The following is a 72089-nucleotide window of genomic DNA, read 5'->3' as shown; positions in this document are numbered from 1 at the left end:
ACATTAACAAATATTCGACATCCAATAGCCGATGCCTAATATATCAATGTGCTCTAGCGGTGCATGAAGCATTGATCATTTTAATAGACTCAACAAACTCTAATATTTTTGAAACGGACACGAATGTAATAGTCTATTTCTTACATATTCTAAAAAAAAAACCCAGATTTTAAGCAAATGTGAAGATCTTTTTCAACTAAAAGTGATTTACAGCACTTGCGCTTGTAACTAACTTACGCGTCACAAATTTCAATCGTGCTGTTTTTTCATTGAATGTACAGCATTGGTTCCCTGGTCATCACCTAAGAGCAGGCAATCGAATGTCTTGAAATTGTTAACAAACATACATGTGTTAGTAAGTATGTGTTATCTAAAATAACGAATGATGTTCTCGCCAACGGGTGTGTAAGAAATTATGGCGAATGTTGTAGTCATTTTTATAATACTGTAGTACTGCTAAACAGTTCCAGAAGCATCCTGCTTAAACCGATTACTGCATAACTTCACTGATGTGTATTAATGATAACACTGCAGTACTACTAAACCGTTCCAGAAGCATCCTGCTTAAACCGATTACTGGATAACTTCACTGATCTGTATTAATGATAACACTGCAGTACTACTAAACAGTCCCAGAAGCATCCCGCTTAAACCGATTACTGCATAACTTGACTGATCTGTATTAAAGGGACATTCCTGAGTTTGCTGCAATTTTTAAGATGTTATCGACTAACAGAGACTGTTTAACGAATGTAATTACATACCAAATATATTTTTCGGCATAACATATTAGTGGCTGTATATTAAACGTGTTTCTGATCGGTGTTTTTTTCGTACGTACGAAATTATTTGAAGATAAAATCTGTTTTGGGCTTCTTACAAATATTAAAACGACCAGAAACACGTGGAATATACAGAGACTGATATTCTAAACAAGAAAATATAGTTAAAGGCATATTGTCACAGACCACTGACCTATTTAAAGGGACATTCCTGAGTTTGCTGCATTGTAAGATGTTTTCGACTAATAAAATAGTTCTACGATTAAACTTACATATTAAATATATTTTCTTGTTTAGAATATCAGTGTCTGTACATTCAGTGTGTATCTGGTCGTCTTAATATTTGTAAGGAGTCCAAACTGGATTATATTTTTAGGAAATAAAATAAAATTTAACCTAGTAAAAATATTAAAACGATCAGAAATACGTTTAATATACAGCCACTAATATTTTATGCATAAAAATATATTTGATATGTAATTACAATCGTTAAAAAGGCTATGTTAGTCGATAACACCTTAAAAGTGGCAGAAAACTCAGAAATGTCCCTTTAATGGTCTAACAAAGTATTACCTGAACAAATATAATTTGATTTGTCCCTAAATGTACCTTATTTAACCATCTTCATAACCACCATACACCATTTATTAATGACATTTTGTAAAAAAATAAATGAATTATGGCAATGGTCCATAATTCAAAAACTAAAATTGCCAAGAGGGATGACATGGAATTCACTCCATTATGGTTCAGTTAAGGTGATGCGATAGCTAGATTTGGTTTCCAACAATTAATGTAATTTTTATTTATTATCCAATTTTTAGAGAAATAAGGTCCTTAAATCTGTGACAGTATGCCTTTAATATGTAAGTGTAATCGTAGAAATATTTTATTAGTCGGAAACATCTTACAATGCAGCAAACTCAGCAATGTCCCTTTAATGATAGCAGATAACCGAAATCGGTGAAATCCGCTTCACAGGAAGAAAGTGAAAACTGGAAGCTTAGATATTAAAATAAAGTGTGTTTTGTTTACCGACAGCACTAGAGCACGTTGATTAAATTAAATCATCGGCTATTGGATGTCAAACATTTGGTAATTATGACTCGTAGTCATCACAGTAAACCCGCTAAATTGTTTCTAATGCAGCAAGGGATCTTTTATTTACACCATCCCACATACAAGACAGCACATACCACGGCCTTTAATATACCAGTCGTGGCGCTTAGATATTAAACAAGTTTTGTAGATTGCAGCTGTAAGGGTTTTTATACTTGTTTTATTTCAGCTCGTTGTCATGGCAGTTATGATAGTGGTATGTAAAGGAAATGGAAAAGATAATGGTAAGTTTATTTTATTCCATTCAAGCATTAAAGTTAAAGATTGTTTTGTTTAACGATACCACTAAAGCACATTGATTTATTGATCAGCTCCTATAATTGCATGTCAAACATTTGGTAATTTTGACATAGTTTTAGAGAGGAAACCAGCTACATTTCTGCATTAGTAGCAAGGGATCTTTTATATGCATCACCCCACACACAGAACAATACATACCACGACCTTTGATGTACCAATAGTGGTGCCCTGGCTTGAACGAGAAATAGCCCAGTGGGCTATGTTCCGCCCTGGACAGGGCAGCTAAATGGCTAAGACATCACACACAATTTCAAGGACAATTTTATTTTAGAAATTAAATTAGCGACGGTTGAACCGATTAGCCCTGGAACCGATTACAGCTATTGTAATTTAACATTTTAGAATTGTGTAACGAACTCTGAAAACTTGCGCATGTTCCTCGAATCTACTCTTATTTTATAATTTACCTAACCTTTAATTTGTCCAGATATCGGTGAGATGGTGTTTGATATATTGTTACCTACAGGACAGCAACAACATCAGATATAATTCACCTCTTTTTTAATTCTTTCTTTTACAGGTAAATGTGTCGGAGAGTGTGGCGTCGACACCGACTGCGACGATCGTGACGAATGCTACGACGACGACGATTGTGACGATGGGGATGACGGGGACGACGTCTGTGAAAGTATGTGTCCTCGCGTCTGCGTCAAGAAGGATCGATAGACTGCTGCTACAAGGTCGTCCAGTCGAATGATTCAGCTTTAAAGATTAAATAAAAATTGTTGTGGGAATCCCTTGTGTTTTTGTTATTCTTTTGATGTCCTAAAAGAAGGATTACGTTTGAGGAATGAGGGAATGAGGGAGGGAGGGAGGGAGGAAGAAGGGAGGGGAGAGAGAGGAGTGAGCGATACCGGCGGACATAGGGAGACAGAGATATATATATACAGCGAGAGAGAGAGAGAGAGAGAGAGAGAGAGAGAGAGAGAGAGAGAGAGAGAGAGAGAGAGAGAGAGAGAGAGCTATCGACACACGCACACACACACAACGAAAGATTGAGACAGAGAGAAAATGAAGATACAGAGTAACAGAGACAGAGTGGGACAAAGAAACAGCGATGAAGAGTCAGAGCGAGAAACACAGGAAGAGAACACAGAGAGATAGCGTGACAAACAGAACGACAGAGAGGGCAGGTACAGACGGAGAGAGAGATAGAGAGGAAGAGAGATTCATCAACAGAAATGGAGAGATAGACAGATTGTGGCAGATAAACATCAAGATTAGGGGCCGAATTTACGAAGCCTGTTTGTTTTACAATACTTGAACACCTGAGTGTAGAGGGAGGGATGGACGGAGGGAGGTAGTGGAGAGGAAGGGAGGGAGGTAGTGGAGAGGGAGGGAGGAATGAGACGGGATAAATGGCGAAGACACATAGAGACAGACAGACATTGAAAATAATATTTAATCACACGTCGGCGCAATTTAAGACATACCCCGGTAAATGTTTTATATCTAACATTGTTATTTCGACATTTGTTCGATATAGAGAAAGATAGGAAATCCGCACCCACCATACCCATTAGCTCTACCAATAAAACAGCAAGGGAACCTTGTTTTAGATACTTTCTCATTACATAGGATAATACATACTACAACCATACAGAAAGACTTAGCCAGAGTTGAGTCTCGTTATGCTAGGATGAGACTATCAACTGTCAGCAGAACATTTGGCCAACTTTCTGCTATTACGACTGTCCAGTTGCTAGTGATATAACATACAACTACATACCGTGATATAGGCAATGCATACAAGTTTTTTGGTTTGTTTAACGACACCACTAAAGAACATTGATTCATGAATTATCGGCTATTGGATGTCAAACATTTGGTAATTATGACTCGTAGTCATCACAGTAAACCCGCTAAATTGTTTCTAATGCAGCAAGGGATCTTTTATTTACACCATCCCACATACAAGACAGCACATACCACGGCCTTTAATATACCAGTCGTGGCGCTTAGATATTAAACAAGTTTTGTAGATTGCAGCTGTAAGGGTTTTTATACTTGTTTTATTTCAGCTCGTTGTCATGGCAATTATGATAGTGGTATGTAAAGGAAATGGAAAAGATAATGGTAAGTTTATTTTATTCCATTCAAGCATTAAAGTTAAAGATTGTTTTGTTTAACGATACCACTAATGCACATTGATTTATTGGTCAGCTCCTATAATTGCATGTCAAACATTTGGTAATTTTGACATAGTTTTAGAGAGGAAACCAGCTACATTTCTGCATTAGTAGCAAGGGATCTTTTATATGCATCACCCCACACACAGAACAATACATACCACGACCTTTGATGTACCAATAGTGGTGCACTGGCATGAACGAGAAATAGCCCAGTTGGCTACGTTCCGCCCTGGACAGGTCAGCTAAATGGCTAAGACATCACACACAATTTCAAGAACAATTTTATTTTAGAAATTTAATTAGCGACGGTTGAACCGATTAGCCCTGGAACCGATTACAGCTATTGTAATTTAACATTTTAGAATTGTGTAACGAACTCTGAAAACTTGCGCATGTTCCTCGAATCTACTCTTATTTTATAATTTACCTAACCTTTAATTTGTCCAGGTATCGGTGAGATGCTGTTTGATATATTTTTACCTACAGGACAGCAACACCATCAGATATAATTCACCTCTTTTTTAATTCTTTCTTTTACAGGTAAATGTGTCGGAGAGTGTGGCGTCGACACCGACTGCGACGATCGTGATGAATGCTACGACGATGACGATTGCGACGATGGGGACGATGACGTGTGTGAAAGTCTGTGTCCTCGCGTCTGCGTCAAGAAGGATCGATAGACTGCTGCTACAAGGCCGTCCAGTCGAATGATTCAGCTTTAAAGATTAAATAAAAATTGTTGTGGGAATCCCTTGTGTTTTTGTTATTCTTTTGATGTCCTAAAAGAAGGATTACGTTTGAGGAATGAGGGAATGAGGGAGGGAGGAAGAAGGGAGGGGAGAGAGACGAGTGAGAGATACCGGCGGACATAGGGTGACAGAGATATATATACAGAGAGAGAGAGAGAGAGAGAGAGAGAGAGAGAGAGAGAGAGAGAGAGAGAGAGAGAGAGAGAGCGAGAGAGCTATCGACACACGCACACTCACGCACACTCACACACACACACACACACACAACGAAAGATTGAGACAGAGAGAAAATGAAGATACAGAGTAACAGACAGAGAGGGACAAAGAAACAGCGATGAAGAGTCAGAGCGAGAAACACAGGAAGAGAACACAGAGAGATAAAGTGACAAACAGAACGACAGAGAGAGCAGATAGAGACGGAGAGAGAAATAGAGAGGCAGAGAGATTCATAAAGAGAAATGGAGAGATAGACAGATTGTGGCAGATAAACATCAAGATTAGGGGCCGAATTTACGAAGCCTGTTTGTCTTACAATACTTAAACACCTGAATGGAGAGGGAGGGATGGACGGAGGGGGGTAATGGAGAGGAAGGGAGGGAGGTAGTGGAGAGGGAGGGAGGAATGAGACGGGATAAATGGCGAAGACAGATAGAGACAGACAGAAATTGAAAATAATATTTAATGACACGATAATACATACTACAACCATACAGAAAGACTTAGCCAGAGTTGAGTCTCGTTATGCTAGGATGAGACTATCAACTGCCAGCAGAACATTTGGCCAACTTTCTGCTATTACGACTGTCCAGTTGCTAGTGATATAACATACAACTACATACCGTGATATAGGCAATGCATACAAGTTTTTTGGTTTGTTTAACACTAAAGAACATTGATTTATGAATAATCGGCTATTGAATGTCAAACATTTGGTAATTCTTACATATAGTCTTAGAGAGGAAACCCGCCACCTTTTTTTCCATTAGTAGCAAGGGCTCTTGTTTATGCACCATCCCACAGACCTGATAGCACATACCACGAACGTTTGGTATACCAGTCTTCTTCCATTAAACCGTTTTAATTGTCAAATTGTTTTCAATTTCTTTATTGACAGTAGAACACGTATTTATGCATACGGGTAAACAATGGTGATGTATATAACAGAATATGATTATAATGTTAGCAAGATATATACAGAGATAATACTACAACAATAGCTAATAAATATCATTTATCTTGCAACGAGTTGTTTTAAACAGTATAACGAGCAAAAGTGAGTTGAGTACGTCTTTGAACAACGTAAAATAAATGGTATATAACTGACACGAATGTGGTATTCTATTTCTTACACATCCTCCACATTTAAAAAACATACAATTAAACATCTGTTTTCAACTTTTAAGTCTCAGAGAATCGATTTCGATTATAGCAGTGTCGACCAAGGCCTTGTTCCAGGGAGCGATCTTAGCGCTAAGACCACCTTACGTGTATAAGTTTGTTATCTGGACTTACTGTAATCGTAGCATTAAGATCGCTTCGTGGAATGGGGCCCTGGTCATCACCTAGGAGCAGCCAGTGGCATCTCTTTAAATTGTTATCACATATATGTATGTTTTTAGTATGTAATACAAAATCCACCGGGTGTGAAAGAATATTTTTTCCCAAATTGCCCAACTGCTTAATATTATATTCTGTAAACAAATGAATACATTTTAATAAAACATTTGCTGTATTGTGCTTGGGAGTTTGATCACTACATTATTGTGTCTGTTCTGACACACTTACAGATTCGCAATTTGCTTTACACATTAAAAGAGACCATTACTTACTTAATCCTCTTCGTGTGCTGTCAAACATAAGGCCGACGGGATCTGGCGGTGTCTTGCTGAAACAGAGCATCTGGCTGCTACTATAGCTGCTCCTAATGGTGCGGCAACTGATGTTGCTGCTACTGTTGCTGCTACTTCTCCTGCTGACGGAAATTCTAGATGTCCGGAATCCGATCACCATCCATATGTCTCTTAGCTGTGACAGTTTCGAGAATGATATAAACAAGTCTTGTTTTTCAATTCAACCCAAATCCCACCGAATATCCTCTTCGAAGATGGCTGGACGTCTTTGATGCAGCACTGCAATGTACGTCATACTTGTGTGTGACACATTAACTTGAAATCCATTCTCCGGCCGCGAACTCAGTCTAATGTGGGTCTCATGAAAACATGTACAATCAAATTCCTGGAGAATAAAACAACCTCCCACGTCATTTCCTTCAAACCATTTAATTCCAGAAAATTGTTTTTGAATCTCCAGCAAGCACATAGAAGACCCTTGGCAGGTCGATATATTCTAAAGTTATATCATATCAGCATGAGTTTAAAAGAATCTGTTTTCCTCGCGTAAAGAAAGTAATAATAATAATTTCACCTGCTTCGCCGTGTCTGTGTGTAACGTTTAACCTGAACTGAACTCCTACCCATGCCTGGTGTCACATTCATCCTCTGATGAAGATATACTTATGGTTTAATGAATGAACGATTAATAGTTTAGTGTTGTACTTACCGTTGCTTAATAGAGACACTGACCAGCAAATTAATATACAGCCAACAAGACGAAATGATATTAAGTAGTAAAGATATTCTCCATTTCAATTTCGTCTTACCAAATATTGTTGACTTGAAGCTGTTTTAATTTACGATGATAATTCACGAAATTCAGATTAACATAGTTTACTTGAATTGCAGTACAGACTATCTGTACGTTCCACTCCAGCTAATACCGTTTTGCCTCTGTTTAAACAGCTGTCCTTTGTTAAAAATTAACTTTTAAAAATTGTCTACGTAGTCATAATTCAGTTAAAAGCACCACACGACCGATTTAGAAAATAGTTCTTTATCAATAAATCAATACAAAATACTTAGATACCCTTTTTAATCTTTCTTTGATGATTACATGTTGACTGATGTTTGTAGTATTTAAAACCGATCTTGGTGGTGCAATGGTTAAACCATCGGACACAAGGGGCGGAACGTAGCCCAGTGGTAAAATGTTCGCTTGATGTGCGGTCGGTTTGGGATCGATCTCCGTCGGTGGGCCCATTGGGCTATATCTTGTTTTAATCAATACTCCATGACAGTGGTGTAACAAAAACAGTGGTATGTACTGTGTACTATCCTGTCGGATGGTGCATATAAAAGATCCCTTGCTGGTATCAAAAAGAATAGCCCATGGCGTAACAGCAGTGGGTTTCCTCTCTCATTATTTTGTGGTCTTTAACTACAATTCTATGTCCGACAACATAAAACCGAAATTAAAATGTATGCTGATTTCGACGATTATTGTTTCGTTTTGTTTTTATTTTTGTTTTCAAATAAATGTGTTTATTATATTCATTTGTTTTTGTTTTTCATTATTTATTCTTAATATAGTATTTGTTGTTGCTACTTGATTTACACAAATTAATTCGAATGTAATTATATACAAAATAATGCTCATTCGCATATAAAAACGTATAATTTACTTTTAAACCCATATCCACGTTCATAACATTTAAAAATATATAAAAATCACAAAATAAATGTTGAAGTTTCAATAATGCACATTCCAGTTCCTGCCCCACGACTGTTATATCAAATGTGTTTATGGTAATACTATTGGATCTTGTTTTTTCTCTATCTTATTTATTTATTAATTTATTAATTTGTTGTTGTTTTTAGTGTTTGAATGTCTGTGTGTTATTTCGTTAATTCGTTTGTTCGTTCGTTCGTTCGATCCTTTCTTCCCCTTCCTCTATTTATTTATTTTCTTACACCAAAATACGATTCAAGCACGCTCAACTCCCCACCCACCCCATTTGTATTTTTCTTCAGGTCAGAGGTTAATATTATTGTTGGCTGTCAGTCGTTAGTGACATGGTCAGTTATTCCCTAAGGCCTTCTAGGTGCCACAGGTCAGACAGGTTAGTGTGTCTATTAAGCAACGGTAAGTACAACACTAAACTATTAATCGTTCATTCATTAAACCATAAGTATATCTTCATCAGAGGATGAATGTGACACCAGGCATGGGTAGGAGTTCAGTTCAGGTTAACCGTTACACACAGACACGGCGAAGCAGGGATGTGTGTGGGCGGGGGGGGGGGGGGGGGGGGGGGGGGGGGGGGGGGGGGGGGGGGGGGGGGGGTAGGATATGTTTGAATGCACTCACATCAGGAAATAGCACAGTTTTCAAAATGTTTCGCGAGAGCATGAATATGAAATCCCTAAAGTTTGTTTTGTATAATGACACCACTAGAGCACATTAGTTCATTAATCATCGGCTATTGGATGTCAAACATTTAGTAATTTTGACATATAGTCAGAGAGAAATCCTGCTACATTTTTTCACCCCACAGACAGGATAGCACATACCAAGCCCTTTGAAATGTCAGTCGTAGTGCATTGACTAAAACGTGAAATAGCCCAATGAGCTCATCGACGGCGATCGATCCGAGACCGACCGCTTTACTACTGGGCTACGTGTCACCCCGCCACCAAGGGAGACAAATAAGTTATTATTGCTATTGTCCGTGATATTTGCGACGTATTTGTAACGAACTATTTTATTAGATTGTACATTTATAATTAATTAATTTGATCCAGGAATTTGCTACATGGCTGCGGTGTTAATATATTCAATTGATACACATACCAGAAATTATTCATCGTGAAAAAGTTACCCTTATTTGTGTTGATGAATTGTATTTGTGGGATCCTATTTGGTATTGTAATTGTAACGAATGATTTGATTAGTCCGTACGGTTGTTCACTGAAAATAACCATTTCATTTGATCCAACAATTTGGTACATGACTGTTGTGTTTATATTTATGCAGTGTATACACATATATTATATCAACTATACATTGCCCTCTATCTGTCAGGCCAGTGCACCACGACTGGTACATCAAAGGCCGTGGTATGTGCTATCCTGTCTATGGGATGGTGCATATAAAAGATCCCTTGCTGGTAATAGAAAAAAGTAGCCCATGAAGTGGCGACAGTGGGTTTCCTAGATCTCAATATCTGTGTGGTACTTAACCATAATATGCGCGACGCCATATAACCGTAAATAAAATGTGTTGAGTGAGTCGTTAAATAAAACATTTCCTTCCTTCTCTCTGTCAGTGAGATCCTGTGTTGACTTACTCCTGGTTACACCTAAGATAAATTTATTATCACATTCACCCTAATTATCATCATAATGCATATTGACATTGACACTAATTATCATTATCATGCATATTGACATTCACACTAATTATCATTATAATACATATTGACGTTCATACTAATTATCATTATAATGCATATTGACATTCATACTAATCATCATTACCATGCATATTGGAATTCACACTAATTATCATTTTAATACATATTGACGTTCATACTAATTATCATTATAATGTATATTGACATTCACACTAATTGTCATTATAATACATATTGACGTTCAGACTAATTATCATTATAATGCATATTGACGTTGAAACTAATTATGATTATAATGCATATTGACGTTCATACTAATTATCATTATAATGCATATTGACATTCATACTAATTATCATTATAATGCATATTGACGTTCATACTAATTATCATTATCATGCATATTGACGTTCATACTAATTATCACCATCATGCATATTCACGTTCATACTATTTATCATCATCAAGCATATTGACGTTCATACTAATTATCATCATCATGCATGTTGACATTCATACTAATTATCATCATCGTGCATATTGACTTTCATACTAATTATCATTATAATGCATGTTGACATTCATACTAATTATCATTATCATGCATATTGACGTTCATACTAATTCTCATTATAATATATGTTGACAAAACAAGCCTATTTTTTTTTAAACCCCCCAGTCCTAAACATGAACAAAATCGTATGTTCTTATATGTATCTGTATTCGTGATAATTTTAGAAAGATGTGAATGCATAATTCGATGCCTTTATATTTAAAAATAATACTTCCATAGAAAAGACGCCATTTATCAGACATCATTTATTGCAAAACCTAACAAGATACATGTTCGTTTTAATGTAAAAAACCCCACCCGTAAATGGCTTGTAAATATGTGAAGATACTATGGATAATATTCTGAGACAGATTGTTTTGTTGCGATTTTGTTTTTAAATATTAAAAGTAAAGAATATAATAAAAACTACCCAGAAACAGAGACACTTTAATCTTTAATATATATAGAGGACGGGGGGGGGGGGGGGGGGGGGGGGGGGGGGTGCGGATACCCTTGTCCACGCCTTGCATCCGCCTCTGAATGAATATGATTTGCAGACTTCATCGTAAAAAAAACAAATTAAAGGGAGTGATTAATTGCTCTCAAAACTTAGATTAAGGAGAGCCATTTAAGATATTGTCATATTAATACCATATACGTTCTCATGCTAAGGGGGGGAGGGGGGGGGGGGGAGTTGATTATTCTCCTTGAAGTGTTCTCAGATGAGTGACAGGGAGTGAGAGTAATAACCTCCTTTTAATTGCGAGGTCTGGATTTCTTTAAATAATTAATGTTACCAGTTACTAGGAATCACAGTTGCAGATGTTTTTGAATTGTAAATATTTTACTTTAACAGGATCTCATTGATTTTATACGATTGAACTTAAATTCTGATATATGTATTGAAATAATTACAGAACGCCTAACGAAAGCAACGACAATAGATCATTTGGAGGTGACAAACAATGTCTGCCTATTAAGTAATTAGACATATGATTGATGTTAATAACTGACCCTGTCCGACCTCTTGTGGATTACCTGGATTCCAGGTAGGTAGACAGACTATATATACTGGGGGTGATATTCACAGTCCACCGTCATATCTCTTGATAGTTCCAGCCAGTTTCAAACATGGGATGTTTCAGCGTCAGATGTGTGTTGTTCCTGGTAAGTTAAAACTCATTTCGTCTTTCATATTCTTTGCGTGCTTTGGAAGCAGGCTGTACTGGGCAAACATTTTGAACATCTAGGGGCCGAATTTACGAAGCCTGTTTTTCTTAAACGCAGGTGTTTAAGTATTGTAAATGTATGTAGTTACACGCGTGTAAGACATAAACAGGCTTTTTAAATTCGGGCCCTAATTTTTATGTTTATCTGCCACAATCTGTCTATCTCTACATATCTCTCTGGCTCTGTTACTCGTTCTCTGTCTCCAACCAGTGCACCACGACTGGTGCTATCCTGCTTGTGGGATAGTACATATAAAAAGAAAAATCCCTTTCTATTAATGGAAAAATGTAGCCGGTTTCCTATCTAAGACTATACATAAAAATTAATAAATATTCGACATCCAGTAGCCAATGATTAATATATCAATGTACTCTAGCGGTGCATGAAGCATTGATAATTTTAATAGACTCAACAAACTAATATTTTTCAAACGGACACGAATGTAGTAGTCATTTCTTACATATTCTAAAAAAAACACCCCAGATTTTAAGCAAATGTTAAGATCTTTTTCGACTAAAAGTGATTTACAGCACTTGCACTTGTAACTAACTTACGCGTCACAAATTTCAAGCGTGCTGTTTTTTCATTGAATGTACAGCATTGGTTCCCTGGTCATCACCTAAGAGCAGCCAATCGAATGTCTTGAAATTGTTAACAAAGATACATGTGTTAGTAAGTATGTGTTATTAAAAATAACGAATGATGTTCTCACCAACGGGTGTGTAAGAAATTATGGCGAATGTTGTGGTCATTTTTATAATACTGTAGTACTACTAAACAGTTCCAGAAGCATCCTGCTTAAACCGATTACTGCATAACTTCCCTGATCTGTATTAATGATAACACTGCAGTACTACTAAACAGTTCCAGAAGCATCCCGCTTAAAACGATTACTGCATAACTTCACTGATCTGTATTAAAGGGACATTCCTGAGTTTGCTGCAATTTTTAAGATGTTATCGACTAACAGAGCCTTTTTAACGAATGTAATTACATACCAAATATATCTTTCGGCATAACATATTAGTGGCTGTATATTAAACGTGTTTCTGATCGGTTTTTTTCGTATGTTTTGTTCGTACGAAATTATTTGAAGATAAAATCCGTTTTGGGCTTCTTACAAATATTAAAACGACCAGAAACACGTTGAATATACAGACACTGCTATTCTAAACAAGAAAATATAGTTAAAGGCATATTGTCACAGACCACTGACCTATTTAAAGGGACATTCCTGAGTTTGCTGCATTGTAAGATGTTTTCGACTAATAAAATAGTTCTACGATTAAACTTACATATTAAATATATTTTCTTGTTTAGAATATCAGTGTCTGTACATTCAGTGTGTATCTGGTCGTCTTAATATTTGTAAGGAGCCCAAACTGGATTCTGTTTTCAAATAATTTCGTACGTACGAAAACATTATATTTTAGGAAATAAAATAAAATATAACCTAGTAAAAATATTAGAACGATCAGAAATACGTTTAATATACAGCCTCTAATATTTTATGTAGAAAAAATATATTTGATATGTAATTACAATCGTTAAAAAGGCTATGTTAGTCGATAACACCTTAAAAGTGGCAGAAAACTCAGAAATGTCCCTTTAATGGTCTAACAAAGTATCACCTGAACAAATATAATTTGATTTGTCCCTAAATGTACTTTATTTAACAATCTTCATAACCACCATACGCCATTTATTAATGACATTTTGTAAAAATAAATGAATTATGGCAATGGTCCATAATTCAAAAACTAAAATTGCCAAGAGGGTTGACATGGAATTCATTCCATTATGGTTCAGTTAAGGTGGTGCGATAGCTAGATTTGGTTTCCAACAATTAATGTAATTGCTATTTATTATCCATTTTTAGAGAAATAAGGTCCTTAAATCTGTGACAGTATGCCTTTAATATGTAAGTGTAATCGTAGAAATATTTTATTAGTCGGAAACATCTTACAATGCAGCAAACTCAGCAATGTCCCTTTAATGATAGCAGATAACCGAAATCGGTGAAATCCGCTTCACAGGAAGAAAGTGAAAACTGGAAGCTTAGATATTAAAATAAAGTGTGTTTTGTTTACCGACAGCACTAGAGCACGTTGATTAAATTAAATCATCGGCTATTGGATGTCAAACATTTGGTAATTATGACTCGTAGTCATCACAGTAAACCCGCTAAATTGTTTCTAATGCAGCAAGGGATCTTTTATTTACACCATCCCACATACAAGACAGCACATACCACGGCCTTTAATATACCAGTCGTGGCGCTTAGATATTAAACAAGTTTTGTAGATTGCGGCTGTAAGGGTTTTTATACTTGTTTTATTTCAGCTCGTTGTCATGGCAATTATGATAGTGGTATGTAAAGGAAATGGAAAAGATAATGGTAAGTTTATTTTATTCCATTCAAGCATTAAAGTTAAAGATTGTTTTGTTTAACGATACCACTAAAGCACATTGATTTATTGATCAGCTCCTATAATTGCATGTCAAACATTTGGTAATTTTGACATAGTTTTAGAGAGGAAACCAGCTACATTTCTGCATTAGTAGCAAGGGATCTTTTATATGCATCACCCCACACACAGAACAATACATACCACGACCTTTGATGTACCAATAGTGGTGCCCTGGCTTGAACGAGAAATAGCCCAGTGGGCTATGTTCCGCCCTGGACAGGGCAGCTAAATGGCTCAGACATCACAAACAATTTCAAGAACAATTTTATTTTAGAAATTTAATTAGCGACGGTTGAACCGATTAGCCCTGGAACCGATTACAGCTATTGTAATTTAACATTTTAGAATTGTGTAACGAACTCTGAAAACTTGCGCATCTTCCTCGAATCTACTCTTATTTTATAATTTTACCTAACCTTTAATTTGTCCAGGTATCGGTGAGATGCTGTTTGATATATTGTTACCTACAAGACAGCAACACCATCAGATATAATTCACCTCTTTTTTAATTCTTTCTTTTACAGGTAAATGTGTCGGAGAGTGTGGCGTCGACACCGACTGCGACGATCGTGATGAATGCTACGACGATGACGATTGCGACGATGGGGACGATGACGTGTGTGAAAGTCTGTGTCCTCGCGTCTGCGTCAAGAATGATCGATAGACTGCTGCTACAAGGCCGTCCAGTTGAATGATTCAGCTTTAAAGATTAAATAAAAATTGTTGTGGGAATCCCTTGTGTTTTTGTTTTGATTTCCTAAAAGAAGGATTACGTTTGAGGAATGAGGGAATGAGGCAGGGAGGAAGAAGGGAGGGGAGAGAGAGGAGTGAGAGATACCGGTGGACATAGGGAAACAGAGATATATACCGATAGACAGAGGCACAGAGAGAGAGAGAGAGAGAGAGAGAGAGAGAGAGAGAGAGAGAGAGAGAGAGAGAGAGAGAGAGAGAGAGAGAGAGAGAGAGAGAGAGAGAGAGAGAGAGAGAGAGAGAGAGAGAGCGAGCGAGAGAGAGAGAGAGCTATCGACACATGCACGCACACACACAAACAAACACACACACACACATACACACACACACACACACACACACACATACATACAACGAAAGATTGAGACAGAGAGAAAATGAAGATACAGAGTAACAGAGACAGAGAGGGACAAAGAAACAGAAATGAAGAGTCAGAGCGAGAAACAGAGGAAGAGAACAAAGAGAGATAGAGTGACAAACAGAACGACAGAGAGAGCAGGTAGAGACGGAGAGAGAGAGACAGAGAGGCAGAGAGATTCATAAAGAGAAATGGAGAGATAGACAGATTGTGGCAGATAAACATCAAGATTAGGGGCCGAATTTACGAAGCCTGTTTGTCTTACAATACTTAAGCACCTGAGTGGAGAGGGAGGGGTGGACGGAGGGAGGTAGTGGAGAGGAAGGGAGGGAGGTAGTGGAGAGGGAGGGAGGAATGAGACGGGATAAATGGCGAAGACACATAGAGACAGACAGAAATTGAAAATAATATTTAATGACACGTCGGCGCAATTTAAGACATAGATTTTTTATATCTGACATTGTTATTTCGACATTTGTTCGATATAGAGACAGATAGGAAACCCGCACCCGCCATACCCATTACCTCTACCAATAACTTGTTTTAGATACTTTCTCATTACATAGGATAATACATACTACAACCATACTGAAAGACTTAGCCAGAGTTGAGTCTCGTTATGCTAGGATAAGACTATCAACTGCCAGCAGAACATTTGGCCAACTTTCTGCTATTACGACTGTCCAGTTGCTAGTGATATAACATACAACTACATACCGTGATATAGGCAATGCATACAAGTTTTTTGGTTTGTTTAACGACACCACTAGAGAACATTGATTTATGAATTATCGGCTATTGGATGTCAAACATTTGGTAATTCTTACATATAGTCTTAGAGAGGAAACCCGCCACCTTTTTTTCCATTAGTAGCAAGGGCTCTTGTTTATGCACCATCCCACAGACCTGATAGCACATACCACGACCTTTTGGTATACCAGTCTTCTTCCATTAAACCGTTTTAATTGTCAAATTGTTTTCAATTTCTTTATTGACTTTGAACTACAAAGATCATTAGAACACGTATTTATGCATACGGGTAAACAATGGTGATGTATATAACAGAATATGATTATAATGTTATAGTATTCAATACAGCTATTTATCAAATGTGTAGCAAGATATATACAGAGATAATACTACATGAATAGCTAATAGATATCATTTATCTTGCAACGAGTTGTTTTAAACAGTATAACGAGCAAAAGTGAGTTGAGTACGTCTTTGAACAACGTAAAATAAATGGTATGTAACTGACACGAATGTGGTATTCTATTTTTTACACATCCTCCACATTTATAAAAACATACAATTAAAACATCTGTTTTCAACTTTTAAGTCTCAGAGAATCGATTTCGATTATAGCAGTGGCGACCAAGGCCTCGTTCCAGGGAGTGATCTTAGCGCTAAGACCACCTTACGTGTATAAGTTTGTTATCTGGACTTACTGTAATCGTAGCATCAAGATCGCTTCGTGGAATGGGGCCCTGGTCATCAGGAGCAGCCAGTGGTATCTCTTTAAATTGTTATCACATATATGTATGTTTTTAGTATGTAATACAAAATCCACCGGGTGTGAAAGAATATTTTTTCCCAAATTGCCCAGCTGCTTAATATTATATTCTGTAAACAACTGAATACATTTTAATAAAACATTTGCTGTATTGTGCTTGGGAGTTTGATCACTACATTATTGTGTCTGTTCTGACACACTTACAGATTCGCAATTTGCTTTACACATTAAAAGAGACCATTACTTACTTAATCCTCTTGGGTCAGTTATTAACATCAATCAATGATTGTGTGGTGTGAAAGTTATTTTTTCGACTTCATATACTCATGGGAAATTTCAGTATCAGATGTGTGGTGTTTCTAGTAAGTTTACATTTATTTATTTATTTATTTATTATGTGTGTCATGTTTTCAAATACTATTCATGGTTTTGTAGATGACAAACCTTTCAATTATTGTCTTTCTGTCTGTTCATAAGCGTACAAAACAGGGGGCGGGGAGCAACTGCTTCCCTCTTCCTCCCCCCCCCCCCCCCCCGCCGCCCCTACACACACCAGTGCTGGACCAAATCTTCAAATTCGGACAAAACCGATATAGAGATTTGGGGAAAATGAGCTGGCCTACAAAATGGGAGAATGTACGCCTATGTGTTTGTTTGTCTGCCTCTACCCCCCCCCCCCCCCACCTCTCTCTCTCTCTCTCTCTCTCTCTCTCTCTCTCTCTCTCTCTCTCTCTCTCTCTCTCTCTCTCTCTCTCTCTCTCTCTCTCTCTCTCTCTCTCTCTCTCTCTCTCTCTTCTCTCTCTTTCTCTCTCTCATCTTTCCCTATGTTAAAATATTGTAATACTAGCCTAACAAGTTCATAAATACTACCTGTTTAGGTATTACAGATATATTTGGCATGGAACCTAAAATGGTTTATCTAAATTTTAAAGTTAAACTATTAAACATTTACTACAGGCTGCAGATCTAAAGTTCTGTTTGTTTATTTCAGCCAATTGTCATGGCAGTCTCGATAGTGTTATCTAAACGAAACGGAAATGGAAATAGAAAAGATAACGGTAAGTTTAAATTTTGCCCATCATCCAAGTTTGTGTAATCGTTGGACTGTTAAGGTGTCGGTTTAATAGAAGTACTGATCAAACATGACACAGTTACACCAGATGAGTGAAATATTACACACGTTTAGCCAATTGCGATCCATATCATGTAGCCTATTTGATATTTTTTAAAAATTGTGTGAGTGTGTGCATTGACACTAGTTCAAATGAAATCACATGAATTTACTGTCCAAAAGAAACATCATTGTATGGCAAGTCCTGTAACATATGGTAAGACATAGCCTTATTTAAAGGGACTAGTCTGACTTTTGAGCCCTAGCGAGACATCCGTCCCCCCCCCACCCCCACCCCCCACCCCCCACAACAAAATAAACAAACATCTTGCTTTTTTGATGTTTTAAAACTAATGTCTTACCTTAACATGTTTTAAATATAAAGCATTATACGGATACATGTATTTGGAATGACCTTTGGCCACATTATTTCAAATTTCGCTTGGCCGTTGAAAGGAATAATACATTCGTACGAACAAAATTACTTTAGATAAAAGTCGATATTGATATACTACCAAACATTATGATGTTCAGACATGCTTTGTTGATAGAGCTATTCACATTCTAAGAAAAACCACTGCTAGCAATTGTAATTTTAATACTGTGAAATATTTTAAAATGGCTACAAATTCAGAATAGTCCCTTTAACGCGACATTCAAAGTTAGGTGAACTTTGAACTTTGACTCGGTGAGATGCTATTTGATATATTGTTACCTAGAGGACTGCTACAACATCATATATAATTCATCTCTTGTTTTCTTCTTTTTATCTAGGTAAATGTGTCGGTGTGTGTGGAGTCGACACCGACTGCGACGATCGTGACGAATGCTACGACGACGACGATTGCGACGATGGGGACGACGACGTGTGTGAAAGTCTGTGTCCTCGCGTCTGCGTCAAGAAGGATCGATAGATTGCTGCTACAAGGTCGTCAAGTCGAATGATTCAGCTTTAAAGATTAAATAAAAATTGTTGTGGGAAAACCATGTGTTTTTGTTTTAGTTTTCTTGCTGGCACAATTAAAAGGGTGGGAGAGAGAAAGAGAGTAAAGGTGTAAACGGATTATAGCGGCGGGAGGTAAGGGAGGAGAAGGAGTGGAGGGATGTACAGTGAAGGGAGGCAGGGGAGGGGAGCTGGTGGAAATGTACAGTGGAAGGGTAAACGGTTGAGAGAGGCAATGGAAGTAGAAGAGTGGGTAGACGAAAGAGGACGGTAAGGGGATTGGAGGTTGAGGGAGGCAAGGGAAGTAGACATAGTGGATATACGGTGAAGGAGGGAGGGGATGGCCATAGACGGTGAAGGGAGAGAGGGGAGCGGGTGGAAATGAACAGTGGACGGGTAAACGTTTGAAGGAGGCAAGGGAAGGAGGGGAGGGGATAGACGGCGGAGGGAGATGACAAGTGACAGAGACACATAGAGACAAACAGAGAAACAGTATAACAGAGACAGAGTTGAGTCTCGTTATAATGCAAAATATATTATATTGATCAATCAAATATTTTTAATTCGCCAGCAGGGAGTTAATTTACTAAACAGGTTTTAACTTGTACCGCCGGTAAGTTTAGGTTCAGATATATGGCCTTTTTCTGCACGTGACCACTACTTTACAAATGGTGATGATGTTGATAATAGTTTAATTAGGAATGTGCCGCTACTCTATCATCTGTGGTATTGTCAGAGACGCCGCTAGCTAGGGAGCAAGGGGGCAGTTGCTCACCCACCACCCACAAAACAACAACAACAAACAAACAAACAACAAGAACATCAACAACTGGTTATTGATATTAATGTTTTAAATATGTAACCTCCGTGAAATGGCTGCAAAATGGTATTTCAGGGTGTATACTACCAAATCAAATCCCATAGACGATAATAGTAACATATGTGGCTAAACATCCTACCTGCAGCGTATCAATAGACATAAACACCACGGATATAAATACTACCACCCCTCACACTTAAAGTGAATCAGAAAAAAAAATTGGGACCATGTTGCTCATTTCTGAGATTGCGTCTATGACTACCCTAGTTCCGCACAAAATTCGAGTACTTTTTTTACAGGTACCCCATACATGTTTCAAGGCTACTTTTTTTTTTGCCCAGATAAAACTTCTCTATCAAAAGTTCGGTGCACCTCGAAGTTTGACCCAGCCGGAAGTTATTTGGTTTAGTACTACCTTCAGAGCCTCTAGATTTAAAAATATCCTGGGGTTGGGTGCATGCCCCCGTAACCCCTAATTTCTTGCGCCTTCCATGCTAGTTCGTTCCAAGAATTCATCTGCCCCTCCTACCAAAAATAAATCCTAGCTACGACACTGATTGTGGTTTGAGAGTTATGTGTTCGACTTCTTATACTCACCCACCCACCCCAATTCTTTTTTCATTTATGATCGCTATATGTTTGAATTGCAATTGCATTTAAATAGGTGTCCATCCTTGGTTACGTTTGGGGTTTGAGTTGTTATTGATATTGTTAAAATAAGTCGATACAGTTGGAAAGATGATTTATGAATTTAAAACCCCCACAAAAACCCGAACACAAAACAAAACCGGAAGCTGCTTTTGTGGGGAGTATAGTACGTCTATTCTGGTGAGTTCAACAGAATCCATATTAGCGGTACAGAATAAAGACAGTGTCGCTGCTTTGATAAATAGTTTGTTATAGAAATGTAAGAGCGACGGTACACATATAAACTAACAGGTCTAATAATATTTACCTTGTCAATCTATAATCAAAAAGAAAAGAAACGAAATGTGCATAGTCCGCATTGATATTGGCGAAGTTTGAAGTTTACTTTGTTTACCAACAGCTCGTTGATATATTGATGTTTGGCTGTTGGTAGCAATGACACACAATTTCTAAAAACATTTTTGGTATCACTCTTTTCGACCTGAATCTCTTCATCTTAATCTCATTAATAAGAAAATATCTACAGACGCCCGAAAATATTATTATTTATATTAATTACATTTATTCCCGAATTTCTTCCAAACACTGAAAGCACCAAAAATGTCAATTTTGTAAGCATTGCTAAAAACAAATACTACATACCATCGTTTATTTTTGTATAACGAAGGTTGCAGATGTTTTGATTGAAAACATATTTTATTGTATATAATATAAATGTATTTACAAGGGGAGAATGTGTGTACGAACACGTATCTTTCGTTGTTTTGAATACAGTCATTTGTTTTCATCTGTTCGTACCAGGGGCAGGACGTAGCCCAGTGGTAAGGTGGTTTGCTGGAACACTTATTTTATGAGTGCTCTAAAGTTACAGTCCTATGGAAAGCAGTACAGGAATGGGCATTAAAAAAGGTGAACATTTTCAGTTGGATAAAGAAAATGGTTTTATTTGGTATAATAACAAAAAAGCATTGTTTTATTAATTGGTTGATTATTAATATTAAGTATTATATATATAAAACGCAATGCTAAGATTCATTATTGATAAAATACAGATTGAAAATATATATATTATAAAAATTGCCTGTATAAAGACTTTGATGATCAGTGGGAACCTTGGCTGCAGTTCCTCAAAAACATTGTATAAATTCATGTATAAACTTATTAATAACAAAATATACGAATATGTTAATAAGCATACTTTTATGCAAAATATCGCCAGTTCGGAAAACGTATCTCAACTTTCTATAATTTCTTTTCTTTTTAAGATCTCACTGATCTTATTTATCTTTCAAGAAAGTTTTTTTTTCTTTCCTTCTCTCACTCTTTATTTCTATTTCTAGTACTCTTCTTCCTAGTCTCCAGAACATTTTCCCATCAGTTATTTAAGGCTTATGCATTGCTAATATCCCGTTTTACAGTATCATGTTAAGCCTATCTGTTTCATCTTAATATTGAATACTATGTATGTGCATATACGGCTCGCGCCCTTTGTGTTCCCTTTCGTCTATCTTCGGCTTCATCCCTGTTACTCCACACGTTCGTGTCTGTCTGTCTGTCTGTCTGTCTGTCTCTCTCTCTCTCTCTCTCTCTCTCTCTCTCTCTCTCTCTCTCTCTCTCTCTCTCTCTCTCTCTCTCTCTCTCTCTCTCTCTCTCATACACACACACGCACGCAATGAATATGTATACACACATTGTTTAATAAGTGCTTTATATACGAGTGTATAGCTTTAATTATGTATCGTTTATGTATATACAATAATACCATGTACAGCAATGATTCAAGGCCCCGACCTTGACTTTGCTTATGTTTCTGGCGAAAGTAAAAAAAAAAACAGAAAAGAAAAAGTGGTTTGGGATCGATCCCGGTCAACTAATCAAGAAGAATAATTCAATAAAATAACAACAAACATTCTCAGAGTACTGAAGGAAGGAAATGTTTTTATTTAAGAACGCACTCAACACATTTTATTTACGGTTATATGGCGTCAGACATATGATTAAGGACCACACATATATTGAGAGAGGAAACCCGCTGTCGCCACTTCATGGGCTACTCTTTTGGATTAGCAGCAAGGGATATTTTATATGCACCATCCCACAGACAGGATAGTACATATCACGGCCTTTGTTACACCAGTTGTCACTGGCTGGAACGAGAAATAGCCCAATGGGTCCACTGACGGGGATCGATCCTAGACCGACTGCGCATCAAGCGAATGCATTGCCACTTGGGTACGTTCCGCCCCTTCTCAGAGTACTCATAAAACAATATAATATCTATTATGTCATAAGTTCAAAGGCCACAACTCTGTGAAAAATGAAAAAGTCAAACATAAACTGTAACAGTACATGATAAAACTATACTCAAAATGTCAGCTAAAATATCCTGAATCATTGCGAAAAAAGGTTCAAGGGTCATAACTCTGTAAACAATTAGTAAATCGCTATAAAAGTCAAACTGTATAAGAATGTGTAACAATACCTGATAAAGCTGTATACAAATTTTCAGTTCAATATCTTCATACTGATCAGGCATTATGAAAAGGTTAGGAAAACTATATGTAGGACAGACGGACAGACAGACAGACAGAACGACAGAGACGAAACCTATAATCCCTTCCGGTTGGACCGACAGCGGACTAATAATGTACATTCTGAATAAATACTACGATACGGTGCTAGAATGCATAGTAGATACTTGATATTTGAACAGTTTAACTGAATATTTCACTAGTTTGCACAATTCGTTTGCATTGCTAATAGGTTGTTTTTGTTTTGGGTTGTTTTGTTTTAAATGTTTTATCCCACTGCCCCATTTCCTTTTACTCATTTGAATTCCATCTCATTTCTTCCTGATCTGGTAACTCCTCCTATCTTTCAACTTTTTCCATCTCCGCATCCCAGTCCTTGTATATCCAACCGCGACAGGTGTTTGTCTCCTGTGACTATCCGTAAAACACACCTGTCATTCCCCATCAGCTTTTTGCTGTGGGCTTAGACTGACCTCTTCGGAGAGTGTTCAGTAGTATTGCTAGTAGTTAATAATTGCATAAATTTAAATATGGATCGACGAGTTACATAACATTTCTTAATATATATGACTATAATTATCAAAAAAGGCAGCAGCAACAAATAGATTTAGATTAAAACTCACCCACAATCTCTCCTAAATTACATATTACTAGACTTTTTTGTGAATTGTGTTAGATGTTTTAGTTCTTCTACAAAATAATTGGTGTAATTGTATTTTGATAATAAAACTGTCATTTAAATTCATATTTGTTAAAAAAAAAAATCAGTTGTGGTTTTTCCAAAGTGATTTTAATTCCAATTTTTTTTAGACATTTTAAAAGATGATTAACTTTGTTCAGCACGTGAACAGTGTTACGATTGATTCGTTGATTGACTGACTCAATAATTTATTCTTCATTGCAATTAACAATTTTCATGGGGTAAAATTAATTTTAAAAATACATGATTAGATAAAAATACATTTATATACCCTGTCTAAATATCACTTTGTTGTACATTTTAAACGTATTTGACTGGACGTTTAAGTTGATATTTGGTTAACTTGATATTTGTATACGGCCTGTAATCTCTTTTTCATTACTGGTTCATAATATCTTACATGGTACAATACGGTAATTGCTTTATTTGTCTTACTCAGTTATTGTGAACGTAATTCAAGACGGTATAATAATAATTATGTAAACATGTTTAAAATCTTAAGTAAAACACCAGTTTAATTATCTTCATTATAATAAAACTTTTCTAGACAACCATTTCTAAACATCAAGCATGCTTGGCTGAAACCTATATTATTCGCGTTTCCTGTTCATGTAAGGGTTTTGTTTTGTTTAATGACACCACTAGAGCACATTAATTTATTAATCGGATTATAGGATGCAATTTGTTTGTTTGTTTCAGACATTTATTATACCCAGAAAACAAATACGGTAATGCCATGGTTGGGGGCCCTGGTATCACTACCTTACATTAATGTTATAAGATAAACAATATATACTGTTCAATATAAGTAGGAGGATATTCAAATATAACACAATAAAACAGATATGTATTAATATTTATTGCAATAATAATTAATGGTAAAACACAAGAATTCATGAGACAAGGGATTGGTATTATAGATTCTAACCAGGATAGTCAGGTAGGTTCGGATCAATCTAATTAAAATTGGCTTCACTGGTTAATTACTATTACCTGTGGATCATGTAGCACCTCGTTGGAGTTCATGTCCAGTTGACCTTTCATTCGACCAATCAAAACCTTACTTGCAAAATCATGTCAGTGATTTAAAAAGAATGTGAAAACATTCGGGATTATGCTGAGGGTATACGAAATGATTATGGTGAATTACGAAGTATGCCGGAAACTAATTTGAATGTAAAATTTTATATAAAATTCGTTTCAAGACGAAAACAAACCCAGTGATGGTATAGCCATAAAATCTGTTTATAATAGTATACAATCCAGAGTTTATTGCTGCACTTTTTACCCCTGTTTTTAATGTTGAAATAGAACAACAAGTTCGCCTATTGCATAAATAGTCTCGACCGATATTTTTAGAATTTTTGTGCTGCCGAATAACGCTATAATAGGCGAAGAGTAATTGGTCGATATTTAAATTGTTATTTATAGATGGAATATCACCTGGACATGAGAGTCCACGCAATGCTGTTAGATCTACTGGCAGACCAGTAGAGCTAATTTTAATCAGACTGGGCTTGGAGGAGACACATGCAGGCAACAGGGGTGGTGCTTGTCAATTTCATGTTTTCAACAATTTCACTAGTAACGGGTAAAACCCTTGCTGTTCTCCAAGCAAGGTTGCACAAAGTTGCACAATGTTGTTAAGAATGTGACAGCAAGGTTATGATTTAGTATTCCAGTAAGAAACAAGAAAGAATATTGCCACAGTGTGCACACAACGCGGTATGCACAAACTAAATTTTCAATTTTAAATCGCGCTCATCGTACGTGCAACAGCATGTCACGTGCTTCGCAATCATGCGTTGTTTCATGCTCTTTGTGTGGGAACATCAACGCATATAGTGCATTTATTTTGAGTTTTATATCTTATTTCATTCTATAATTATTGATATTTGAAATGGAATCTCCTCTACTTATTTTAAAAAGTATTCCAATACGCAGCCTTTAGATGAATCAGAAAGAACGTTATCAGAACTATGCAAAACGTTTGAAAACGTTGCCCAATGTTCTGAATACAAATCAGAGTGTGGCCATTTAATTTCGCTCAAAGATATATTTTGTTTTCTTCTCTTTTTTCATTTATTCATTTATTTTATTTGTTTTGTTTTGTTCATCTATTCGTTTATTATACAGCCTTCTAGTATTTCTTCTTTTCTTTTGTGGTAACGTGTGGTAAATTTAGAAAGGAGAAACTATAGCAACAAAAAAATATCAGAAACATTTGATGAATTTAAAGTTTTGCATACTGAGAACATGAAATTTCTATAAGAAGTTATATACGAGCAGCTATAATAAACTAGTTGTGACTGAAATAAATCTAATCAAAGAAGGAGTCCACCGAGCAGGTTCGATCCTATAACCAAAGAACCTTAGGCGAGTGTTTTGTCGACTGAGCTAGTTTGTTCAGGACAGGTCAGTTGTGTGTTCTTTGTGGTCTGAGACCGGGTCAGTTATTCCCCAAGGCATGTTTAGGTTGTACGGGTCATACAGGCCAGTGTTCCAATTAATCAACGGACAGTGCCACAATAAACTATTAGCTGTTCTATCATTAAATCCATGTATGTCTTCATCAAAGAGATCGGCTCTATTGTTAAGGTCTAGTAAGTTAGCAAACTTGTGCCTAATCCATTTGGTTTTCAAAAACAATAAAATATGTTTCAATCAGGCGGCTCCAAGGCTGATAGTTTTTGGGTTCGCATCCCGGTACTGACCAGTGTGTGCTCGGGACAGCGTAAATGATCCCTGCTCGTATACAAGTATGAAAATCGAATTTTAAACATCATTCTTTTAAACTTATTTCCGTGCTTATATCCAATTAAGGTTCCAGCACACCTCAGCTAACTGGGCTGTCTGTCCAGGACAGTGGGTTCGTTGTTAGTGAGAGAGAATAGTTTGTAGTGGTCTTACACCTAACCATTGAGTCGTTAAAACTCGCTCTGGGTGGGAGCCGGTACCGGGTTGCGATCCCTGTTCCTACCAGCCTTATGTTCGATGGCTCATCCACGACGACACCGAGGCCCGTACTGTTCTTTCATTAAATCCATGTATGTCTTCATCGAAGAGATATTGTGTCAACGGTCATCGGCTGGTAGTTCCTGGGTTCGCACCTCGATACCGACTGCTACCCAGTTTTAATGGCTCAGTGCCCTGGTGTAAGGCTTCTACACCGACTTCTCTCTTTGACCACTAACCACTAAACCACTAATCCACTCTTTCTACCAACTACCAACTACCAAGTACTCTAAGATAAAATGGAATTTGTTAATTGACGGGTGGGGCGTAGCCCAGTGGTAAAGCGCTTGCTTGATGCGCGTTCGGTCTATGATCGACCCCCGTCGGCGGACCCATTGGGCTATTTCTCCCTCTGGCCAGTGCACCACAACTAGTATATCAAAGACCGTGGTATGTGCTATCCTGTCTGTGGGATGATGATATAAAAGATCCCTTGCTATTAAAAGAACAATGTAGCGGGTTTCCTCTCTACGACTATATGTCAAAATTACCAAATGTTTGACATACAATAGCCAATGGTTAATAAATCAAAGTGGTGTCATTAAACAAAAGCAAACAAACAATTGTTAAGTGGCATAGCTAGCCAACATTCTCAACACAAGACAATTTTGGGGGGTTTTGAATTCTCTTAACCCTTTTTTTTTGGGGGGGGGGGGGGTTGTTTATTGTTTTTTTTCCTGTTATATTTTTAAAATTGTATTTTAAAAAATGAACAATACACGAATTTATGTCTATCATATTTAAAAAAAAAATATTTGAAGAGACTTTGAATATTATTGTGAAAGAGAAATTGTTTCATTGTGGGCGATTTAACCAAATATCTATCGAACGTTTTTTCCTCCGGTACTGTATACATTCAGAATGAGAGATGCTTTAAAGTAGTTTGGAAAATGCCGAAGCAGAAGGAATATTACTCAACATTTAAAAAAAATACAAATTGACTATAAATATACCGGAAAGAAAATGATATTCTGAATGACAAATAGCTTTACCTGTCAAATAATAATAATAATAATAATAATAATAATAATAATAATAATAATTCGCTAGATGGCATTTATGTAAAATGTCATAAAAATAAGTTTCATCATTAAAGTAATACAGTGGTATGATAGTGTGCTAACCTTAATTTAAAATTAAGGCTTAATAATAATTTTATAATAATATAATAATAATGTACATAGACCGCCGATATGTCATTCTCTTCTTTTTTACAGTTATTTTGTATTTTATTTTATTTCATTTTTGCATTTACCATAGTTTGACACCCAATAGCCGATGTATTTTTCCTGCTGTGATGTGGATAAACATTCATTCATTCATTCATTCATTTTTACAGTTTTTTGTTGCTGTTTTAAGTTTTAATAACAGACATTGAGTTAGATATATACCGATTACATATGACTCGAACTCGATCCCGGACTAAGTCGGGGTTTAAGGTGAGTCACAGGTAAACTTTCAGAACTCCTAACAAAAGCAACGGTGATAGACCATTGGTTGGTGATAAACAATATAAAGCCATTAAGTAATTTAGCATATGATTGATGTTAATAACTGCCCCTGTCTGACCTCTTGCGTATTACCTAACACAGATTCCAGATAGGTAGACAGCCTATATATACCGGGGGGTGATATTCACAGTCCACCGTCATATCTCTTGATAGTTCCAGCTACATAGCTTCAAACATGGGAAATTTCAGTTTCAGATGTGTGGTGTTTCTAGTAAGTTTACATTTATTTATTTATTTATTTATTTATTATGTGTGTCATGTTTTCAAATACTATTCATGGTTTTGTAGATGACAAACCTTTCAATTATTGTCTTTCTGTCTGTTCATAAGCGTACAAAACAGGGGGCGGGGAGCAACTGCTTCCCTCCCCCCCCCCCTGCCGCCCCTACACACACCAGTGCTGGACCAAATCTTCAAATTCGGGCAATACCGATGGAGAGATTTGGAGAAAATGAGCTGCCCTCAAACGTTTTCACCTTGTATTTCTATCATTCTACCCATATTACTTGTAATCCATGTAAATGTGCGTATTGATTCGTTTGCAAACCTATATAGCTGTCTGGCAGTAATGACAATATAAATTAATGTTATTATTCAGATTCGTGCTTCTTTTTTTTTTTTAATTCGGCAAACATCAGCCTGCACCCTCTCCCCATACAGAATGGAAGACTGTACTCCAATGTGTCTGTTTGTCTGTCTGCCCCCCCCCCCTCTGTCTCTGTCTCTCTCTGTCTCTCTGTCTCTCTCTCTCTCTCTCTCTCTCTCTCTCTCTCTCTCTCTCTCTCTCTCTCTCTCTCTCTCTCTCTCTCTCTCTCTCTCTCTCTCTCTCTCTCTCTCTCATTTTCCCCTATGTTAAAATATTGTAATACTGTCCTAACAAGTTCATAAATACAACCTGTTTAGGTACAGATAGATTTGACGTTGAATCTAAAATGGTTTATCTAAATTCTAAATGCTAAACTATTACATTTACTACAGGCTGCAGCTGTAAAGTTCTGTTTGTTTATTTCAGCTAATTGTCATGGCAGTCTCGATAGTCTTATCCAAACGAAACGGAAATGGAAATGGAAAAGATAACGGTATGTTTAAATTTTGCCCATCATCCAAGTTTGTGTAATCGTTGGACTGTTAAGGTGTCGGTTTAATAGAAATATTGATCAAACATGACATAGTTACACCAGATGAGTGAAATATTACACACGTTTAGCCAATTGCGATCCATATCATGTAGCCCATTTGAGATTTTTTAAAATGTCTGTGCGTGTGTGTGCATTGATACTAGTTCAAATTAAATCACAGGAATTTACTGGCTAAAAGAAACACCATTGTATGGCAAGTCCTGTAACATATAGTAAGACATAGCCTTATTTAAAGGGACTAGTCTGACTTTTGAGCCCTAGCGAGACATCCGTCCCCCCCCCCCCCCCAACAAAATAAACAAACATCTTGCTTTTTTGATGTTTTAAAACTAATGTCTTACCTTAACATGTTTTAAATATAAAGCATTATACGAATACATGTATTTGGAATGACCTTTGGCCACATTATTTCAAATTTCGCTTGGCCGTTGAAAGGAATAATATATTCGTACGAACAAAATTACTTTAGATAAAAGTCGATATTGATATACTACCAAACATTACGATGTTCAGACATGCATTGGTGATTGAGCTATTCATATTTTAAGCAAAAATATTTTAAGCGATTATAATTTTAATACTGTAAAATATTTTAATTTTGCTAAAAATACTTTTTAAAGTGGCTACAAATTCAGAACAGTCCCTTTAACGCGATGTTCATAGTTAGATGTACTTTGAACTTTGTCTCGGTGAGATGCTATTTGATATACTGTTACCTACTGCTACAGCATCCTATATAATTCATCTCTTTTTGATTCGTTTTATCTAGGTAAATGTGTCGGTGTGTGTGGAGTCGACACCGACTGCGACGATCATGACGAATGCTACGACGACGACGATTGCGACGATGGAGACGACGACGTGTGTGAAAGTCTGTGTCCTCGCGTCTGCGTCAAGAAGGATCGATAGATTGCTGCTACAAGGTCGTTAAGTCGAATGATTCAGCTTTAAAGATTAAATAAAAATTGTTGTGGGAATTCCATGTGTTTTTGTTTTTGTTTTCTTGCATGGCATAATTAAAAGGGTGGAGTGCGAGAGCGGAAGGGTGGGAGAGAGAAAGAGAGGGAAGGTGGAGACAGATTATAGCGGAGGTAGTCAAGGGAGGAGAAGGAGTTGATATACGGTGAAGGGAGACAGGGGAGCGGAGCGTGTGAAAATAGAACAGTGGATGGGTAAACGGTTGAGACAGGCAAGGGAAGTAGGAGAGGGGGTAGACGAAAGAGGACGGGAAGGGGATTGACGGTGGAGGGAGGCAAGGGAAGTAGGAGAGGGGGTAGACGAAAAAGGACGGGAAGGGGATTGATGGTGGAGGGAGGCAAGGGAAGTAGGAGAGGGGGTAGACGAAAGAGGACGGGAAGGGGATTCAAGGTTGAGATAGGCAAGGGAAGTAGGAAAGGGAGTAGACGAAAGAGGACGGGAAGGGGATTTAAGGTTGAGAGAGGCAAGGGAAGTAGGAGAGGGGCTAGACGAAAGAGGACGGGAAGGGGATTGACGGTGGAAGGAAGCAAGGGAAGTAGGAGAGGGGGTAGACGAAAGAGGATGGGAAGGGGATTGAAGGTTGAGAGAGGCAAGGGAAGTAGGAAAGGGAGTAGACGAAAGAGGACGGGAAGGGGATTGACGGTGGAGGGAGGCAAGGGAAGTAGCAGAGGGGGTAGACGAAAGAGGACGGGAAGGGGATTGACGCTGGAGGGAGGCAAGGGAAGTAGGAGAGGGGGTAGATGAAAGAGGACGGGAAGGGGATTGAAGGTTGGGAGAAGCAAGGGAAGTAGGAGAGGGGATAGACGAAAGAGGACGGGAAGGGGATTGACGGTGGAGGGAGGCAAGGGAAGTAGGAGAGGGGGTAGACGAAAGAGGATGGAAAGGGGATTGAAGGTTGAGAGAGGCAAGGGAAGTAGGAGAGGGGGTAGACGAAAGAAGAAGGGAAGAGGATTGACGGTGGAGGGAGGCAAGGGAAGTAGGAGAGGGGGTAGACGAAAGAGGAAGGGAAGAGGATTGACGGTGGAGGGAGGCAAGGGAAGTAGACGTAGAGGATATACGGTGAAGGCGGGAGGGGATGGGTATAGACAGTGAAGGGGGGGGGGGGACGGGTGGAAATGAACAGTGGCCGTGTAAACTGCTGAGGGAGGCAAAGGAAGGAGGGAAGGGGACAGACGGCGGAGGGAGATGAAAAGTGGCAGAGACACACAGAGACAGACAGAGAAACAGTATAACAGAGTTGAGTCTCGTTATAATGCAAAGTACACCATGATTAATCAAAATGTTTTTAATTCGCTAAAAAAGATGGGAGTTAATTTACCAAACAGGTTTTAATTTGTAATGTCGGTAGGTGTAGGTTCAGTTTGATGGCCTTTTTCTGCACGTGACCACTGCTTTACAAAAGATGATGACAACTTCACGGATTAAAAGAGTAGCGGCACATTCCAGAGACGCAGCTAGTCAGGGAGGAAGGTAGCAGTTGCCCATGCTAGTCCGTTCCAAGAATTCATCTGCCCCCTACGACCCTGATTGTGGGTTGAGAGTTACGTGTTCGATTTCTTATACTCACCCACCACCCACCAATTTATTTATGTTTTTCATTTGTGATTGATATATGTTTGAATTGCACTTGCATTCATATTGGTGTCCGGTGTTTGAGGTTTGAGTTATTATTGCTATTGTTAAAATAAGTCGATATACAGTTGGAAAGATGATTTATGAGTAAAAAACACGAATAAACAACGAAAGCTGCTTTTTGTGGGGAGTATAGTACGTCTATCCTGCATTCATATGAGCGGAAGAGAATAAAGACAGTGTCGCTGCTTTGATAAATAGTTTGTTATATAAATGTAAGAGCGACAGTACACATATAAACTAATAGGTCTAATAATGTTTAACTTGTCAGTCTATAATAAAATAAAAAAAAGGAGAAGACGAAGAAGAAAAAAGAAAAGAAAAGTCCGCATTGACGTTGGCGAAAGTTGAAGTTTACTTTGTTTAACAACAGCTCGTTGATTTAAAAACATTTTTGGTACCACTCTTTTCGACATTAATCTCTTCATCTTAATCTCATTAATAAGAAAATATCTTATTATTTATATTAATTACATTTATTCCCGAATCTCTTCCAGAAACTGAAAGCACCAAAAATGTCAATTTTGTAAGCATCGCTAAAAACAAATAGTACATATCATTGTTTCTTTCTGTATAACTGTATACGGTTGTAGATCTTTTGATTGAAAACATATGTTATTGTATATAATATAAATGTATTTACAAGGGGAGAATGTATCTTTCGTTGTTTTGAATACCGTCATTTGTTTTCATCTGTTTGTACAAGGGGCGGGACGTAGCCCAGTGGTAAGGTGGTTTGCTGGAACACTTAGTTTATGAGTGCTCTAAAGTTACAGTCCTATGGAAAGCAGTACAGTATTGGGCATTAAAAAAAGGTGAACATTTTCAGTTGGATAAAACACATGGTTTTATTTGGTATCATAACAAAAAAGCATTGTTTTATTAATTGGTTGATTATTAATATTAAGTATTATATATATAAAACGAAATTACAAAAGATCAGATTAAATAAAAACGCAATGCTAAGATTCATTATTGATAAAATACAGATTGAAAATATATATATTATAAAAATTGCCTGTATAAAGACTTTGATGATCAGTGGGAACCTTGGCTGCAGTTCCTCAAAAACATTGTATAAATTCATGTATAAACTTATTAATAACAAAATATACGAATATGTTAATAAGCATACTTTTATGCAAAGATATCGCCAGTTCGGAAAACGTATCTCAACTTTCTATAATTTCTTTTCTTTTTAAGATCTCATTGATCTTATTTATCTTTCAAAAAAAGTTTTTTTTTTCTTTCTTTCTGTCACTCTTTATTTCTATTTCTAGTACTCTTCTTCCTAGTCTCCAGAATATTTCCTCTTCAGTTATGTAGGGCTTTTGCTTTGCTAATATCCTGTTTTACACTATCATGTTAAGCCTATCTGTTTCATCTTAATATTGAATACTATGTATGTGTGCATACGGCTCGCGCCGTTTGTGTTCCCTTTCGTCTATCTTCGGCTTCATCTCTGTTACAGCACACGTCCGTGTCTGTCTGTCTCTGTCTCTGTCTCTCTCTCTCTCTCTCTCTCTCTCTCTCTCTCTCTCTCTCTCTCTCTCTCTCTCTCTCTCTCTCTCTCTCTCTCTCTCTCTCTCTCTCTCTCTCATACACACACACACGCACGCAATGCATATGTATACACACATTGTTTAATAAGTGCATTATATACGAGTGTATAGCTTTAATTGACCTCTCCGTACGACGTGATTGACAACCGCGCTGGACCAATCATGTTTTGCGGTTCAAAAACCGCGGGCCCAAATTTGCTTGGACGCCATTAGGTTAGACAACATAATATTTTTCGATGTGTAACGTTTTTGTATAGTTAGCATTAAAATTAATTAAAATAATTGTCTCCTCCAACTGAATTATAATCATAGTAAACATATACTTCTGCTGACAAGTGTTAACAGCGATGACAACTATGCGGAGCCTACGATTGACGTAAAATAGTGTTTTCCTGCGAAACCGTCACATGGTATTGAAAGTGAACTTTTGCCGAAATCCATCAAAATTCAACTGATATATAAATTCTACGAAGGTAAGAGTTTAAGCATAACTTTCCCTCCAATGTAATGGAATTTACTGACTCATTTAATCAGTCTTCGATGTATATATTGTCGTTAAGAATCCACCGTTAAACTGCACACAGTCAGACGAATGGCCAAAATAAAAGTTTTGGCAAGACTTCCGATCGTTCCAGTATTCAGTTAATTTAGGGGTAAGTTAGTTTTAGGGTTAGTGATAGTATTAACAAGCATGCTGGAACGTTTGGAAGTCTTAGCTTTTTTTCTTTTTCTTTTTGTTTGCATGTGTGTAGGCGTGAGTCTGTGTATTTGCTTGTGTGTGTGTGTGGGAGGGGGGAGTGAGGGAGTAACCTATATGGTTGTGAGCTTTAGGGGGATAAGGAAGTATTGTCTGGAAAGTTATAAATTAGGCACATTTTATGTAGGGACCCTGAAATGTTTTGAAGCAAAAAAATAAATTTTGCAATCGGAACAGATCTGCCGGTTACGGTTTCTCGGTTTGATTCGATTTAAGCCAGTGCATCACGACTAGTATATCAAAGGCTGTGGTATGTGCTATTCTGTCTTTTGGGTGGTGTATATATATAAAAGATACCTGGCTACTAATGTAGCAGGTTTGCACTCTAGACTATACATGTCAAAAGCACAAAATGTTTGACATCCAATAGCTGATGATTAATAATTCAGTGTGCTCTAGTGGTGTCTTTAAACAAAACAAACTTTAACTTATCCATTAGTCCCCCTCCACCCCACACCTCAATTAAAACAACCCAATTTTACCATAATATATATTAAAACAATTTCTCACCTAACAGCAGATCAATTACCAATCTTGGGTAATTTATAATAATACTGGTAAGACATTTTATTATTCCTTTATTGTTATTCTTAGAATTTTCAACTCAATGGTTTCTGCCAGAGGCTACTGAGGTTAAACTTATGTACCCTAAAATCTTGGAAATTAATAGATATATTTTTTAATGTTTAGATAAATGATAGTAAAAGAACTGCTGTTTATAAATGGTCATGTGCTTGAAATGTAATGTCCTAACCCTAATTTCAAAACATTTCAAACCCATAACCACCTAGATGAGGCACTTACATCTGTTTTGTTTTTATTACCTACCCTAAATATGATTTTCTTTTGGAGACAGTAGGTTTGTTTTTCATCATTATTTTATACCCCAAATTTTAGCCAAGCATAGGCATTTTTCTTCTTCCACATGTCATCTTATATGTAGCTTTGTGCAACTTTCTAATAGAAATCAAATAACATCATCAAAGTTAAATACATTGTTCACTATTTTTCTTAATTTACTGCTATACTTTTTAATTTTATACTTTGTTAGTCATATTGATTTTGTTTCCTGTTAAAAAAATGTTTTCCTAAAATTAAATTAAACTTTAAATTAATACAACGATATGTAATTAAGTTACAGACTAATGTACTTCTTCAAATGGATGTGAAATACTTAACATGTTTGTTTTTATATATTTCAGCAACTGGACCAATGGATGTGGAGTCATTGATTAGATGTCGAAAATGAGATTCTGAAGACAAACTATTAAACAGATTACATTGCATCTTGATATTGAGAACAGAATGATAGAAATAATAGAACAGTTTCAACTGATATGTGAAAGAAAAACTGGGGCAGGGGGTGAAATTGCTGCTGAAAATGAAACACTTTCAACAATTTCATTTAATACAATGTTGTTGTTTTTTTTGTTGTTTTTTTTTTTGTTTTTTGTGTTTGACATATTGCTGCTTAGGAGTAATTCAGACTTTCAAGACTTGGGATTCAGTTTGACACCACCCATCAAATGATAATCCTTAATTGCTCAGTTGACTGTACAAGTTTCGAGGATAATGATTTGGAGATGGATGCCATGGAAAGATACATTTTTGAATAAATATATTTACCTGTACCAGATTGCATGTAAAGACCCTCTCCTTGAGAAAAAAAAAAATGTTAGGAAGTATTCTCATAATAAATATTAAACAAATTGTGCAAACTGCAATCTGTGGTTTAGTTTTATGTTATATATATATATATATATATAGGTAGGAATAGAAACATAGATGATTATATCGAAGTAGTTTCAAAATATCCTCTCAATAACAATCCTAAATCAAATTCAAATATAAAAGATTATGAAAGAAAATGTTTATTAAATTTAGCAAATGATAAGTCTATTGTTATTAAACAAGCGGATAAGGGTGGTGCTATTGTTATCATGAATACTGCTGAATACAAACAAATGGCTCTTTCCATAATTGAAGATCAGAATAATTACATAGAAATTACAGAGGTAAAATCAAACAATTTTAAACAACTTAAAACATTTATAAAACGATTTGAGGGAGAGTTGACCGAAAAGGAATTTGATTATTTAACAAATTTTGAATGTAAGGAGAGTAATTTTTATGGCCTTCCTAAAGTACATAAGAGCCAGATTATTAATTCTATGTGCAGAGAAACACAGAAAGGTTATATAGAATTATTGCATCCCAATGACTTACAGTTACGAACAATTGTAGCTGGCCCAGTGTGTGCAACCCACAGACTGAGCAATTTCATTGATATATTGTTGAAACCATTTTTATTAAAAGTAACCAGTTATACAAGAGACACTATGGATTTCATCAACAACCTGCCAGAAAAGACAACGGAAGAAAGCGTACTGGTAACATTTGATGTAACAAAACTATATTCTAGCATACCACATGACCTTGGAATCACCGCAGTGTCATACTGGTTAACCAAATATCCCGAACTTTTGCCAGAACGAATTTCGAAGTCTTTAATTGTAGAAAGCATAAAATATATATTGGAAAACAATATATTTTACTTTGATGGGAAACATTACAAACAGATTAAAGGGACGGCAATGGGTACCAAAATGGCACCAAGCTATGCCACACTGACTTTAGGTTACCTAGAACAAATATTAGAAACTAACATTACAAATATATTTGGATCAGACTTTCAGCTATATTTCAAGAAGAACTGGAAATGTTTTCTTGATGATTGTTTCATACTATGGCCTTTGTCCAAACACTGTTTGGAATTATTTCACGAGTTACTTAATACACTGAATAGTAACATAAACTTTACTATGGAAACAGACGCAAAGAAAATTCCTTTTCTAGACACTTTAGTAATCAAGTGTGGACGCATAATAGAAACTGATATACTTTACAAACCAACTGATAGCAAACAGTACCTTTCTTTCTCATCCTGTCATCCGAGTCATACGAGAAGAAGTATACCATATAACCTAGCACGGCGTATCTGTATGATTGTGTCAAATACATATAGAATTCAACCACAAAGGTTTATTTTGGGTACACAGGGATATGGATTGTTCGGTTAACAATGTTATTTATGTAATTACATGCCAAGGTTGCAAAGAACAATACATTGGTCATACCACTCAGCTGAGAGCCAGAGTACCCGTACACAAACAGCAAATAAAACAACCTGAAACAAGATGCATACCCTTGAGTTCACATTTAAATATATGTGCGGCACAAAAAGATATTAAATTCACCATTTTCCAATTTTATCACATAGATACCAATGATGAAATGAAAAGAAAGACAAAGGAAATGTATTTTATTAGAAAGTTTTGTCCACTTCTTAATGCTCTTCGTTAGATAAAAGCAACAATGACGTAATTAAATCAATCCCCTTCTACTACAGTAACGTCATAATATATATGACGTCATATTTAGCAGTTATTTGGTTCCTTTCTGAAGATAAGTAAAGACTGAAACATGTAAAAGGATAATTATTTCTTTAAATTGTTTTTTAAAATACATATATACTGTACACTTGTTTTCTTTTATCATATATATATATATATATATATATATATATATATATATATATATATATATATATATATATATATATATATATATACATTTTTTTAATTAAATTTTTATTTTGTATTATTATTATTGTTCTGTAGGCATGGGTTGTCTTATAATATTTATTACTTTTTTTATCTGCCTATGCCTCTAAAACAGATAAAGCTTTGTGAGTACATTTTGTGTGACAGTAGGATAACCAATGGGCGGGTTGTGTGAGATTGGGGTGGGGGGGGGGGGGAGGGGGCGAAGCTTCAAGTTTGATTCCCAACAGTTGTTGCCACAACACATGAGTTTATAATTTATTTGAACACTGTTGTACTGGCTTAATTGGCAAAATTTTACAGGCTGTCCAGCTATCCTACTTTTTCGTACTTTTTGGTCTGTCCTATTTTTCCTACTTTTTCTTCAGAATACTTAGTTTTTCATACTTTTTTGTTTGAAAATGCCACGAATTGCTGTTAAAGTGTGCATATTCCTTGTGTTATTATAAATGTCATCAGTTATGGGAATTATTTTAATTTTTCTTGGCAGCAAGATGTATCTCCCAATTTGTGGCACCATATAATCTCAACATATTAAAATTACACCCTCAAAGGCAACATATTTTCCAATGATTAATATGATTATAATGTACAATGTGTATGTGTGACTTCAGAATCTATAATACATTATGGAAAACTTAAATTAGTCATGTTAACTCTGTTTTACTGTGCATCAGCATTCCTATGCATGTAAATATGTATATTGATTAATATAGTGTACAGTAATTTGAAATAACTGTATAACGTGACCGTTACATAAGATTCATATTATTTTTGATAGAACACAAAATGCATGTACAAACTAAGCACCACATAAACAGGTGTTTTGAGCATGAATAATGTCGCTACGTACTGTTTCAGTCCTACTTTTGTTCTACGTTTTCCTACTTTTGTCCTACATGTTCTATATTTTCGTTCCTAATTGTGTCCAACCTTTTCAAAAGGGTGTGTTGGACAGCCTGATTTTATAAAGAAGGGATAGGGCACCCAAACGTAAACAGCCCTAATATGTCTTGTCAGAACGAAAACGGGCCAATATGTCAGTATACATAACTGGGGGGCCAAAGACGTGGTCCCCACCAACCCACCCTCTGGCTACGCCAGTTGTGATTAAAAAAAAAATTGAATTTCGTGTATGGCTTTGGTTTCATAAATAGGACAAGTGCCGTATATCGGTTGATTCAAGCAGTGCAGCTTTGTAAAAATACACCCCCCATAAACATCGCAATCCCACAATCTAAACCACTGCCTGCATAATTTTGGCACAGGCGACTGTATCCTGCTATAGTTTTGTAACCTTTCGTGCATAAAATTATGGTACACTGATAGCATTCCCACACGCCTTGTATTTTAATGTTACTGCTCACGTCCCTCCCTTTTGTTTTTTTAAACAAAACATTTAACGCAACCCGACCATAAATAAAGACGCCACGGTTTTAAACGGGTCGAGGCCGGGTTGTCGCCGCGCATTCTATTCTCTTGTTCTTCAGCATATCGGGATTCCATTAATATAAAAGTCGAACAACAACAACAAAAATTAAGATGAAAATGAAGAAGAAAAAGGAAACAAACAAGACATTTTAATTTATCAGTTCTGACAAGAAAAACGAGAATAGGATGTTTTAAATGTTCTTTTGGTTGCATTCGACGTTCACTTCTGGGTTCTTGTGCTTCGATAAAATTTACTGAAGTAAAAATGGTTTCGTCGATTTAAATCATGTTGCCATCGTAAATGTACCCTGTAGTGAAATACTTGAATGTCTCCTCTTGTCGGCTTTTTATTTAAATAACGATATTTGTAAATAAATTAAGGCAAAAACGTAATCGGCAGATCGGTTGATTTTGTTATCGACCTATGCGAATTGGCAGCCATTATTGAAAGTTTGTCTAACCTTGCATCACGTGTCACGGTGGACGTGGTTAACTCGTCATACGGAGGGGTCAATTATGTATCGTTTTATGTATATACAATAATACCATGTACAGCAATGATTCAAGGCCCCGACCTTGACCTTGCTTATGTTTCTGGGGACAATAAAAAAGAAAAGAAAAAAAAAGTGGTTTGGGATCGATCCCCGTCAAATAATCAAGAAGAATAATCAATAAAATAACAACAAACATTCTCAGAGTACTGAAGGAAGGAAATGTTTTTATTTAAGGACGCACTCAACACATTTTATTTACGATTATATGGCGTCAGACATATGATTGAGGACCACACATATATTGAGAGAGGAAACCCGCTGTCGCCACTTCATGGGCTACTCTTTTGGATTAGCAGCAATAGATATTTTATATGCACCATCCCACAGACAGGATAGTGCATACCACGGCATTTGTTACACCAGTTGTGGAGCACTGGCTGGAACGAGAAATAGCCCAATGGGTCCACTGACGGGGATCGATCCTAGACCGACTGCGCATCAAGCGAACGCATTGCCACTTGGCTACGTCCCGCCCCTTCTCAGAGTGCTGATAAAACAATATAATATCTATTGTGTCCCTTACCGGGCCCAACAAATCTCATACGTTCAAGGGCCACAACTCTGTGAATAATGAGAAAGTCAAACATAAACTGTAACAGTACATGATAAAACTATACTCAAAATTTCAATCCGATCAGAAATTTGTTCAATATCTTCATACTGATCAGGCATTATGAAAAGGTTAGGAAAACTATATGTAGGACAGACGGACAGACAGACAGACAGAACGACAGAGACGAAACCTATAATCCCTTCCGGTTGGACCGACAGCGGTCTAATAATGTACATTCTGAATAAATACTACGATACGGTGCTAGAATACATAGTAGATACTTGATATTTGAACAGTTTAACTGAATATTTCACTAGTTTGCACAATTCGTTTGCATTGCTAATAGATTGTTTTTGTTTTGTTTTGTTTTGTTTTGTTTTGTTTTAAATGCTTTATCCCACTGCCCCATTTCCTTGTACTCGTTTGAATTCCATCTCATTTCTTCCTGATCTGGTAACTCCTCCTATCTTTCAACTTATTTCGCTGTCCACTTCCACGTCCCAGTCCTTGTATCTCCAACCGCGACAGGTGTTTGTCTCTTGTGGCTATCCGGGAAACACACATGTCATTCCCCATCAGCTTTTTGCTGTGGGCTTAGTATGACCACTTCGGAGAGTGTTCAGTAGTATTGCTAGTAGTTAATAATTGTATAAATTTAAATATGGATCGATGAGTTCCATAACATTTCTTAATATATATGACTATAATCACCAACAAAGGCAAAAGCAACAAATGGATTTAGATTGAAAACTCACCCACATTCTCTACTAAATTACATATTACTAAACTTGTTGTGAATTGTGTTAGATGTTTTAGTTTTTCTTCCCAAAAACATTTGTTGTAATTCTGTCTTTAAATATATAGAGCTGATGCAAACCCAAAACACTAAAGATTTAATTAATATTGGTAAATATATTTATTTGGCATACAAGTTACGTCACTCATCTTTTCAGACGCATATGTTATAACTTTGAATGTATTACTTCCATGCATGTACATATTTAATATATTTTGGTTTATATATTTTAATGTATTGTTACTTAATATATTAGATCAAAAGTATGTTTCATTGTATATAATAATTTAATTCTCCTGTGTCTTTATATATACTGTGTAAATATGTTGTGCTGATAAGCTTGTAGCTTAAAGCAATAAACGAATTGAATGTAATTATATTTTGGTATTAAAACTTTCATTTAAATTCACTTTTGGTAAACAAATCAGATTGTGCTAATGTCCAAAGTGATTTTAATTCCAAACGTTTTTAGACATTTTAAAAGATGATTAACTTTGTTCAGCACGTAAACAGTGTTACGACTGATTCGCTGATTAACTGACTCATTAATTTATTTTTCATTGCATATAACAATTTTCATTGGGTAAAATTAATTTAAAAAATATATGATTCGATAAAAATACATTTATATATCCTATCTAAATATCACTTTTTTGTGCATTTTAAAACATATTTGACTGAAAGTTTGAGTTGATAGTTTGGTTAATTCGGCATTTTTATACGGCCACTATGCTGCTGACTAATCTTTTTTTATTGGTTCATAATATGATTTTATGTAATACTTGCTGAAACCACAATTCATAGAATCTTACAAGGTACAGTTATTGCTTTATTTGTCTTGCTCGGTTATTGTGAACTTAATTCAAAACAGTATAATAATAATTATGTAAACGTGTTTAAAATCTTAAGTAAAACATCAATTTAATTATCTTCTAGACTACCATTTCTAAAACTCAAGCATACTTGGCTCATACCTATATTATTCTTTCTGATGCACCTAAAGTCTGCGTATTCAAATATGATGTAATTCTAATTATTTATGCGTATGCCTTTTACATGTAAAGCAAAATGGTATGAAGAGGGAGAAAAAAATAAGGAATATTTTTTAAATTTAGAAAAGAGAAACTTTACTAACAAAAACAAATCAGAAATATTTGATGAATTTAAAGTTTTGCGTACTGAGGACATCAAATTTCTATAAAGAAGTTATACACGAGAAACTATAATAAACTAGTTGCGAATGGGTCCACTGAGGAGGTTCGATCCTACAACGAAAGAACTTTAGGCGAGTGTTTTGCAGGACTGAACTAGTTTGTTCAGGACAGCAGTTTGTTTTATTTAACGACACCACTAGAGCACATTGATTTATTAATCATCGGCTATTGGATGTCAAACATTTGCTAATTCTGACATATAGTCTTAGAGAGGAAACCCGCTACATTTTTCTATGAGTAACAAGGGATCTTTTATATGCACCATCCCGGATAGCACATACTACGGGCTTTGGTATACCAGTCGTGGTGCACTGGCTGAAACGAGAAATAGCCCAACCGGTCCACTGCCCGACCGCACATCAAGCGGGCGCTTTACCACTGGGCTACGTCCCGGCCTTTGTTAGGACAGGTCAGTGGTTTGTTCTTTGTGGTCTGAGACCGGGTCAGTTATTCCCCCAAAGCAATTTTAGGTTCTACAGGTCATACAGGCCAGTGTTCCTATTAATCAACGGACGGTACCACAATAAACTATTAACTGTTCATTCATTAAATCCATATATGTCTTCAACGAAGAGATATTGACTCACCGGCCACTGGCTGGTATTTCCTGGGTTCGCACCCCGGTACCGACTCAGTGTAAAGACTACTACAGCGACTTCTCTTTCATTGACCACTAACCATTAAACACGAACCCACTGCCCTCCCCGTTTTACGTACATAAGGCAATATTAGCGCTAAGATCGCTTGGTAAAACGGGGCCCTGAAGTGTGTGCTCAGGATAATGTGGTTGCTCCCTAATCGTACATAAGTATACATAATCAGAGAATGGGTCTACCAAAGGGGATTGATCCTTCGATCCAAGCACTTCAAGCGAGCACTCTACCAAACTGAGATAGATCCTGCCTTACGCAAGTCTACAATTGTTACATCTGAATCGTGTATAAAGTACTCCAAGATAAGCTGGAATTTGTTAAGTGACATAATTGTTAGCTGACCGGCCTCGGTGGCGTCGTGGTTAGGCCATCGGTCTACAGGCTGGTAGGTACTGGATTCGGATCCCAGTCGAGGCATGGGATTTTTAATCAAGATACCGACTCCAAACCCTGAGTGAGTGCTCTGCAAGGCTCAATGGGTAGGTGTAAACAACTTGCACCGACCAGTGATCCATAACTGGTTCAACAAAGGCCATGGTTTGTGTTATCCTGCCTGTGGGAAGCGCAAATAAAAGAACCCTTGCTGTCTGTTGCAAAAGAGTAGCCTATGTGGCGACAGCTGGTTTCCTCTAAAAAAAACAGTGCCAGAATGACCATATGTTTGACGTCCAATAGCCGATGATAAGATAAAAAAATCAATGTGCTCTAGTGGCGTCGTTAAATAAAACAAATTTTACTTTTACTTTTAATTGTTAGCTACCCAGCATTCTCAGCCCAAGAGAATAATTAGGATTTTGAAGTCTCTTAACCAGGTTAGTGAGCACTGGTTTTAGATAAAATTGTATTATCACAGTTTCACGAATTAGTTTTAAGAGGGAAGGAAGGAAATGTTTTATTTAACGACGCACTCAACACATTTTATTTACGGTTATATGGCGTCAGACATATGGTTAAGGACCACACAGATATTGAGATAGGAAACCCGCTGTCGCCACTTCATGGGCTACTCTTTGTCGATTAGCAGCAAGGGATTTATTATATGCACCATCCCATATACAGGGTTGTATATACCACGGCCTTTTATATACCAGTCGTGGTGCACTGGCTGGAACGAGAAATAGCCCAATGGACCCACCGACGGGGATCGATCCCAGACCGACCGCGCATCGAGCGGGCGCTTTACCACTGGTCTACGTCCCGTCCCCGAAATTAGTTTTAAATACAGTTCTTTAATAATATTATAATCTACATAGTTTCACCTTACAGCAACAAAATGTGCCTATAATGATTACAACCGGTCAAAATCTTATCTTCTCAGGTGATCGTACTCAAGATGATAAATTAACATCTATGAATGCGGTCGACATATAGTGTTTTATCAAATAATTATTATTATTTAACCGATTGATGATACTTTTTTTTCTGAAAATGAAAAATACACGAGTTTATGTCTATCATATTTAATGTTTTAAATATTTGTTAAGATTTTGAATATTACTCTGAGAGAGAAATTGTTTCTTTGTGGGCGGTATAACCAAAGATCTATCGAACGTTTTTTCCTCCGTTAATATATACATACAGAATGAAAATTGCTTTAAAGTAGTTCGGAAAATGCCGAAGCAGGAGGAATATTACTCAACATTTAAAATAGAAATGGACTATTGTCTGTTTGCCATGGCACTTAACCTTGCATTTCGGTACCCACAATTGTTCTTTGCGGTTTTTACATCTTTGAAAGGTGCTGATTGAGGATCCGAGGGGTGCAAAGTTTGCACCCTTGAGCATTTTGAAATATTCAAGATGGTGTCCAAAATGGCTGCCAAAACATAGAACTGGCAGTATCTCGGATACTACATCACCTAGAATATAATTATTGAGTTCTATGACTGGGGCTTAGGGATCAAGGAATTTAGTTATAACTATCACCTGGTAACCAAGATATTACTTCACCATTTAAATCCAAGATGGCCACTGCCATGGCTGCCAAAACATGAAAATGGTAATGTTTCACTTAAGCCAAAACTGTGGATGTCTCTCATTGGGCTTTAGTGGTCATAGCATTCATTGATAACAACCTCTTGTTAACTAGGACATTGCACCATCATTTGAATCCAAGATGGCCACCAAAATGGCTGCCAAAAGAGAACAAGTGGCCAAATATTGCCTTCTACTTTAACCAAAACAATCAAGTTTTATGTTTATTACAGATTCCTAGAAAGTACCAAATGACCAATGATAATGAATGTTTCACACTTCATTAAATCTCTAAACTTTCATTGTCCTCGTCTCCACTATTTAAGTCCACTTCTTTGGTGAATCGGTTGTTACAAATGTCTGTTCCATAACAGCTATAGAAACCTGTACACGATAGCTGTGATACAGTCACATTTTGCAGTTAAACAGGGTGTTTCGGTGGAACATGGACAACGAATCAGCATCATAATTTCAGGAGTTTTGACTCCAGATGGAAGAGTTACTGGGGAAAGAGTTGTCGATGATTCATCTCTTGGCCAACCAAAGTCTGTATGGGTCTGCATCGGGTGGGTCCTGATTCTTACAAAAGGCTTCTGATATCAATGGGAGGGATTTCATTTTCGGGGTCTGTGTCTGTGTCAGGTGGGGTTTTTCTTTACATTCGTTTCAACCACATTTCGTACCTAACACGTGACAGAATACTGTATTTATTAGTGTCATAGCAAGCAGTAACACATGTTATGGCTTTTTCTATGACATCATCCATATTGGAACTTAAATCTCCAAGTTTAGTAAGTGTTTGTCCTTTTGAAAGACCTTTGATGACTGTTTCTTTTAGGATACCCCACATTATAGCCACAGTGCCACAGCCTGAAATGGTATGAGCTGCTAGCAGATTTAGTGCAATTAATTCATGCTTCATTGCAGTTGCTCCAATGTCTAATGTAGTTCTAGTCGCACCAGTTCCCTTCATCAGCAAATCACATGACAGTTTGCTGCAAACGTAATAATACACAAGCAAGATTTAAAAAAACCCTGTATCATCTAAAATAACTTCAGTGTAGTTTGCCCCTTGTAACAGCTGCCATCATTTGCTGTGGAATGATCATATCGGCTTCTTCGTGAGTTGTTTTCAAGTCTTCTCTTTGTTTGAAAAGTCCTATGAGAGATTCTGTTGAAACTGATTTGGATCCTGTTACAAGAAGACTTGTAGTTGTCATATTACCAGTCGCCTGAAGATCATTTACTCTATGGAGTAGCTGCTAACAGATTATATCACTTAGCTGAACCTTGTTTTCTGTACAGGTAAGGACAACTTGTTGTGGTGGAAGCGGAGTTCGTGGAAGTAGTTTATACTGCCTGCTAACTTTGATTCCTGCACGGCTCTTCCTGGTACCACTCTTGATGCTGTATGGATGGTAACAGTCAAAGACAAGATACACATCGCTCTCATGCAGTTTATTAATGATATAATTCATGTACCCATCTACAAAGTCTTGCATTGCCACTTGTTGACCAATGAATAATTCACAGTATTGAACAACCATCAATGACAGTGACTTAAAGGCGCATTCCCTAGTTTCAACTCGTAAAACTTGACACTAAGTTTGGTTAAGTTACAAACCTGTAACACATTTGGATAACTCGACTCCATAACTGTTATTTCTCAGACGCAAGTGCGGTTTTGAAAACATGAAAAATTCATTTTGTGGTATTAGAAACACCAGAATGACCAGAAACACTTCGATTGTACAGAAATAGATTATTTAAACAATAAAATAAAAGTAATGTTTGATTTCAGTGAACGGCTCTAATAGTGAAAAATATGTATTAGTGTTTAAAAACTAGGGTTTGTCCCTTTAAGGTGTTTGCGAGATTCTAATGGAAACGTGTATTTGCAGGGCTTTCTTCATGGTTGACTTTGTCTTAGTTATATGCATTTTATTGTCGTCTCCAAAGAGCGTCTTTGGGATGTGAGCCAACTCGTACTGCAAGATTTCCTGAAGGCTTATGTCAAGTCAATTCATCAGAACCATGTCAGTGTTGAGTATTCCATTTGAATTAACTTTGACGTGCTTCTTGCTAGCAGCCATCGTCAACACCCTTTTAATCAAAGAACCATAGAAGCCGTCTAACCAGCTTGCTTCATATGTTTACATCTGATGTTTTTCAATGGTGACTGCATCGTCAACATTTACTGTGGTAGGACATATTGGCCCGGTGTTAATGTTTACCATGGTTGTGGGATGACTTTCTGTGTTTAAGGGGTCCATGCATGTGGCAAGCGTGTCCTTGATCTTCTCTCTGTCCTTTCTATCAGATTCTCTGCAAGATGGTATTTCCTCCTTTTGAGTTCTGACTGGTATAGAATAGTTGCTTGCATTTCTCATATCTGCTACATCTTTGACAGGTTGGCTACATGTGTAGAAACTCGGTACCCACCTTTTGAGAGCAGATGGATTAAGTGTTATGCCAATGATTCCATCTGGTCCATGGCCATATCCAATGAAATGTTGTTTTAATGAACATGTCTGACCAAATGTGTCATTCCATAAAAAAATACCTATGTTACGGTTGATTTAGAAAGTAATATGTGGTTATTTTTTGTCACGGTGGCCATTTTGGTGGCCATCTTGGAGTTAAATGATCATGTAACGTTCTATTTAGCACAATGTTGTTATAAATGAATACTATGACCCATAGTGTTCAATCACTGACATGATTGTTTTGACTATTTCCAATATTTCCAAGGCAGTAACTATTTTCATGTTAACAGTCATATTGGTGGCCATCTTGGATTTAGATAATGGTGCAATGCTTAGATAACAACGTTAACGTTCCTCCTATTGATACATTTTTCAACTATTTCAGCGACTTAAATAAGGGAGAACCCAATAATGATAACGTATTTAATTTTAACATGGATGAAGTACTATACGAAGTAAACAATGACAGTATTATTAACGAAAAATTCAGTGCAGATGGAATACTGAAAGTCATAAAACAACTAAAATATCATAAAGCAGCAGGTGTTGATAGAGTAGTTAACGAATACATTAAGTCAATCGCTACGTCGCTCATGCCAGTTTATGTTAAACTCTTTAATACTATTTTTGATAATGGAGTCTTACAAGATGAATGGCATACCGGTATTATTATACCAATTTTCAAAAACAAAGGAAGTCGGCTACATCCCGAAAATTACCGACCAATCACATTACTTTGCTGCTGCTCTAAACTGTTCACAAATTTGATAATAACTGGTACCGAGTTTGTTATTCTATTTATTACCCCAACTATATGGGGGTTTTAAAAGTGTTTATTTTCGATATAGCCTACATCGGCTACACGTCCATGTATTAGAAAACGAGGTAAACTACTTTACTGTTCTGGGTATTGCTTTAACTTTGTATTTTACTCACGGTTCACGGATAATTTTTAAAACCCAAAGTTCTATATATTCTGTAAAACAAATCTTTAATGAAATGCATTAAACTACCATTTTATTACAAGTTTAACACTGAAACCTGAAAGACGTAAACGCAAACGCTTTAAACTACGCGACGTCATTGTATGTGCTTTGCCAAATCGTGATGACGTCACATTTAGTACCGACAATGCATGATAATTTATTAGTGAGAAATTATGATTTTTATTTTCCCCGTTATGAGTACTTGCTGGGGTAATAAAGTATGACATTTTAGTGTAATTATTAGCCTGTATGATTCAAATTTAATTAAAAGTATTGTCTGTTATTTCGTTTGCGTTCATCTGGATATGAACACAAAATATCATCCGCAAACGTATGTGAGATGAACGTAAAAGAAATAGCAGACAATCGTTAGATATTTTCATCAAGAATTTTATTTTAAAAAAGAACAAAGATATCTAACTGCTAAAATGATGGCCATCTTACACGTGCATTACCTGCGTTGCAGGTTTACCAATTTACCATTTGGGATATGTCAATTTGTTATTTTACAGGGGGGGGGGGGGGGGGGGGGGGATGTCGTGGAGTTTTTTGTGGTTTTTTCATCACTTAATTTTTGCATTTACCATAGTTTGACACCCAATAGGCGATGTATTTTTCGTGCTGGGATGTCGTTAAACATTCATTCATTCATTCATTTTTACAGTGTTTGTTGCTGTTTTAAGTTTTAATAACAGACGATGAGTCAGATATATACAGATTACGGATGACTCGAACTCGATTCCGGACTAACTCGGGGTTTAAGGTGAATGACAGGTAAACTTTCAGAACTCCTAACAAAAGCAACAGTGATAGACCATTGGTAGGCGATAAACAATATACATCCATTAAGTAATTTAGCACATGATTGATGTTAATAACTGCCCCTGCCTGACCTCTTGCGTATTACCTAACACAGATTTCAGATAGGTAGACGGACTATATATACCGAGTGGTATTCACAGTGCACTGTCTTATCTCTTAAATAAGGTAGTTTTAAACATGGGGAATTTCAGTATCAGATGTGTGGTGTTTCTAGTAAGTTTACATTTATTTCTTATCATTTATTTAATTTTGAACATGTATGCAATTACGTTTGAACTAGCTGTTCTGGTCACATGCATAAGTTATTTGGGATGTTTATTCAGCACCTGGGTTAATGGTTAGTGTTGATCTGTTAGTAAAAGGGGTGTGTGGGAGAAAGAGAGAGAGAGAGAGAGAGAGAGAGAGAGAGAGAGAGAGAGAGAGAGAGAGAGAGAGAGAGAGAGAGAGAGAGAGAGAGAGAGAGAGAGAGAGAGGGGGAGAGAGAGAGAGAGAGGGGGGGGGAGAGGGAGAGAGAGAGAGAGAGCGCGAGCGAGATAGAGAGCGCGAGCGAGATAGAGAGCGAGAGAGAGAGAGAGAGAGAGAGAGAGCGAGAGAGAGAGAGAGAGAGAGAGAGAGAGAGAGAGAGAGAGAAAAAGAAACAAAAAGTAAAAAAAAGGGTACGGTGTGGTAGAGAAAGAGATAGAAAGAGAGAGAATGAGGAAAACAGAGAGAGGGAAAAAGACCGGGACTATATATATATATAATACAGTCAAACCTGTCTTAAGCGGTCACACAAGGGAGCAGATAAAAATGGCCGCTAAAGACAGGTGGCCGCTGATTACAGGTTGCGACGTATAGTATTTAAAACATATATTGTTGTTTCTTGTTTTAGCTTCTATACTGCTAATTAATGGATGTGTGCTTCATTTTACTATAAATAAACTTTTCAAATATCGCCTCCTTCAGGAAAAATAGCAACTGAAATGTATTAAATTAACCGTTCTCAACAAGTTTGTTTTCTCTTTCCATTTAATTATTTAATTTCTACTTCATGCGGTGTATTGTCATAGTAAGTGAATCTACAAATGTCAAGCAAAGACTGCCCAGAGGCAATTAGATGCTTTCCAGAGTCATACTTTCTTAATTGATACACAGTAGAGATGTCGGTACTAGTATTCCTGAAGGTGTGAAGATCGCTTATTTGCTGCACCTTATCACTGTTGTTAAATATCCCTTTTATATAATAGTAAACATTTACTGTAGCCGCTTAATACAGGTATATTAGCGATTTCGGATCCGAGTTTGGTGGCCGCTTAAGGCAGGTGACCGCTGAATACAGGTGGCCGCTAGGACAGGTTTGACTGTATATATATATATATATATATATATATATATATATATATATATACACCACACAGTCAAACCTGTCTTAAGCGGTCACACAAGGGAGTAGATAAAAATGGCCGGTTAAGACAGGTGGCCGCCGAGTACAGGTTGCCAAATATATAGTATTCAAAACATTTGTTGTTGTTTCTTGTTTTAACGTCTGTACTGCTAATCAACGGATGTGTGCTTCACAGTTGACTATAAATCAACTTTTGACATGTCGTCTCCTTCAGAAATAATGCAAATGGTATGTATTAAATTAACCGTTCTCAACGAGTGTGTTTTCTTTTTCCATTTAATCATTTAATTCCTATTTTATGCGGTGTATTGTCATAGTAAATGAAACTACAAATGTCAAGCGTAACCTGCCCAGAGGCAATTAGATGCATTGCAAAGTCATACTTTCTTAATTGATGCACAGGAGAGATGTCGGGACTGGATGGGTACTAGTATTCCTAAAGGTGTGAAGATCGGTTATTTGCTGCACCTTATCGCTGTTGTTAAAATATCCCTTTTATATAATAGTAAAACTTTACTGTGGCCGCTTAATACAGGTATTTTAGCGATTTGGGATCCGATTTACGTGGCCGCTGGCCGCGTTAGACAGGTGACCGCTTATTACAGGCGAATTTACATTATAAATCGTTTGGGAGGGAAAAAAGTGGCCGCTTAAGGCAGGTGACCGCTGAGTACAGATGGCCGCTAGGTACAGATGGCCGCTAGGACAAGTTTGACTGTATATATATATATATATATATATATATAATATATATATATATATATATATCTGTGATTTTATCCTTTTAAAAGTGAAAGATCACACTGGAGACTTTGACACGATTATGCTGAAGTATACCCGTCACCCTGATTCTTACAGATATGCAAAATTATTTTGTCATTTCAGTTTTAACCCTAAATTTTCATGTTCTTTGCATTAATTTCAATTTATTTCACTTTTTAAATGTAAATTAAGGCTTGGGTACGCTATCCTAGACTAAATATTATCAAAGCCAGATATTAAGGTACATATGTAGCAAATATATTTAAATATTTAAAATATTCTATGTAGAATTCATATTACAGCATTAAAGTTGTATTTATTTATTTACTTATTTATTTATTTATTTATTTATTTATTTATTTATTTATTTATTCATTCATTCATTCATTCATTCATTCATTCATTCATTTATTTTAGCTCGTTGTACTCGCAGTGTCAATGGTGTTATCTAAAGGCACCGGAAACGGAAATGGAAATGGAAAAAATATCGGAAATGGAAAAGATAATGGAAATGGAAAAAGTAACGGAAACGGAATAAATAATGGAAACGGAAATGGAAAAGATAATGGAAATGGAATAAATAATGGAAACGGAATAAATAATGGAAACGGAAATGGAAAAGGAAAAGATAACGGAAACGGAATAAATAATGGAAACGGAAATGGAAAAGATAATGGAAATGGAAAAAGTAACGGAAACGGAATAAATAATGGAAACGGAAATGGAAAAGATAACGGAAACGGAATAAATAATGGAAACGGAAATGGAAAAGATAATGGAAATGGAAAAGATAACGGAAATGGAACAGACAACGGTAAGTTCTCTTCTTCTTCTTTGTTGTTGTTGTTGTGTTTAACGACACCACTAGAGCACATTAATCATGGGCTATTGGACATCAAACATTTGGTAATTTTCACATATAGTCATCAGCGAAAACCCGCAACATTTTGTCTAATGCAGCAAGGGATCTTTTATAAGCACTTTCCCCGCAGACAGGATATCACATACAACGACCTTTGTTATACCAGTCGTGGTGCATTGGCTGGAACGAGATATAGCCCAATGGGCACATCAACGGTGATCGATCCCAAATCGACCGCGCAGCAAGCGAACGTTTTACCACTGGGCTACGTCCCGCCCATGCCCATAATGAAAGTGTGTGTCGTGGACTGGAAGGTGATGTTTTGTTTGTTTAATAGAAAGAAAGAAATGTTTTATTTAACGACACACTCAACACATTTTATTTACGGTTATATGGCGTCAGACATATGGTTAAGGACCACACAGATTTTGAGAGGAAACCCGCTGTCGCCACATAGGCTACTCTTTTACGACAGGCAGCAAGGGATCTTTTATTTGCGCTTCCCACAGGCAGGATAGCACAAACCATGGCCTTTGTTGAACCAGTTATGGATCACTGGTCGGTGCAAGTGGTTTACACCTACCCATTGAGCCTTACGGAGCACTCACTCAGGGTTTGGAGTCGGTATCTGGATTAAAAATCCCATGCCTCGACTGGGATCCGAACCCAGTACCTACCAGCCTGTAGACCGATGGCTAACCACGACGCCACCGAGGCCGGTTTGTTTAATAGAAGTCCTGGCACCAAGGACTGTTGCATTAACGGACGTATAATGTATTCTCTTGAATATTTTAAAATACTCAAGGGTGCAAAGTTTCTCAATCAGTACCCATCAAAGGTGCAAAAAACACAAAGAACTGCAAGGTTCAGCTAAAATTGAGGGTTTGGCAAACAGACTATATTTGAAAGTTTGAGATAGCATAACTCACTCACTCTCTCTCTCTCTCTCTCTCTCTCTCTCTCTCTCTCTCTCTCTCTCTCTCTCTCTCTCTCTCTCTCTCTCTCTCTCTCTCTCTCTCTCTCTCTCTCTCTCTCTCTCTCCTCTCTCCCTCCCTCTCTCTCTCTCTCTCTCTCTCTCTCTCTCTCTCTCTCTCTCTCTCTCTCTCTCTCTCTCTCTCTCTCTCTCTCTCACTCTCAGTAATGACAATATAAATTAATGTTGTTATTCAGTTTCGTTCATTTATTTTGAATTCGGCAATCATCAGCCTGCACCCTCTCCCCATACAAAATGGGAGAATGTACGCCTATGTGTCTGCCTGTCTGTCTGTCTGTCTGTCTGTCTGTCTCTCTCTCTCTCTCTCTCTCTCTCTCTCTCTCTCTCTCTCTCTCTCTCTCTCTCTCTCTCTCTCTCTCTCTCTCTCTCTCTCTCTCTCTCTCTCGCTCTCGTTCTCTCTCTCATTGCCCGCTCCCTCAATTCTCTCTCTCTCTCTGATGAACTGTCGAAATAAATAGTACATGTATTTTCCTCTCTTTTAAACATAATTTATGTGGGTTTTGTTTTGTTTTTGTTTCTTGTACAGGTAAATGTGTGGGAGTGTGTGGGATCGACACTGACTGCGACGATCGTGACGAATGCTACAGGGATGATGACTGTGATGACGGTGATGACGGTGATGGTGATGACGGTGATGATGGTGATGATGTGTGTGATGGAATCTGTCCCCGTGTTTGTGTTAAAGACGATAAATAGATGGCGCTACTCCAACATTTCGATATAATTATTCAGCTGTAGAATACAATAAAATATGTTGTGGGAATACATGTGCTTTCGTTTGTTTGTTTGTTCGTTAGTGGACATGCAGGCGGGAATAAATATTGGGATTGGGATTGAGATTTGGGAGTAGGGGGGGGTGGGGGGGTTGGGGGGGTTGGGGAAGGGATACAGTTGGGCCTCAAATTTGCTGGTATTGTGTTCTTTTGTGGTTATTTTATGAATATAACAATCATTCTGGGAGTACTGTTAAACCAATACATGTCCCCTACCTGGCCCACAACAATTCCATGTAGTCTTAGAAAGGAAACCCGCTACATTTGTTCATTAATAGCAAGATATATTTTTATATGCACCATCCCACATACAGGATAGCACATACCACGGCATTCGATATACCAGTCGTGGTGCACTGGCTGAAACGAGAAATAGACCAACGGTGATCGATCCCAAACCGACCGAGCATCAAGCGAGCGCTTTACCACTTAGCTATGTCTCGCTCTGCTTTCCTGTAGAAGTTCCGACGCCATATAACCGTAAATAAAATGTGTTGAGTGCGTCGTTAAATAAAACCTTTCCTTCCTTCCTGTAGAGGCATTTGACGGCAGCGGATTTCCTTTATGGTTGCATAGTACTAAAGAAGAGAGTACTGTGTCAAAGTTCGACGTGCACCGTCAAATATTTACGGAGTAAAAGCAGCTGTGGGTGTGATTGGTAGTAATATGTGACATTGACTATTTGTGCAAATACTATTATCCATTGAGAATAAATAAATACACTTTTATTTGTTATACAGTTGTTATGCAGTATATACCAGAGGTTGAAACTAATGCGGGGTACCCCCAAAAATGGAACTGCAATTTTCAGCAAAAATGACGGTTGCTATTAAAAACATAAATTAAATCTCTTAAATGATACGTGACCCCCCATTTTCTTGCAGCTAGATTAGATGTGAGGTGCCACACTTTCTATTGCTGTACGTCCTGGGTGTGTTGAAACGCTGCTTATATCAGTTTTATTAGTAAACGTTAACATTATCGGCAATACGAATTGATTTGGTCTAATGGAACCTATAGCATATATTCACTATATTATCATTAGTTTATATTGTGTGCCATTTACTGTTATTTGACAGTCATAATTGCTTAATTAGGTTACACTCAGGCATGGGAGTTCATAATGACCTTGACCTTGGCATTAATTTACTGTGCACTGCTGAGAATAGAGTTTGAAAAAAAGTCTGTGCTTGACCAATTGGAGATTTTGGCCCATATTTTTTACTTAAAATATTTTAAAGCTTATTTATCCAAGGTGATGGACATGTCATATAACACTAATCTTATTTAGGATAATAAGTCTAGGCAAGATGAAATATGCTATTAGTAATAATTTATTTTTAGTTAAAAAATAATGTTAGCTGATATTAGGTTAAGCTTTTAGATCTCCATTAACAATGTGTATTTGAATGCAATTGGCTCTGGAATTAAATATTTAAATAACCTGATTTCTGCTGTAATTTTAACATACTTTTTAGGTTGGTGAATTATGTTTTAGACAAATATGGGAGTTTTTACAATTGTTTTTATGAGTTTGGCAAAAACATTAAAATCTACAGAAGTGGGTTCTGTGTAGCCATTTTGCATTCTCTTCTTTATTTGTACACAAATATAAGCTTGGTAATGATAGCTTTAGGTCAGTTCATTAAATCTTGTCCATATATTCAGTGAGTTTTCTATAGTAAAGGGTATTTGAAGTATATACCAAGTACAAGAGCAATTTTGAAACATTTGTTAATCTACCTAGGAGTGTGTTAGTATTATCTTCCACTATTACAACACTTGTAAAGCTATATTTTCCAATATTACTATGTAAATGATGTGTTACATTACAGATTGTAGTAATGCATACGATATAAATATGATATTCAGTCAAAACAGAAAATAATTAAAGAAAAATTACTTTCGCACTCTTTTGATGGATTGAATGTGCTTTTTTTATGACAAATAAAAAATAAAGATGTAAAACCCTAATGATAACTCTAGATATGATACATGTCTGTAAGCACCAATCACTGGAGATTATTAATAAAATATCAACAGATATATTGGTAGCTGTCAGTGGATTTAATAATGCATATATAAAAACCAACTAGGCTGATGGGTTTGAAAAATATATGGCATTCAGTGACTTGACATCCAAGCATAGTCCATACCTTGGGTGTTTACCCCACCATGATGTGTACCACATTAATTTACTACTATTTGTGGATACAGTGGTGTTCATTTCAGATACCACATGTAATATGCTTTTTTTCTAGTGAAGTTCTTATCATATGCCCATTAAAGTCTTTCAAAACACAGGGTCACTGCAATAAATGAGTTTTAAAGTAATTATTAATTGGAAATGAGAGACTCTGACTATGCATGCACACACTACATATACAACTAAGCATACACAACCAATCCATAGTATGTATCTTCAAGAGTAGTATTTTTATTTATTATTTGTTTTAAATATGATACATTGCATTTGTATACAACTTTGCATAACACTGATGCTTCCTGAGGTGTACATTAAATCAGGTTGCACTGTAGGAACAACACTTTCAATTATGTTGTCACATCATATCAGAACACAGAAGATCCTGATAGTCATGAAAACACCCAATTGGACACTTTTTGAAAAATATATTTTTTTGATATAGTTTGCATAGTACTAAAGAAGAGAGTACTGTGTCAAAGTTCGACGTGCACCGTCAAATATTTACGGAGTAAAAGCAGCTGTGGGTGTGATTGGTAGTAATATGTAACATTGACTATTTGTGCAAATACTATTATCCATTGAGAATAAATAAATACACTTTTATTTGTTATACAGTTGTATGCAGTATATACCAGAGGTTGAAACTAATGCGGGGTACCCCCAAAAATGGAACTGCAATTTTCAGCAAAAATGACGGTTGCTATTAAAAACATAAATTAAATCTCTTAAATGATACGTGACCCCCCATTTTCTTGCAGCTAGATTAGATGTGAGGTGCCACACTTTCTATTGCTGTACGTCCTGGGTGTGTTGAAACGCTGCTTATATCAGTTTTATTAGTAAACGTTAACATTATCGGCAATACGAATTGATTTGGTCTAATGGAACCTTATCTCTCGACCAGTAGTCGATATAAAAAGCAAAGTAAAGTTTGTTTTATTTAACAACGCCACTAGAGCACATTGATTTTTTATCGTATCATCGGCTATTGAACGTCAAACATATGGTCATTCTGACACTGTTTGTTTTGTGTTTTTAGAGGAAACCCGCTGTCGCCACATAGGCTATTCTTTTACGACAGGCAGCAAGGGATCTTTTATTTGCGTTGCCCACAGGCAGAATAGCACAAACCATGGCCTTTGTTGAACCAGTCATGGATCACTGGTCAGTGCAAGTGGTTTACACCTACCCACTGAGTCTTGCGGTGCACTCACTCAGGGTTTGGAGTCGGTATCTGGATTAAAAATCCCATGCCTCGACTGGGATCCGAACCCAGTACCTACCAGCCTATAGACCGATGGCCTAACCACGACGCCACCGAGGCCGGTAGTAGACGATATAATCTGTTAGCGCTTGAGTAGCGAGGAGGGAGAGGGACATGAGGCCCCTGACCCCATCACACAACTCTTGCTTATCGCCAATCCCCAAACCCCAACTTATAGACAGTGTTTGTGCCACCCCCCCCCCCCCCCCACCCCCCCCCAATATAAAGTGCTTCCTACTCTAATGTATCTTAGACTCCAAACAGCCGTAATACAAAATATCCTATGGTGGTGTTAAACATATAGGGCCGAATTGACAATGCCTGGGGCGTAGCCAGAGCGGAAAAAACGCCGAGGCAAACCCAGACCTGTACAATAAATATCAGTGTCATGGGAAAATTAAAATAAATCTGCGGAAATTCCAGACGACGAGACAAGCGCCTCGTCTGCCTCATGTTGGCTACGCCATTGAATGCTTAAACGTTTGTGTTTAAGAAAAACAGTCTTCATAAATTCCCTACATATTTTTTTTATCTCCTTTGGCCTGATATGCACCAAATTTAGTTATGTACTATTTTGAAACGCACGTACGCACGCACACACGCACACACACACACATACACACACACACACACACACACACACACACACACACACACACACACCACTTTTCAGCTTCGGGGACAGGATAAGAAATGCCCCATCTTTACTTATATAGCATTAGCAACAGACCAACAATGTTATAAGTGTGTCATATATATATATATGGGCGTTCGAGCCAATGAGATTCTACTATATATATACATATATATATATATATATATATATATATATATATATATATATATATATATATATATATATATATATATATATATATACTGAACAAAAAAAGAAACTTCCGATTTGTACATATAGTATTTGTTGTGTTAAAGAATTCATTGTGTAATGAAATGATATAGGTAGTATTAGCCTTGAGCTATATTATCAGGATTCATGAATTTTATCGATTATTTTTGCACTGTTAATCGTCGATAAAGTGAAATTCAATTTGCACGTGCATGCATGGTTCGACATGTCCCGTGTAGTATTCGGTCAATTTGTTTTACTTGTCTTACTGACATTGTTGTCAAGTGAACGGAAACGCTTCAAAATATATACCGGCCTCGGTGGCGCAGTGGTTAAGCCATCGGACTACAGGCTGGTAGGTACAGGGTTCGTAACCCAGAGCGAGTCCTTACACTAACCACTAACCAACTAACAACTAACCCACTGTCCTGGACATACATCCCAGATAGCTGAGATGTGTGCCCAGGATAGCGTGCTTGAACCTTAATTGGATATAAGCACGAAAATAAGTTGAAAACAATCAATCAATCAAAATATATTTTAAAAAAATAACGTTTTTCACATTGTATCATTTTTAGCATGCCAAGAAAACCCAATAATTTACGCGAACGGGCGATTGGCATGTTTGATGCTGGCATGTCGACAGAAGACGTTGCAAGGCATGTTGGGAGTTCTAGTCGAGCGATACGAAATCTTCGCGTAAGATTTCGAACGACAGGAAGTACCAACGACTTGCCACGTCGTGGACGTCCGCGTGTTACATCGCGTGGTCAAGACCGCTATAGCCTTGTTCGATAACCTGAAAATTGACCTCGCTTGTAAGAACTCTTCAATAAAAAAAGTTTATAAAAATTATTGGCGATTAACATCTGACGCTTGGAATGCTGAAAGTTTCGAAATATGTTGAAATCCACAGAAAAACAACGACATTATTGCTGTGTTTGCTCGAATTATACAGGGGAGATTGTCAATGGCCTGACCATTCAATTGCACAGATTTCCGGCCAATGTCATACTTAAGCGATCGTGGCTTCGGTGAATTAAATTAGTGTATGGGAACTATTCCAACAGTAACAATGATCGGCTTTGTTCTGTTCATTTTCCGGGCGGAAGGAAAACGAAGATCAACAATATTCCTAGTATATTTGAGGAAAAAACTTTCAGAACATTGACAGTAAGTATATTATATTTTAATACGGTCGTTCGTTAAATTAATGTCACACAAGAACAAAAAATAAAAACAACCAGGTGTGTCTTCATTTACAAGGAAGTGATTTCAGTGCAAAATTTATTCCTGGAAAAGTATAAAATATGTAAAAAAAATTAATGTTAGTTTTAAGCTGTAATCTTTTTCGAAAATAGAAATAAGTGTTTTAGCTGATTTATTATTTATATTTTAATTAGTTTTGTAATATTCATCAATTTATAGTGATAATAGCCTAACACATTTTCACCCATTAATAAAAATACAATGTAGTTATTGGAATTTTATATTTAAAAAACCCAGTTCAAATCAAGGCGTCATTATTCCATTAAATAATGATGTGATTATACAGTGTTCATTAAATGTTAAAAAATATATACATATAGAAAACAATCCAATTTTACAAGTACCGGTACTGAAATATTCATAAATTTTTAATGTAGAAATGTTCAGTCATGGCGGTTTTCACTTCAACTTTTCAAATCTGGCATTTCCAATACAGTTCAACATTATATATGCAGTGTTGTTGTTTTCTTTCTGGAGTGTGTAAACACAACATACATGATTTGGTTATAAATTGCTATGTGCATGCATATTAGGAATCAGTTAGAATTTTATTATGATTAACAGTAATAATCAATTTGCATTGACCACTCATGAATGTTTTGAATACATGATGGTACCATCAGTTAAAATTTTGACTGAAGAAATACGATTCCCTCAATTGTTGATCTTTGGTTTTCTTACATGTATTTATAAAGAATGTATAAATACAATGTAAAGTACAATCACACAGTTCAGATATCACACACCAAACGTGTGCTGGCAATACTAATTTAACAACATTCTTCTTCAGCCATGTCCTTCCTTTGTGCCTGTTGTCAAATATTACATAAATTACACAGAACACACACATCTTAACTAACAGTACTAACACTAAACCAATTTTATTTTTTAGTCTACAACAGATGAGAGCACAGACATTCATCTAAATGCTGTGCAAGAAGCAGACCCTACAAATCCGGACAATATCAACGACCCGCAAGACAACTATGGACCAGGATCTGTATTACAAATAGATGACAGTGCGCTTAACACTTCAGTCAGATTTCATGATTATTTTGGACCAGTGCAATCAGATGATGTTACTCATTTTGTAAACAAAAATGAACAAACGGATGCTATTTTAGTTACAAATTGTTCTTCACAAACATGTATTTCTTATGAAGATATTGGCACCCAAACAGATTTTGTACATATACTCAGTGAACCTTTGCAACCAATACCACACATTTTGAACACAGTCAATCACATAGCTCTCCAAACAATGAAACCTGACATAACGATTGAAGACATCGGTAACAGGGATGACAAAGTCATGTTTTACACTGGGGTTCCCAATGGTGCAACATTTGCGTTGTTGTTTAATGAAATGCATGATATGTATGATGTTCATGATGAAAGAAAGGGTGGAAGACCTCGTAATCTTCGACTCATTGATGAGTTTTTTTTATGGTATTGATGCGTCTTCGACTGGGATTGCTCATTGAAGACCTAGCAGACAGGTTTAAAATTTCTAAAGGGACATGCAGTGAAATTATATCGAGATGGGTTAACTACCTGCACATAGAACTTTCATTTCTGCTCGTTTGGCCTACTCGACAGGTGAATTTGGAAACAATGCCAAAGCAGTTTAAATCCAAATATCCCAACTGTAGAGTGATAATTGACTGCACCGAACTTTTTACACAAACTCCCCAATCACTAACAAATAAAACATTAATGTATTCCTCTTACAAATCCCACATGACATACAAAGCATTGTTGGGAATAAATCCACGTGGGATAATTATATTTGTGTCCTGTCTGTGGTCAGGAGGTATAAGTGACAAACAGTTAACAAAACGATGTGGAATTTTGGACTTGTGCGAGAGGGGCGATTCTATTATGGCTGATAAGGGCTTTCTTATATCTGATTTAACAACACCAAGAGGAATAAGGCTTATCATTCCTCCTTTAAAATACACACGATTTACCAGGCGACAAGTGGAGGAAACTCGAAGAATTGCAAATCTAAGAATACATGTAGAACGAGCTATGGAAAGAGTAAAAAAAATTAGGATTTTGCAAGGGGACATACCAATTACGTTATCGGGACAATTTTCCAAAATTTGGAAGATATGTGCTTGTCTTTCCAATTTACAGCCTCCACTTGTAAATGACAATTAGCAAAACACGACCACTTCGTAGCAGTCCGCCAGTCGTGACTATTGGATGTCAAACATACATGTATGGTCGTTCTGACATATTTCTTCAGAGAAAACCTGCTGCCGCCACATAGGCTACTCTTTCCGATAAGCAGGAAGGGGTCTTTTATATGCACTTTCACACAGACAGGACAGCACATACCACGGCCTTTGATGAACCAGTTGTGGACCAAGTTTATTAGTAAGGTGTGTGGACATAATGTCATATATTGTTTGTTCACACAAAAAAATCTGTCAAAACATTTATTCTAAATCCTGTGATATATTGTAACAAATAGTATAAATCTGTAATGTGTGATAATCTAAATCAGTAAAGTGAGTAACAAAACAAGTTAAATATTGCTTAATACAACTTCAAACCACGTTTAACACGTTCTGAGAACAATTCTGGAATTACTGCTTTCAAATAAAAACTGTTAATTTTGTTCAAACAGTTTTCCAAAAATTTAATGTCAAAATCAATTCTTTGCAGAAAATCTCCTCTCAGTGTCCACACAAAAAAGTCACAAAAGTTTCTTTGGCACACTGCCATCTGTCCCTGAATTTGATAATGGTATGAATGATTTTCTTTTAATGTTATTTTACCATTAACAAAATGGCAGTAAAAGTATTTTTCCATGCTAGTTTCTGCGGGTGTCTTAAAGCGGTATTTAAATGGATATTTTATTTCAACCAGACCCTTATCATGGCAGGAGCATGAAACTAGTCCATCTGGGCTACTTCCGAGATGTGGGTATTTTGGATTTGCATGCAGGCCACATTTAGTTACTTCTAAATCACTATGTTTCCGGTTCATTTTCTTGGTGTAAACTCTGAGAGCCGCAGCCTCATGGGACTGTCCCCACCGAACACTAGCAGTGTTTACATCCCCATTGTATCCAAATAGTGTGCCAATTAGGTTTTCTGGGGAGGTGGTTTGTTTGGTTTTACATACCAATCCAAAATTAGATGTGGTAATCCTACCAACTCTAGCCTGCTGCCACTTTGAAGATTTTGCCTGCTGTCGTGTCTGCTGTTCAATTGAGGCACAGTCACTTTCAGAACAGAAATTTTCAAATTATAAAAATATTGGCTAAAGGTACCCTGACATTGTTCAGAGGCCAAATTAACTGAGTTCTTGTACAGAAAATCGATATTGTGAAGCGGAGGAATTTTTGGTTCAATCACTGGTATGGAAAATGCATTCCCATAAAGCCATGCTGCATGTTTATTACATGATTGTAATTTCCTGCTGAAATGTTCAAGATTTACTGGTGTAACATTTGTGGCTGATGTACATGTACTCCCACTTGTTGGTAATTGAATGTTTCTAGCATTCCCTTCACCTGCTACATCAGAAAATTTTTGTTTTTTGAAAACAATATCCTCAACCCTATTTGGACTTAGTCTTCTTTTTCTGGGCTCGTTCCACTTGCATTTCATGGATGTAGATGCATGCAGTCCATCTATTTGACTCCTAGAAATGTCCACAAGTGCATACAGCAGGGCTGCAATGTGATTACATGATTCGCCTTCACTGAAATGAAAAATTAATGGTATCCAGTCAATTTGTACCATAGTCCTTTTGTACCCAATTTTACCATTTCGTCAATTTGTACCACAATGAATTGGTCATTTCAATACAGACTCAATTGTAAGATAGTAACTTAGATGACTTACTGATGAAGATTGTTTGTATTAATGTAACTACAAATTTGACTGCCTCACCAAAGGAACTGAAAAGTATGATGTACACATATATATATATTTATATATATATATATATATATATATATATATATATATATATATATATATATATATATATATATATATATATATATATATATATTCGATGCCACTGTGAATGTTTTTTGTTGTTTTGTGTTCAATTCGTACCATAGTCATTTCGTACCCAATGTAACATTTCTAATTAGTTACAAAAACAAATAATTTTACATAATTCATGACCACAATTGTTATGACATAGTCACAAAATTCAACATATTTTTTATATGATATGAAACGACCAAATAATATGGTAAATATTTACTATGGTACAAAATTACCAAAGACCGGTGGTACGAAATGACCATAAAATATGGTACGAAATGACAAGTATTCTATTATATTATTATTAGTATGTGTAGGCCTGCCTGTGATGACTGAAATAAATCATGCACATCAAAATATATGCAGCTAATATTATTGTATCTTGTGTTGTTGTTATTTATATACAGAAATTATTCTTACCCTGCACTGCAACTGCATCCTGCTGAGTGAACATGTCCAGATATTTTTGACAGGGACAGCCACACATCATAGTCAGGTTTCTCCTTTTCATTCTTGGTTGGATATGATGGGATTACTTTACATTTTACAAAACAATGGCTACATTTTCCAGATATCTTGTGGTATTTCACACTATGAACATGGCGATCTTCGTAAAAAAACGTTGGCTTTCAAAGCTCTGTTTGCTTTTAAGTAATCATGATCAAAAGTCCTTTGGCAATTTAAAACAAGGTAGTTATAAAGATCTTTGTCTGTGAAGTTTGGTACGTCGTTTAGGGAATCTAACCAATTTGGTAATCGAGAAGGATCTGGTAAAATTTCACCTAACGGGGTTTTAAACTTCGTTACTTCTCGGTGGCCTGCATTCTCTTTGTCAACCTGTTTTAATGGTTTTAGTCCTAAATCAAGAAAATCCTTTCGCCCGTCTAACCAGTTCTGGCTTATTCCCGCTGACCTGTTCACCGCGATCTCTCAAAAAAGTCTTTAGTTCTCGAACATTGGCTACATCAGAGTTGAACGCTTGAGTAAACGCTTTTGTCAGCCATTAAACGTTTTGGCGACTTAATCACCGGAAGCTCCAATGAATAGGTTTTTTTACAGGAGATTACGTTGGTAGGGGACTTAACTCACGTTATCGAACAAGGCTATATCATGAACACGCATTTGCGCAATCGATTCCAAACTGCCACTGCTACTGCTGCTAACACACCTGGGCTTCATAATAATCGAATCAGTGGGCAAACTGTTCGTAATCGTCTGCGGGAGAACGGTTTACATGCACGACGTCCTTACGTCGGATGCGTTTTAACGCAACGCCCTCGTCTAAATCGTCTTAATTGGGCACGTGTACACACTCGTTGGATACGGCGACCTGGAATACCTTTCTTTTTTCGAATGAATCCAGATTTTCTTTACAACGTGGTGATAGCAGGGCGCGCGTCTACCGTAGGTGAAATGAACGCTATGCTGACTGTTGTGTTCTTGAACGAGATCGTTTCGGGGGTGGGGGTTGTGTCATGGTCTGGGCAGCCATTGCCCATGGTTATCGTTCACCACTAGTCGTCATTGATGGCAATTTAAATGCTCAACGTTACCGCGATGACATTCTCGCTCATCACGTCATTCCTCTGTTCCATAACAACGCCAACATCTCGATTTTTCAGCATGATAATGCCACTTCTCATACAGCTAGAGACACTGTAAATTTTCTTAGGACAAATAACATTGATTTCATTGATGACTGGCCCACTAAAAGTCCTGATCTCAACCCCATCGAGCATGCCTGGGATAGTCTGGACAGACGATTGAGGCGTCGTCCCAACCCACGCGCTAACGTCAACGAACTTCGTCAAGCGCTCATTCAGGAATGGAACAATATTCCACAGGCAGAAATCAACACTTTAGTCAATTCTATGCGCCTGCGATGCACTGCAGTGGTCAATTCAAGAGGTGGTCATACCCGTTATTAAGTGGGTGTTGTTGTTTCTTTAACCCCTACCACACTTCGTCAAAATTTCTCCCAGTTTCTGTTAACCTATGGCCATGATTTTTGCACCAAACGATGCATCATGGAACACTCTTTAAACGCATATATAACAATTATTCCCCCGGTTTGTTTTCATCAAGTTATGTTCAAGCAAAGTTAGCGGAAGTTTCTTATTTTGTTCAGTATATATTTATCAGTCCCTCCCCTCGACGTCAATGCGCGTACGCGCACATACACACATGCAAGCATGCACACACACACACACACACACACACGCAAGCATGCACAAACACACATACACACACACACACACACACACACACACACACACACACAGTCGTTTATTATTTGGGAGCGCACATGCACAGTCATTTTAGTATTGAGACATAAAATGTTTGCAAATATTTGATGAGGAAAAAAAAGTGATGTTTAAAAGGGAAACAACTCTTCAAAGAATGTTTGGATAATGAAGAAAAGAAAACTTTTATAACTCTTGCTGTATAGCGTTTTTGTATGAGTAGACCTGGTTACTCTTTAAAACGATATCAGCATTTTAAGTCAAATATTTGTATAGGTGAGCATTGATAGGATAAAGTAGTAAAATAGTTGAATGGGACTATATAGTCCGTCCCACAGGGAGCGCCTTTTTTCACACTATGAAATTTACTACAAGTTATTTATTTTTGAACTGACTGATTTCCATATTTCACACATAGTATTTTTTTTTGTTATTTCCGAAACACTTTTACTTTTTGTTTTACGTCAAGCCAAACTGAAATCAGTTACACCAAACATTTTATAGAATGATGGGACTATACGTACATTGCTTCTTTCCCATTCTGAACCAATCTGGTTTTGAAACAAAATTGGTTTAAAGTTAAATGTTATTTTTCTTTGTTTAACGACACTACTAGAGCACATTGCTTTATTAATCATTGGCTATTGGATGTCAAACGTTAATTCTTAGTCTTCAGAATACATTTTCTCATTAGCAGCAAGGGATCTTTTATAAGCACTTTCTCACAGACAGAACAGCACATACCTCGGCGTTTGAAATACCATTCGTGGGGTACTGGTTGGAACGGGAACTCAATCAGAGAATGGGCCCACCGATGAGGTTCGATCCAGCGACCAAAGCACATCACGTGAGTGTTCTATCGACTGGGCCCATTTGGCCATTTCTCGTTCCAGACAGTGCACCACAACTGGTATATCAAAGGCAGTGGTATGTGCTATCCTGTCACTGGGATGGTGCATAAGACATATCCCTTGCTACTCATGGAAAATGTAGCGGGTTTCCTTTCTAAGACGATACGTCAAAATTACCAAATTATTAAATCAATGTGCTCTAGTCGTGTCGTTAAACAATACAAACTTTAACTTTTACAAATGAGTGTTTTCCTTCTACAATCTGCGTGAAAGATAGAGGTCACCTGCATACTTAATTTATGGTTAATTTACATAATTAATTTATGCATCAAAACATCACTCGTGCATTTTCACTAAGTGGAAATTGTCATTTGCAATTTAGGTTATACGGACAGTTTCCATAGTTTATGTCTGGAAATAGCAATCTCTTGATCTTATGTCAAGGCCGTAACATTGCAATCAAATGATGCATTGTTGCTCAGTCTTCGTTCCGAACTAAGAATAAGACAGATAATAATGTTCCATCTTCGTTGACATTTTGTCTGCAAAGTGCGTCCATTTGAATGAGAAGAGGAAAATAATGTTTGTTTAACTACAGTTTAGAACAATTATATCCAGATACTAGTAACTACAGTTTAGAACAGTTATATCCAGATACTAGTAACTATGACTGAGACTCTTATACCAGAGTCAGAGGTAAAGTTTGCTTTGTTTAACGACACCAGTAGAGCACATTGTTAATTAATCATCTAATGATTCCTACACGATGCCTATAGCACATCCTCTACATTTTTCCATTAGCAGCAAAGAATATTTTATATGGATTCCTCCACAACAGAACAGCACATACCACGACCTTTGATATACCAGTCGTGGGCTACTGATCAAGGGTGCCAGAGAAGAAACTCGCTGCTTCGTGGAACGTTTCATCTGTTTTCCTCAGGTAGGATGATAGGTCGATCAAAAAAAAAAAGCTAGTGGATCCAGCGAGCGGGGTCGATCTCACGGCCCATCGTGCCTCATTGGATCAAGCCGAATTGTGGTGTATAGTATTAAACCATTAGTTTAAAGAACTGTGAACTGATTAGTAGTAGTACGTGTATCAAAGTAAGTTTTGTGTTATTGTTGTTGTTGTTGTTGTTGTAGTTTTAGATATTTAGTTATGAAATTGTTTTGGGTTTGTTTGAGTTTTCTGTTGTGATTATTTTGTTCGTTCTTTTTGTGGTTGTTGTTATTTGGGTTTTTTAAAAGGTTTTTTGTTGATGTTTGTTGGGAGATTTTTGGTGTGTTTTTTTTTTTTGGGGGGGGGGGTGGGGGGGGGGTGGGGTTTGGGGGTGGGGGTAGGGGTTGAGTGGGGTGTTGTTTGTTTTATGTTTGTTTATTGCTTTGGTTAACTTTATATTCTTTTGTTTAGTGTTTTATTTATTTTGCTTTTTACATTTTTCCGTTAGTAGCAAGGCATCTTTTATAAGCACCATCCCACAGACAGGATAGCACATACCACGGCCTTTGATATATAGATAGTACTGCACTTGCTGGAACAAGAAATAGCCCAATGGGCCCACCTACCAGGATCGATCCTAGACCGACCACGCATCAGGCGAGCGCTTTTCGACTAAGCTACGTTCCGCCCCTTAATAATTAATTATTAATGTCGTTGAAACGTACTTTGGTTTGGAGTCGGTACTAGGATGTTTTGTTTTTGTTGTTTTGTTTGTTTGTTTAGGTTTTTTGTTGTTGTTGCGGGTTTTTGTGGGTTTTTGTGGGGGTTTTTTTGGGGGTTTTTTTTGTTTGTTCTTAGGGTTGATTGTTGTTTTTGTGTGTGTTGTTTGTTTTTTTGTGTAATGGGGGGGGGGGGGAGGTTCGTTTTTAAATGTGCGATCCGACAGGGGTATGAAACACTGTTGTGTGTGCTGCGGTGTTACGAAACATACCTACCTAATTTCCTTATGTTTGATAATGGCATGAGTGAGGTTTCTTCAGTTTCCTAAACACATGTTCACAAAATGTATCAGTTACGCATCCTGACCCATTAGTGTCGTCTCATTTAACATATTATTGTCATCCGTTCCATGGGAGTCCGCCGCAAGCTACTTGGCGTTACCTGGAAGTGTTACCAAACAGATCACATTGACCTAGATTAGTAATAAAACAAACAATTGCCTGTGCATCGTATGACAGGAAACCTGTCCACACCCGTCTACCGTGTTTTCAAGATTGATGTTTTCAGGTCGATTTTTTTTTTTTTTTTTTTTTTTTTTTTTTTTTTTTTTTTTTAAATCCCACTGCCCCCTTTCCTTTCTCTCCTTTGATTTCCATCTCATTTCTACCCGATCTGGCAGCTCGTCCTATCTTTCAACTTCTTTCGCTGTCCACCTCCACATCTCCGTCCTTGTCTCTCCAACCGCGACAGACGCTTATCTCTTGTGGCTATCCGTGCGACACAACTGCCATTTCCCATCAACTTTTGGTCGATTTTGGTCGTGGGTACTTTTATCAAAATTAACTACTTAGGCCCATTAATTCGGGATGCAAATCTGCAAAGTATGTTAAGTTTCTCAATTTAATCAATACACAATGGGGTAGGGCGCTTGGGGATCGCATCCCGCCTTCGAATTATTAGTGTGTGTGTGTGTGTGTGTGTGTGTCTCTTTCTCTCTCTCTCTCTCTCTCTCTCTCTCTCTTCTCTCTCTCTCTCTCTCTCTCTCTCTTTCTCTCTCTCTCTCTCTCTGTGTGTGCGTGCGTGCGTGCGTGCGTGCGTGCGTGCGTGTGTGTGTTTGTTTGTTTGTTCGTTCGTTTGTTTATTTGTTTTTCAAGCTGGAAATGAAATAGTTTATTTAACAACGCACTCAACAAATTTTATTTACTGTTATATGGCGTCAAAGATATGGTTAAGGACCACACATATATTGAGAGAGGAAACCCGCTGTCGCCACTTCATGGGCTACTCTTTTCGATTAGCAGCAAGGGATATTTTATATGCACCATCCCATAGACAGGATAGCACATACCATGACCTTTGATGTACCAGTCGTGGTGCACTGGCTGGAGCGAGAAATAACCCAGCGGGCCCACTGAAGAGGATCGATCCTAAACCGACCGCGTATCAAGCGAGCGCTTTACCACTGGGCTACGTCTCGCCCCTTTTTTAAGCTGGATAATCAGCATGGTGTTTTTGGCAACTTCGGTAATGAGTTATTTTAATTTATATATTTATTTTAATTTTAATTTTAATTTAAGCCGGATACATTTCAAAAAATTCATGTAAAATATTAAGTTTAATTTTAATTTAATTTAATTTAATTTAATTTAATTTTATTTTATTTGATTTTATTTTTGTTGAACAATTAGTAGTAGTTGCAGTAATATCTTAGAACATTTACAAATCTTAGCTGTTTCATTTTTACATTGTCAGTCCCATCAAGGTCATCGTATTATTAAAGGTCATCTATTATGTGGGAGTACGCCGCAAGCCATTTGGCGTTACTTGGAAGTGTTTCGAGACACACCACATTGACCTAGATTAGTGAATAATTACCAGTACACGAGAACTACGACAGGAATTCTGTTCACATCATCTATTACGAACAGCGAGCCTTTTCTTATTGGGCGCAATTTTAAGTACTGACAGAACGACCGACTGACCTACTGACTAACCGACCAACCGACATAACGAAACACGGACAGACGCAAAGAGCAGGTTTTTGATGTAACCTTAATTAAATGTAAGGTCATGTGTCTAATGACACGTAATAGTTAATGATTTTATGTTTGTTTGTTTTCTCCTGCTGGAATGTCGTTAACCAGACATTAAGTGTTCTCTACCACCACCTCTCCTTCCCTCCCTCATTCCCTCCCTCCCCCTCTCTCTCTTTCTCTCTCTCTCTCTCTCTCTCTCTCTCTCTCTCTCTCTCTCTCTCTCTCTCTCTCTCTCTCTCTCTCTCTCTCTCATACTGCATGTTAATTCATTCATTCATTCATTCATTCATTCATTCATGTAATCCCCCATTCTTTCATAACTAATTCATTTATTCATTCATTCGTTCGTTCTTTCGTTCGTTCGTTCGTTCATTCATTCATTTATTCATTTATTCCATTAAAGTCCATCATGAACAAGGTAGCCCAGATATCTGTGTTGTTGTTTGTTTGTTTGTTTGTTTATTTGTTTGTTGTTATTGTTGTTGTCTGTTTTGGTTTTAGGTTGGGTTTTTTTGGATTTTTTTGGATTTATTTTTTTGGTGTGTGTGTGTGTGTGTGTGTGTGTGTGTGTGTGTGTGTGTGTGTGTTTCTGGTGGTTTTTGTCTTTGTTGTTGTTGTTGTTGATGATTTGGTGCTTTTTTCTCCATGATAGCGTACTGGAGTATTTGTTCAACATTAGAGTGCAAATGTGATGCATCATCATTATCACCTTGAACGTGCATTTTGAAAACCAGTAAGGACAAACACCCGTTAAAAGTAATTATAACCATCACAGAAAGGGACAGCCGTTACATTTATATGAATGCCTTCTGTTGAAACGCAGTTTGTTAAAACTGAAAGAAAGCGAGGCCCGACACATTTGAATATACGGACTTCCTCCCAGAAAAGATTTATGTAAACATTTCAAAGAAAAACACATTTAGGTATGTCAAAGTATAAAAAAAAAAAAATTGTCCTATTCTTTTGGTTTAGGGTACTTTTTCTCTCATTTAGAGGACGGAATGTAGCCCAGTTGGTAAAGCGTTCGGTTGATTCGCGGTCGGACTGGGATCGATTCCTGTCGGTAGGTCCATTGGGTTAGTTTACGTTCTAGCCAGTGCACCACAACTGGTATATCAAAGGCTGTGGTATGTGCTATCCTGTCTGTGGGATGGTGCATATAAAAGATCCCTTGCTACTAACTGGAAACAAAATATAGAGGGTTTCCTCACTAAGATTATATGTCATAATTACCACATGTTTGACAAGTTTTTATCGACACCACTAGAGCACATTGAT

At 37.0% G+C, this 72089-nt stretch overlaps 1 protein-coding gene across 1 annotated transcript; it reads left to right on the top strand.

The window, feature by feature from the left end:
* Positions 1-52228: 52228 nt before the first annotated feature.
* Positions 52229-54342, top strand: LOC121389188 (aspartate and glycine-rich protein-like). The gene is made up of 2 exons (XM_041520792.1): positions 52229-52604; positions 54173-54342. Exons 1-2 carry the CDS (start codon positions 52229-52231, stop codon positions 54340-54342), a joined length of 546 nt encoding a protein of 181 aa, XP_041376726.1.
* Positions 54343-72089: the final 17747 nt, after the last annotated feature.

The sequence above is a fragment of the Gigantopelta aegis genome, chromosome 14 (assembly GCF_016097555.1).
Source record: "Gigantopelta aegis isolate Gae_Host chromosome 14, Gae_host_genome, whole genome shotgun sequence".
Classification (NCBI taxonomy): Eukaryota; Metazoa; Mollusca; class Gastropoda; order Neomphalida; family Peltospiridae; genus Gigantopelta; species Gigantopelta aegis.
This window is presented reverse-complemented; position numbering and strand designations above follow the sequence as displayed.

Bases quoted from the DNA above. Each gene is read 5' to 3' on its own strand.
- LOC121389188 (XM_041520792.1), top strand. From the start codon at position 52,229: ATGGTGTTATCTAAAGGCACCGGAAACGGAAATGGAAATGGAAAAAAT. The intron at 52,605-54,172 runs GTAAGTTCTCTT...TTTCTTGTACAG, and splicing joins CGGAAATGGAACAGACAACG to GTAAATGTGTGGGAGTGTGT.